This window comes from Sminthopsis crassicaudata, chromosome 6 (genome assembly GCF_048593235.1).
Source record: "Sminthopsis crassicaudata isolate SCR6 chromosome 6, ASM4859323v1, whole genome shotgun sequence".
Lineage (NCBI taxonomy): Eukaryota > Metazoa > Chordata > Mammalia > Dasyuromorphia > Dasyuridae > Sminthopsis > Sminthopsis crassicaudata.
In genome coordinates this window covers 240901309-240973397 of record NC_133622.1, presented here as the reverse complement: position 1 = coordinate 240973397, position 72089 = coordinate 240901309, and the positions used below count along the sequence as shown (strand labels likewise).

At 32.4% G+C, this 72089-nt stretch overlaps 5 protein-coding genes across 5 annotated transcripts; all 5 read right to left on the bottom strand.

Annotated features, from left to right (window-relative positions):
* Positions 1 to 1700: 1700 nt before the first annotated feature.
* On the bottom strand, positions 1701 to 2633 carry LOC141546859 (olfactory receptor 5W2-like). The gene has a single exon (XM_074274996.1). It carries the CDS (start codon positions 2631 to 2633, stop codon positions 1701 to 1703), a length of 933 nt encoding a protein of 310 aa, XP_074131097.1.
* An 11064-nt stretch (positions 2634 to 13697) lies between these two features.
* On the bottom strand, positions 13698 to 14630 carry LOC141546893 (olfactory receptor 5W2-like). The gene has a single exon (XM_074275048.1). It carries the CDS (start codon positions 14628 to 14630, stop codon positions 13698 to 13700), a length of 933 nt encoding a protein of 310 aa, XP_074131149.1.
* Positions 14631 to 28113: 13483 nt separating this feature from the next.
* On the bottom strand, positions 28114 to 29046 carry LOC141546851 (olfactory receptor 5W2-like). The gene has a single exon (XM_074274983.1). The coding sequence runs from the start codon at positions 29044 to 29046 to the stop codon at positions 28114 to 28116; it is 933 nt and encodes a 310-aa protein (XP_074131084.1).
* An 11074-nt stretch (positions 29047 to 40120) lies between these two features.
* Positions 40121 to 41052, bottom strand: LOC141546867 (olfactory receptor 5W2-like). The gene is given in 2 exon segments (XM_074275010.1): positions 40121 to 40678; positions 40681 to 41052. Coding segments are annotated over 2 exon segments (930 nt in total).
* Positions 41053 to 52664: 11612 nt separating this feature from the next.
* Positions 52665 to 53597, bottom strand: LOC141546860 (olfactory receptor 5W2-like). Its single transcript, XM_074274997.1, has one exon. The coding sequence runs from the start codon at positions 53595 to 53597 to the stop codon at positions 52665 to 52667; it is 933 nt and encodes a 310-aa protein (XP_074131098.1).
* Between the last annotated feature and the right edge of the window lie 18492 nt (positions 53598 to 72089).

Below are 72089 nucleotides of genomic sequence, written 5' to 3'. Positions count from 1 at the left end.
GAATAAATTTATTCTACATGCAACCTTTGATTATTGTGAAGAACTAGAGATAATAAATGTGAAAGTTATTTTAAAAGAAAATAGTTATATACATGTAGAGGGCCACAGATAGTGGGAGAACTCTAAGTAAGGTATAAAACCCTTCAGCCCACAGGGAAACTGTTGGTAATGTATGGTGTAGCTGCCCACTTTCCTTTGGGGTTCTCACCCTTCCTGAGAAATCAGAGGGTGTGATCACCTGTGTTCTACTTGAAGTAAGGGAAACTTACAGTAAGATGCATTTGCATAGCAGGGTGCTTAGAGTTAGCATTTACTCTGTGTGATGTAATGATATAATGGTTCTCTAGTTGGCACATGCTTAGTGTGTTGTAATAATGTAATAACACTGAGGTATTTAAAGGCTGAAAAGACTGGAAGGAGAAACACTCCATTCTTGACCATCCTGGTGGCTCTCGTGCCTGCTTTACTCCTCTACCAAGACCAAGGCAGGTCCCAAGAATCTCCAGAGAGCTAGTCCAGACATTACAAACACACACAGACACATTTATACAATGTCATGATAAAGAACATGTCCTTGTATAAACAACTCTTCTATCCTTAAATAGTTTTACCTTTTTAAAGAATCTGGTTTACTCTTTGTTCCTTAAAACAAGAGGGCCAATTTAAATTTTCTCTAACATCTTGTTTGGGGGGTTGACTTTTACACTTAAATTTGTAGGAATATAGAATTAAAGATGTTAGAAATATCAGACATTATCTTGTCTAAATGTAATGTTTTATATTCACAAATCAAACATGTGTTTTCTCAAGTTATATAAGTAGTAAGCATGAGTTGGAATTTAAACACAGCTTCTCACACTCAATATGCAATAATCATTCCACTATTTAATACACTCTTCTGTTAATCTTCTATTTATAATGATACCAATACCAGTACCTAAAGAATGAGAATCTTTAAAATCATGGCAGAAGGAAATTTGGTTTGCTTCCAATGTATATGCCATCAACTAGTCAGAGATGATAGAAATAAATGATTGTTTCTTTCATATATTAATAACCAATTATTGAGTTTTTAGATTTTTCCTTTCAATATCATTATTTAAAAATAAGCAGGATAGTATTAATTTATAACTTAGGAAATTGAGACATTAGTTAAATGACTTTTCCTTAGTTATGTATCTTACTTAGTTGTATCTATATCTACATGTCAGTGAGATTTTTGATTCACCTCAACTTATTTATCATCTAGTATTCTACTCACATGATGATACTGCCTTCTAAAGTATGATATCATTATAAAAGATATGGGATAAAGGAAAATATTTTCTTATCATTGATTGGTCATTATAAAAGAGTGATCTCACAGATTCAATCTGCTATCCATAATTGAGCTTTCCTATTTTTCCTTATGTGTATTTATTTAACATACAGATTCCCCTGGAAAAATTCACTTTTTAAGGAATATATAGGCAGCCAGTCAACAGATAGTATTTTTGTAGAGACAGATTTTAGAATATGTAAACTTACAGGTCATTTTCCCTCTCTGAAATTCTGTGATTGCCTTTATGTTCCTAAAAAAACAAACAAACAAACAAACAAACAAAAAAAAAACTTCAAGAGGAATAAGCACCTCAGTATACTTTATATAATTTCTAGTCTGTCTTCATGGTGTCCAAGTCAATGAGATATAAAAGGAGAAGTTAAAAACCTAGTTTGTTTCTCAAATTTCCCACAGCCTTCTTCACATCTTTGTTTCTCAAACTGTAGATCAAGGGGTTTAACATGGGAATGACAAGGGTATAAAACAAGGAGGGCATTTTGTCTTGGTTTTGTGAATAGGTAGAACTTGGTCTGAAGTACATAAAAAGGACAGTACCCTGAAAGATAGTAAAAACAGTTAAGTGAGAGATACAGGTAGAAAAGGCTTTGCCTCTGCCTTCAGTTGAGCGAATTTTCATCACAGACAAAAATATGTAACAGTAAGAGATGAGAATTCCTGAAATGGTGACTGTTTCAATGAAGCCAAAAACGACGAAGAGCAACAACTCATTGACATGGATATCAGAACAAGAGATTGATAAAAGAGGAGGGATATCACAGAAGAAATGGTTAATTTCATTAGACCTGCAGAAACTCAGTGTGAAGGTTAAAGAAGTAATGGTCAGAGCATCTATCATCCCCACCATGTAGACACCAGAAATCAATAGGTAGCAAACCCGTTTAGACATTTTTACTGTATAAAGTAGAGGGTTGCTTATGGCCATGTAGCGATCAAAGGCCATTACTGCTAATAGCACACAATCAGAATCTCCAAAGATAGTGAAGAAATAGAGTTGCAGAGCACAACCAGTGAAGGAAATGGATTTGTCTTTGGCAAAGATGTCCACTAGCATCTTAGGGCCAATGGCTGAGGAGTAGCAGAGGTCACAGAAGGACATGTGGCTTAGGAAGAAGTACATGGGCAAGTGCAGATGGGTGTCTATCCTGATTAAGATGATCATACCAAGATTTGCTATAAGAATAACCAAATAAACGATGAGAAAGAGGACAAAAATCGTAACTTTAAGCTCCGGATCACTGGTGATTCCCAAGAGGATGAATTCAGTTGGGTTGGAGTAATTCCTCTCCATCATCCCTGCTTTGTTCTCTTCTGTCTTTGTTTTGAAAAATAATCTAGACAAATAGAAGAGCTGTAATTTTACTCTTTCATAAATTTGATGAGCATAGGACTTTTACAGTGTTTCTCATCTTTTAGATGGATGAAAGACACCTTCTATCCATTATCTGCTTAATGTCAAATAAATAAATCAAATTTCACCTTCTCTAGATAAATAGGCTCAAAGGAGGGAGGAAGAACAGAAGACATATTGAAAATTTCTAGTTGAATATTTCTTTAAACTTTTAAAAGGCCATTTCATCTATAACATCTGCAAGAATTTTTTACTGCAGAAAACTTTTTTTTTTTGTTTTTTTCGATAACTTAGGAAACTCAACTCATGGAGATTGGATTAATTATCCCTGGGTTAAATGCTGGTTAAAAGCACATCTTAAACCAATTCTTTTAGAAGTAAATCTATGATATATCTGAAATGTCATTTCAATGAAAATAGTAATAATGATGATGATACTAAGTATAATAATCCATTGAAGAAAACAGCATGAATTACAATGTCTCCAATCTAAAACATTAATAGAGTTCAAAATCACTACTATTTGAAGTTTATTCTACTCAAATAGTCTGATAAGTCTATCTCTAAAATAAAATTTATTTTACACAATTCAATTTAAATTTATTTGACAAGGTGATGGACATGGAGTCCAGCTCATCTAAGGTGACAATCTTCCTCGAATTTTAGGTAGCTATGTTATCTTTGATTTTATCCACATATCCAAACATATATGTGCATGTATATCTGTATGTATAGAAACACAAATATAATGATAAACATTCATACATATATAGTGTATTTGTATCTTATCAATTAGAGTTTTAGTTCCTTTCATGCCTTTTTTTTGTATCCCCAGTGACAAATTATCATTTTACTGTTACGCTATTATTGAAATATTATCATTTATAGATGTTAAACTACATAGTATTATTGATAGTTATAAGTGATGATATATATATATATATATTTATATATATGATGTAAGAGACATATTTTATCCAAACATATAAATATATCACAGTAATACATATATACATACATATATATGTCAAAATGTACGTATATGTATATCTATGTCTGTGTATGTGTGTGTGTGTACATGTGTGTGTTAAATTAGAGATGATCAAGAAAAGGAAAATACACACTTTAAGGAGAATTTACAAAGGCTTTTTAAGTGATGTGGTATTTTACCTAAAACTTGAAGTAACCCTGGCAAGTCAGAAGGTATAAATGAAGTGGCAAAATATTCCAGGCATTGGAAGAAGACAGTGAAAATGTCCAGAGTGAGGAGATGGAGTACCGAGTTTTAGGAAGAACATAAGGCCGGTGACATTAAACCATAGAATAACAACAACGACCACAGTGGCTTTTGTATTATACAAAAGTGCTAATTTTATCCTTACAATCATCCTGAAAATTTGTGGCCTTATTATCCTGATTTTACATGTATAGTAACTTGGGCAGGCAGATATTATGTAAGATGATCAAGTTACACAATGTTTAAATGTCTGAGGATGGATTTAAACTTCTCTTCCTCATTCAAAGTCCATCTTACAGATTTCTGTGCCTCCTAGATGCCTTTGAACAAATGAGTGGAAGTGAACTTTGAGAAGACTCAAAAGACAGTTTTGAATGATGTTAGAAGGGACTTTAAAATCCCAGAAGATCATTTGATATTTAATTTTGAGATAATAGGGAGCAACTTAACCATTATCAGGTGTGGTTGTAGAAGGTGACATAATCAGAAATTCTCTTTAGGAGGAACAATTTGACAACTTACTGAAATATGGACCAAATTTTCTAGTTCCCTGTAGCCAAAGAGAACAAGGACTTTGCAAGAATCTATGAAAATGTATTGAGGACTTGGACATAAATGATGGCAGTTCCAGAGAAGAGAAATAAGTTTGTAGAAGTATATGAGCAGAAAAGCAGTAATCAAAGATTTCACAAGTCAATGAACATGGTAATATGAGGAAGACTGACATGATTAGGATGATACCTCAGGCAACCTAAGTAAGATCTTAGAGTCCCCAAAATAGTCAAGAAGGTGGTAAAGGCAGAGGATTTGGGGATAGAAAATGCATGGAGATTCTTTCAAAACAGCTTATTTTCAATTCTAAAAAGAGCTAATTCATGTTCAATTTCATGCAAGTACAGAATAAGTTTTAGTTAACAGGAGTTCAATTTCATAAGGATTTTTAAATGCATGCTTTGAAGCCAGCTAGAATATTTTGTGATAAGAAGCAGAACAGCTTTAGTCAGGAATTTCTCCTGTCACACATTACTTTATGAAAATGAGAAATTCAAGGAATCTTCCAGAGTCTCAGGATACTAAGTTTTAAAACTGGGATATTACTAATGTAGAATTTTTGTGCTGAAGTTAAAACAAAATGATTCATGTTAAACTATGTGCACATTTTTATTGAACTATCTGTTACTATCCACTCAATTTAACAAATACTTTTAAATGCTGATTTTATGTTTAAAAAAACAAAATAACAACAACCACCTTGATTTCTTAATGGATATGGCACTGGTCCCAGAGTTAAATAAATCTAGTTTCAAATCCTTTCTTTGATATATATTGAATATTTCAATATTATTGAATATTTTCCCTTATGCACTAAGAAAGCCCAAAAATCTTCATAGGATTTCAAAGTGAAAAACAGCATCTAATCTGAAGTGGTATGATGAATTTCTTTCCTGAAAATTCTCTAAATAATAATACACAAGTCAAATCAACAAATTTCATGATGCTCATTTTCAAGAACTATGATACCGATTTGCTCATCTTTAGTCTTCACTTTCCCTAATTATTTTGTATAACTCTAGAAAATACCTCTTATTTCAGTTTCTCTAATAATTTATCACTAGTTTTCCACCTTTTTTGTTAATTCCTCATGGTGTGAAGTTATAATCCTAATGTGCCTCAGTTCGCATAGGTAGGAATATAAAGATTTACACATGAGTGGACCTTTAACAATGAAAAAAAAGGAAACCTATGTTTTAAAATGTAATCTACACAAGGGAAGAAGAGGTGGTCATTGATTCCTCTATTAGTAGTTAGTGATGAATTATTTGGGGGGGGATAGATAGAGGAAAAAACATCAATAAAAAAGCATAGATTTTCATGATGTGACAGATCTTATTAGCTAAGTTACCTTGATCAAATTTACAAATACTACTGACTTTATATACACAAATGTGTATACATAAATGTATGTATATATTTATACAAACATGTACTGATAAAAATTCAAATTTTTATATATATATATATGTATATATATATATATATATATATATATATATATATATATATATATACACATATATGTATACAGTACATGGTTGTCTTACAATTTAAAATCTTAAAGACTAAATAATGTATGTGTATGTGTGTGATTATTGGGGCTGAAAATAGTGATGAGTGGTTTACAGAAAACAGTCATAACGGAGAAAAACATTCTGTTCTGATATTTGTTTTGTGAACAAAATGTAATTGTAATGTTTTTCTCAAAAATTTCTCAAAAAGCTGGTTTGTATATATAAAACCAATAAAATAGTTAACATTTTAAAAAATCAAAGACAGGAAATAAAATGATTTCTTGGGATTCTGCTAAAGAAGAATAAAAATGTTATATTCAATTATTTTTCAGAGGGGTTAAATTTGTGTTCTTTAGTTACAAACACAGTCTCTATTCTTTGGCATCAGTTTCTGTCAATCACAATAATTAAGCTTCAGTCAGAAAATGTTATTCACAAGCCTCCAGAGCTCACACTTCTGTATCCCATTTTGTCACTGTCCTCTGATACCAATGTTCTGCTATAGCATCTCTTAAGAATTTCTAAACTTACCTGACAAAAGAAAGACTTTGTGTTCTTCACTAGATGCAGGTAGAGAGATACCATTTTTATTTAGTGCCATTTGGGATCTAAAGTAAGAAACTTCTGCTCCCTCTTTCATGTTTTGTGTGCACATGTGACTAATTTATCAAACAGTTACACCAAAAAGTGAAAACATTTTTATCTTCTCTTTGAATGATGCAACGACTGTTATAATGTAAGGATGCAACTGGGAATATTGCAATTATATAGTATTTTCTCTAGGGATTAATGACTGAATGGAAAAAGCAGTTCACAGTGTTTTTTTATGTTGGTGATGAAATATATTCGTTAAAGATTTTATACAAGTGAGAAGAATGGGGATAAAGGTAAATATTCTCAACTGATTATGAAACATTGTTCCTTAAACCTTATAATATCTAAGGAAGAAATTTAATTTTATTTAAAACAATTTTATGTATAAACACATTTATTATTTATGAATTATTTTATATCAGTATGCAAACAGCACTGGAAATAATAATTGATGCATTTTTTAAACGAATCTGGCAGTTCTCAATTATTATTTTGATTTCAAATGAAATCTTGAAAGTGAGATAAGAAAGATTTTATTATTATTATTTCCATTTGTAGTGAGGGAACTTTCCCTCAAAAGAATTAATCACAAGATAATATATTATATACCTAGTTCAACAAACCTTAAACTCCATCTGGCCCAATGTTTTCATTTTGCAGATTATCTGAGTTCAGATCTTGCCTCATACTTGCTTATCCATATGTTTAGGCAAGACACTTATCTTTTCCAGCACCTTATTTCTCAGTTGTGAGGAAGATTACAAATGAGAATACATATATCATATACTATTAAATATAAAGCACTTGTGAAAAATGCTACAATTTTTTTTCTAATTATCCAAGTAAGAATGCTCTGGATTTTTGTAAATGAAATAAATTTTAGCACTTCTTCAACAAGACAGTATTCTGGTCTGATTTTTTTTTTCTTTTTTTTTTGTGATGGACAATCTATTTTTTAAAAATGTATTTATTTTTAATATACATATTCCTTTATGGAACATGTTTGAAGAGAAAAGTCATAACAAAAAGGAAAATAAAATGGAGAGAAAACAAAAAGAAAAAAAAAAAAGTGCTCCTAGCATGTGCTGATTTACATGTATTCTCCTTAGTTCTTTTTCTGGATGCAGATGGCATTTTCTCTCCAAAGTATTTTGGGATTGCTTTGGATCCCGGAACCACTGAGTGCAACCAAGTCTTTCATAGTTTATCATCACACATTCTTGCTGTTATTGTGTACAATTTATTCCTGGTGCTGCTTGTTTTGCTGAGCATAAATTCATGTAAATCTTTCCAGGCCTTTCTAAAATCAGCCTGTTCATCATTTTTTTTTTCTTAATGATACAATAGTATTCCATTATCTTCATACACTACAACTTATGTAGCCATTCATTCCTCAATTGATGGATATCTAGACATTTGCAATTACCACAAAAAGTGCTGCTATAAACATTTTTCCAGATATAGGTTCTTTTCCTTCTTTTATGATTTCTTTGGGATTCAGATAATTCTGGATCAAAGAGTATGCACACTTATAAAGCCTTTTGATCATAATTCCACATTATACTCCAAAATGGTTGAATAATTTTACAACTGCACAAACAAAGCATTCATGTCCCAGTTTTCCCACATCCCCTCTAACATTTACCTTATCTTTTCCTGCCATCTTAGCCAATTTGAGAGGTGTGAAGTAATATATCAGAGTTCTTTTAATTTAAGAAGATAAATAGAATTTTAGAAAAGTAAGTTATGATAGACCTTTGAAAAAAATGAATGGAAATAGAAAGGAGTATATGTTTTCTTTGTGGTATAGGAAACCAATGCAAAAATTGATCATTTATTAGGGCACCTTATAATAACCTTAAATCAAATGCAGAAAGGCAGAAATAGAAGATACATGTTTTTCAGATCATAACACAATAAAAATTACCTATACTAAAGGGCCAGAGAAAAATGTCCCCAAAATTAATCTGATTGAAAAGAATGAATGAAAGGAACAACAAATCACAGACACCACTGATTATTTCATTCAAGAAAATGGCAATACTGAGACAACATACCAACATTTATGGGATTCAGCCAAAGCAGTTCTTTGGGCAAGTTTTATATCTCTAGATGCTTACTTGAATAAAATGGAGAAAGAGAAGATGAATGAATTGAATATGTAACTAAAAAAAAAAAAAAACAAATTAAACCTCCCATTGAATACCAAATTAGGAATTCTGAAAATAATTTAAAAAAGAGATAAATAAAATTGAAATTAAAGATAATATTGAGCTAATTAATGAGTGATTTTCATGAATAAACCAATAAAATAGATAAACCTTGAGTTACTTTGATTAGAAAAAGAAAAGAAGAAAATCAAATTGTTAGTATCAAAAATGAAAAGGATGAATTTTCTGCCAATTAAGAGGAAATTAGAGCAATAACCAAGTGCTATTTTATCTAATTGTATGCCAATAATTGTGTTAAACTAGGTGAAATGCATGAATATTTACAAAAAATCTAGATTTTCCAGATTATCAGAGGAAGAAATAAATTATTTAAAAAGTCCCTTTTTAGAAAAATAAATTGAATAAACTATTAATCAACTCTCTAAGAAAAAAATCTCTAGGCCCAGATTGATATATGTGAATTCTATGAGACCTAGAATGTAGGGAAATTTTTCTTTGATAATTTTGAAAAATGAAATGGGTAATTTGGAAGTATGAAATGGGTAATTTAAGGAAAGAGGTGAATTTATGGCTGGAAAACATGGGAAATCTATCTATTTTCAATGGGAATGAAAGCCCTAATATTGGAAGAAATTATAAATTGTTTTACTAAAGTAAGGGGAAAAGCTAGGTGATGCACCAGCCCTCAAGTCAGGAGGACCTGAGTTTAAATCTGGCCTCTGACACTTAATACTTCCTAGCTATGTGACTCTGGGAAAGTCAATTAACCCTAATTGCCTACACACACACACAGACATACACACACACACACACAAAGCAAGGAGAAAAATGAAAATTGAAAACCTTTTTCATGGTGTTTGCATAATAGTAGTGTATATAAGGAATCTCATATGAAAAGTACTCCATTGTCACTAAATCTTTACCTTTAAACACAACTATAATAGTGATAGGGATGATGAACAAAGGTAACACTTTTTGCATATGTTGGCCAATCATTATCCTGATTTCACTGTGGAAATAAACTCTTTGTTAGGGAAGAAAATAAGGAATATGAGGGAAAAGTTGAAAGGAAAAAATGGACAATTTCTTTGAAATGAGAAATTTGGAGAATATTGTGATTTCTTTAGCTTCTTGTGTTTGAGGGACAGTGCAGTAAATTAGAAGTAATATGATGTTTTCAATTTAAGTGAAACCGTTTTGAATTCTGGGCCTAATATTATTACCTCTTTAACCAACTTTCTGTCAATAATGATAACTGAACATTTGTTTATTTATGGACAGAGAGTGATTCTAACTCATATATTTTTAATGAGGAAAGTTTTTACTGAAATATCAATTTCAGATACATTGTTTCATGATATAGTCTGTTCTGCTAAGGCTCATTACAACTTTTCCACTTCACTATAAGTGTAATATCTATTTAGCATGACCTAGCCTTTATCTTGCTAAAAATTCTTTCTAAATTATCTTACAATGAACCAATAAATTAAACCAGTTACATAATAAGATTAATTATTTTCAGAAAGTCTTTGGGAAAGATACAGGGGGAAAAATACTTTTAATAATGAGACACATATATACATTCAGAACACTATTTTCTACCCAGTTTAGAATCTTTAGGGAAACCCAGTTCCCCCTCCCTCCCACTTCTAGCTTACTCCATAGAGATCCATAGTGATTAGATTAAATAAATCCCAAAATGACTAATTAATATTATATATATATATATATATATGTATTATATGTATATATATATATTCATAAACTATATGTAATATTGATGTGCATATGTCTACATATATAATCCATTTCTAGCATTCCTCCAAGGAAATATTTCCCCAAATCTGCCTCATTTTGTCCCTAGTTTGTCATCAAGACCCATATTATTATTACAGCCATTATGGAATGTTTGTATTCAAATCTGAATTTTCCTTTGAGGTTTTTGCCAACCTACTGAGATAGTATATGTTTCTCAATGCCAAACTTTTCAGTTGAAGTAGCAGCAATCCATTGGAGACGAAAGTAATTCAGCCTTCATTTCTTCTAGTGTAAAAGTCATGTTACTGTGTTCTAAATTTACAAGAATTTTTCAAGCATGTTAGCCAGACAACAGCAGGAGTGATTAGTATCACTGTAATGCTTAGAGATCATTTTTGGTGTGTATTAAATTTTCTATAATTTTAGATAGCTTAGTATATGTGTTTTCCTCATAAAACTAAATATAGCCCATAGGTTAAATAACTTGTTCAAGGATACACAGATAGGATAAAATATAAATAAAAATTTAACTTTTTAGTCTTTAGAGTTTATTTCTTTTTAGAGCATAATATCAAATATTCTCTTAAAAGGTTTGAGAAATTTATACAGCTCTCCAAGTACAAGAAACAAGCGAATTTGGCAACAGAGGAAGATGGCTTTAAAGCTTTACTCTGTCTCTTGTTTTGTTCACAAACCTAAGTATGTCATTTAGCTTGTTTTAGCTTTGGTTTCCTTATGAATAAAATAAGAAGGGGTATTAGTTGATCCTCCAGATTCTCCTGCAATATTATCCCACTGTAGTTTGGTATCATTTTATATACCCATTAAATTTATCTCTCAACTTTCCTCCATATATCTGATCAAGCCTATGTAGTCTTATCATACCAAATACATGCAATAGTTGCTGCTACACAGTGTTTGAATTAAAATTGTTGTTTTTCCACAGTTTATACTAATTATTTCCTTTTCCCTCTATGCTATTGTGTTTCACACTGCCTAACAATTATATTTCCATACACATATTTAATAAATTAGTTTTATATTGTTATACTTTCAATTCCAAATAAAACTCTCCTTACTAGTCTCAGGATTAATTGTATGCACCAATGTATTAAAAGAGAGAAAACTACAAGAAAAAAATAGGTTAGCAACATAAATAATCACACATGATTGAAGTATAATAATTCTACATTCATGGTCTCCAAACTCTGCAAATAAACCAAGATTCTACATTTTCTGAAATATATACTGAAACAAAATTTGGACAAACTCTTGAAACTGTTCTCCTTTCTTACTCAAGGTTCATGTCTTCCATGAAGTATTCCTCAAATAACTCAGATCATAGTGTCACAGTGCTTTTTCTCAAGCATTTTTTGTCTTTCCCTGTCTCTCTGTCTCTCTCTCTGTCATTCATTCTCTCTCTCTCTCTCTCTCTCTCTCTCTCTCTCTCTCTCTCTCTCTCTCTCTCTCTCTCTCTCTCTTCTCTCTCTCTCTCTCTCTCTCTCTCTCTCTCTCTCTCTCTGTATATATCTATAACTATATATGTGTATAGTGATATAGATATTTCTCTTTCTTTTTTCTCTAATATTTTAAAGAGAGATATACAAACAGAGAGTCCTTTAATTCACTCAAAAATCCAGTATAAATAAATTTTAATCTCAATGAAAATCTTATTTTACATAATAGTAGCCAATTTGAACATTCTTCATTGCAAATTAGTAACAGGCTAAAATAAGAATTATCTAGTATTTATATTACCACACAGAAATGATGAGAGGATTTGGAATGCTACATATAAGAATGTCTGTGTTATCCACATGTATTTGATTTACAAATGCAAAGAGAGAAGATGTTTAGAAAACTAAATTATAAGAATAAAATTTTTTCTTCCCCTGCAATTCTAGTTTATATTATTAAAGACAATATGTCATGGAAGATCTCATTTTATTTTTAATAAGTGTTATGGGTCATGGCCCTGACTCCTGAGTAGAACAGCCCTTATGTGACTAGCACTGACTGTTCATCTGAAAGGGCAAAGATTGTAAGCAATGAGGGGTTAGAGCCAGGATGGTGTGACACTCCATTTATTACAAAGACTGCAGGTGTTTTTATCATCTTGGTGTTTGTTTCTAGTTACTACCTCATATGTAATCACATCCTAGCTATAGTGGATACATGATTCTCTACAGTAAACTACATGTAGGTATATGTGTGCATTCCTTTCCAAATAACAAAGTTCAAGGTCATCCCCTCCCCCGGTTGGGGGATTTCCTGGGAACTGCCACGTTGCTCCTTAGGGTGGGACCCCCTTCCTCCTATCGCCATCTTGTTTACTCTTACAAGGCTACCCTCAGATTACCTGAGCTGTGCCCTGTGCGATGACCAAGGCTGGCAGGAGGTGGGTAGGCCCTCTTACACATAAATCCTTTCAAATGAAGATCCATTTGGAGAATTAGTATTGGCAAGCATAAACATTTTGAAATTTCAGTATTACAACACATTGATAGATTGCTTAGATAATTGATCTCTGGTAATGATTTCAATTACATCTTTGAAATCAATGACAGTGTTACCCTAATTAAGTTAGTACTTCTCATATGAATTGACTAAAGGACTAATTCTTTAATTGTATCTTCTTGAATAAATGAAATTACAGGTATGATCAAAATTATATTTCTATGACATAAATAATATAAGCATCATAGTTCTGATATTATAATTTAGGAAATTGAGACAGGTTAAATGACTTTTCCTTAGTTATATATCTAGTTCCAGTGATGACTTTTGATTCACTTCCTCTTTTTCATCATCCAGCATTCTATTCCCATGATGATACTGCCTTCCACAGTATGATTCCATTATATAAGATATGGGATAAAGGAAAATCTTTTATCATTAATGGTCATATAGAAGAAATCAGTCTCAAAGGAACAGAATCAATCTGCTATCAATAATTGAGCTTTTCCACTTTTGCTTATGTGCAGAATTGTGTAGAGACAGACTTTATAATATGTAAAGTTGCAGGTCATTTTCCCTCTCAGAAATTTTGTGACTGTTATTGTTACTAAAAAAAAAAGTAAAAAGGCATAAGTACCTCAGTATACATCAGATGATATCATTGCACCCTAATATTCTTTGTCATCATTGTCACCAAGCCAACGAGATACAAACATTGAAGTTAAAAACCTAGTTTCTTTCTCAAATTTCCCAGAGCCTTCTTCACATCTTTGTTTCTCAAACTATAGATCAAAGGATTTACCATGGGAATGACAAGGGTATAAAACAAAGAAGTCATTTTGTCTTGGTCTAGTGAATAGGTAGAACTTGGTCTGAAATACATAAAAAGGAGAGTACCTTGGTAGATAGTAAAAACAGTTAAGTGAGAGATACAGGTAGAAAAGGCTTTGCCTCTGCCTTCAGTTGAGTGGATTTTCAACACAGACAAAAATATGTAACAGTAAGAGATGAGGACTCCTGGAATGGTGATTGTTTCAATGAAGGCACAAATGATGAAGAGGATCAGCTCAATGATATGGGTATCAGAACAAGAGATTGATAAAAGAGGAGGGATATCACAGAAAAAATGGTTAATTTCATTAGACCTGCAGAAACTCATTGTGAAGATTAAAGTAGTAAAGATCAGAGCATCCATCATCCCCACCATGTAGACAACACAAATCAATAGGTAGCAAACCCATTTAGACATTTTTACTGTATAAAGTAGAGGGTTGCTTATGGCCATGTAGCGATCAAAGGCCATTACTGCTAATAGCACACAAGAAGAATCTTCAAAGAGAGTGAAGAAATACAGTTGCAGAGCACAACCAGTGAAGGAAATGGATTTGTCCTTGGCAAAGATGTCCACTAGCATCTTAGGGCCAATGGCTGAGGAGTAGCAGAGGTCACAGAAGGACATGTGGTTTAGGAAGAAGTACATGGGCAAGTGCAGGTGTGTGTCTATCCTGATTAAGATGATCATCCCAAGATTTGCTATAAGAATAACCAAATAAACGATGAGAAAGAGGACAAAAAATATAACTTTAAGGTCTGGATCACTGGTGATTCCCAAGAAGATGAATTCAGTTGGGTTGGAGTAATTCCTCTCCATCATCCCTGGTTTGTTCTCTTCTGTGTTGTTTTGAAAAATAATCTAGACAAATAGAAGAACTGTAATTTTACTCTTTTGTAAAGTTGATGGGCACAAGACTTTTAGAGTACTTCTAATCTGCAATTTTGATAAAAGACATGTTCTATCCATCATCTGCTTAGTGTCAAATAAATATGTGAAATTTTACCTTCTCCAGATAAATATTCTCAGAAGAGGGAGGAAGAACAGAAGACATGTTGAAAATTTCTAGCTGAATATTTCTCTAAACTTTTAAGAGGTCATTTTATTTATAATATCTGCATGAATTTTATACTGCAGAATTTTTTTTTTCCCAGCAACTTAGGAAACCGAGCTCATGTAGGTTGGATTAATTATCCCTGTGTTAAAAGCTGGTTAAAAGACCATCTTAAACCAAGTTTTTTAGAAGTAAATCTGGGATATATCTAAAATAGTAATAATGATCATGATAGTAAGTATAATAATCTATTGAAGAAAATAGGGTGAATTACAATGTCTCTAATGTAAAACATTAATAGATTTCAAAATCACTACTATTTGAAGTACATTATACTCAGATGGTCTGATAAGCCTTTCTCTAAAATTAAATTTAATTTAAACAATTCAATTTAAATTTATTTGACAAGGTGATGGACATGGATTCAAGTTCATCTAAGGTAACAATCTTCCTTGAATTGTACGTAGTTATGTTATCTTTGATTTTGTGCACATATCCAAACACATGTGTGCATGCATGTATGTATATCTGTATGTATAGAAACACAAATATAATTATAAACATTCATATATATATATATATATATATATAAGTATACATATATATAGTGCATTTGTATCTTATCAATTAGAGTTGTAGTTCCTTTCATGCATTTTTTTTTGTATCCCCAGTGACATATTGTCATATTACTGGCATGCTATTATTGAAATATTATCATTTTAAATGGTAAATTACATAGTATTATTGATATTGATGGTATAATTGATGATATATGTAAAATGCAAGAGACACATTATAACCAAATATATAAATATATCACAGTAATACATATTTACACACATTTATATGTCAAAATGTGTGTATATGTATGTCTATGTATGAGTGTGTGTGTGTGTGTGTGTGTGTGTGTGTGTGTGTGTATGCGTGTGTTAAATTAGAGATAATAGGGAGCAACTTAACCATTATCGGGTGTGGTTGTAGAAGGTGACATAATCAGAAATTCTCTTTAGAAGGAATAATTTGACACCTTACTGAAATATGGACCAAATTTTCTAGTTCCCTGTAGCCAAAGAGAACAAGGACTTTGCAAGAATCTATGCAAATGTGTTGAGGACTTGGGCATAAATGATGGCAGTTCCACAGAAGAGAAATAATTGTGTAGAAATATATGAGCAGAAAAGCAGTAATCAAAGATTTCACAAGTCAGTGAACATGGGAGTATGAGGAAGAGTGATGTGATTAGGATGATACCACAGGAAACCTAAGGAAGATCTTAGATTCCCCAAAATATTAAAGAAGGGGGTAGAGGCAGATGATTTGGGCATAGAAAAGGCATGGGGATTCTTTCAAAATAGCTTATTTTCAGTCTTAAAAAGAGCTAATTCATGCCCAGTTTCATGCAAGTATAGAATAAGTCTTAGTTAACAGTTTCATAAAGATTTCTTAAATGCATGCTTTGTAGACAGCTAGAGAGAAAATTTTGTGATAAGAAGCAGAAAAGTTTCAGTCAGGAACTTCTCCTGTCACACATTGGGTCCGTGAAAAGAAGCAATTCAAGGAATCCTACAGAGTCTCAGTATACTCAGTTATAAAAATGGGATACTACTATTGTAGTGTATTTGTGCTGAAGTTAAAAAGAAATGATTCATGTTAAACTATGTGCCCATTTTTATTGACGTATCTGTTACTATCCAATTAATTTAACAAATATTTTAAATGCTCTATGTTTAAAAAAACAAACCAACAACAACAACCTTGATTTCTTAATGGATATGGCACTGGTCTCAGAGTTGAATAAATCTGTGATCAAATTCTTTCTTTGATATATATTGAATATTTCAATATTATGGAATATTTCCCTTAGCCACTCAGAAAGCTCAAACATCTCCATAGGATTACAAAGTGAAAAACAGGATCTAATCTGAAGTGGTAAGAGGAGTTTTCTCGCTGAAAATTCTCTATGTAATGATACACAAGTCAAATGAACAAATTCCATCATTCTCATTTTCAAGAACTCTGATGCCAATTTGTTCATCTTTAATCTTCAGTTTCCCTAATGATTTTGGATAACTCTAGAAGATACTTCTTATTTTAGTTTCTCTAACAATTTATCACTAGTTTTCCACCTTTTTTGTTAATTCTTCATAGTATGTAGTTGTAATCCAAATGTGCCTCAGTTCATATAGGTAGGAATATAAGGGGTTACACATGTGGACCTTAACAATGAAAAAAAGGAAACCTATGTTTTAAAATGTAATCTACACAAGGGAAGAAGAGGTGATCATTGATTCCTCTCTTAGTGTTTAGTGATAGATTATTTGGAGGGGATAGATAGAGGAAAATATCATTAAAAAACACAGATTTTCATGATGTGACAAATGTTATTAGCTAAGTTATCTTAATCAAATTTACAAACATTAGTGACTTTATATACACAAATGTGTATAAGCATGTGTCTATGTATTTACATAAACACGTACTGATAAAAATTCATATATATGTATGTATATAGCTCATGGTTGTCTTACAATTTAGACCAAAATATTACAATACTAAATAATGTGTGTATGTGTGTGATCACTGGGGCTGAAAATAGTGATGAGAGCGGTTTATAGAAAACAGACACATAAAGGAGAAAAACATTCTGATCTGATATTTGTTATGTGAACAAAATGTAATTGCAATGTGTTTCTCAAACATGTTTTAGGAAGAAGCTAGTTTGTATATATAAAACCAATAAAATAGTTAACATTTCAAAAACTCAAAGACAGGAAATGAAATTATTTCTTGGGACTCTGCTAAAGATGAATAAATATGTTATATTCAATTATTTTTTTAGAGGATTTAAATTTTTGTTCTTTAGTTACAAACATAGTCTCTGTTCTTTGGCATCGGTTTCTCTCAATCACAATAATTATGCTTCAGTAAGAAAATGCTATTTGCAATCCTCCAGAGCTCACATTTGTGTATCCTATTGTGTCATTGCCCTCTGATACCAATATTTTTCTATAGCATGTCTTAAGAATTTTTAAACTTACCTGACAAAAGAAAGACTTTGTGTTCTTCACTAGATGCACGTAGAGAGATACCATTTTTATTTAGTGCCATTTGGGATCTAAAGTAAGAAGCCTCGGCTCCATCTTTCATGTTTTGTGTGAACATGTGACTAATTTACCAAAGGGTTTCACCAAAATGCAATAATACATTTGTCTTCTATTTGAATGATGCAATAACACTTATAACATAAAGATGCAATTGGGAACATCTCAATTATGTAGTGTTTTCTCTAATGGGATTAATGACTGAATGGAAAAAGCAGTCCACAGTGGTTTTTTTTATGTTGGTGATAAAACATATTCGTCAAAGATTTCATACAACTGAGAAGAAAGGTGCTCAACGTCAATATTCTCAACTGATTATGAATTATTGTTCCTTAATTCTTGTTATATCTGAGGAAGTAATTGAATTTTATTTAAAACACAATTTTATGTACACATTTATTATTTATGAATTATTTTATATCACTATGTGCACAGCATTGGAAATAATAATTGATGCATTTTAAAACTAATCTGGAACTTCACAATTATTATTATTTTGATTTCAAATGAAATCTTGAAAGTGAGATAAAGATTTTATTATTATTATTTCCATTTTTAGTGAGGGAACTGTGCTTGAAAAGAATGAATCATAGAATAATATATTATATACCTAGTTCAACAAACCTTAAACTTCATCTAGCCCAATCTTTCCATTTTGCAGATGATCTGTGTTCAGATCTTGCCTCATACTTGCTCATCCATGTGATCTTAGGCAAAACACTTGTCTTTTTAGGCACCTTATTTCTCAGTTGTGAGGAAGAACAAATGAGAATACATGTATGATATACTACCAAATATAAAGCACTTGTGAAAAACAATACAATTTTGTTTCTAATTATTCAAGTAAGAATACTCCGGATTTTTTGTAAATGAAATACATTCTAGCACTTCTACAATAAGACAGTATTCCAGTCTGAAATGTTTTTTTGTGAAGGAAAGTCTACTTTTAAAATGTATTTATTTTTAATATATATTGCTTTATGGATCATGTTAGAAGAGACAATTCATACCAAAAAGGGAAAAAAAATGGAGAGAAAACAAAAAGAAAAAAAATAAGTGCTCCTAGCATGTGCTGATTTACATTTATTCTCCTTAGTTCTTTTTCTGGATGCAGATGGCATTTTCTCTCCAAAGTAGATTGGGATTGCTTTGGATCCTGGAACTACTGAGAACAACCAAGTCTTTCATAGTTGATCATCACACATTCTTGCTGTTATTGTGTACAATATATTCCTGGTGCTGCTTATTTTCCTGAGCAATAGTTCATGTAAATCTTTCCAGGACTTTCTAAAATCATCCTATTCGTCATTTTTTTTTCTTTTTCTTTTTCCTTTTTTTTTTTTTTTTTTTTTTTTTTTTTTTTTTTTTTTTATGGAACAGTAATATTTCCTTATCTTCATCACTATAGTTATTCAGCCATTCATTCCTCAACTGATGGATATCTACTCATTTCTAATTACCACCAAAAGTGCTGCTACAAACATTTTTCCACATATGAGTTCTCTTCCTTCTTTTAGGACTTCTTTGGAATACAGATAATTCTGTATCAAAGACTATGTGCAGGTGTAATGCGTTTCGATCTTCGTTCCATATTGCACTCCAAAATGGTGGAATCATTTCACAACTCCACCAACAAAGCATTTATGTCCCAGTTTTCTCACATCCCCTCTAACATTTACCTTATCTTTTCCTGCCATCTTAGCCAATTTGAGAGATGTGAAGTGATATATCAGAGTTGTTTTTATTTAAGAAGGTAAATAGAATTTTAGAAAAGTAAGTTATGATAGACCTTTGAAAAAAATGAATGGAAATAGAAAGGAGTATATGTTTTCTTTGTGGTATAGGGAACCAATGCAAAAATTGACCCTTTATTAGGGTGTAACCTTAAAATTAAATGCAGAAAGGCAGAAATAGAAGATGCATGTTTTTTCAGAATATAACACAATAAAAATTATATATACTAAAGGGCCAGAGAAAAATGTCCCCATAATTAATATGATCCAAAAGAATGAGTAGGAGGAACAATAAATCACAGACACCACTGATTGTTTCATGCAAGAAAATGACAATACTGAGACAACATACCAAAACTTATGGGATTCAGCCAAAGCAGTTCTTCAGGAAAGTTTTATATCTCTAGATGCTTACTTGAATAAAATAGAGAAAGAGTAGATAAAGGAATTGAGTATGCAACTAAAAAGTTAGAAAAAGAATAAATTAACCCCCCAATTGATTATCATTTTGGGAATTCTCAAAATAAAAAGGGAGATTAATGAAACTGAAATTAAAAATAATATTGAACTAATAAACAAAACAAAAATGGGTTTCACAAATAAACTAATAAAATAGATAAACCTTGAGTTAATTTGATTAGAAAGAGGAAAGAAGAAAATAAAATTGTTAGTATCAAAAATGAAAAGGGTGAATTTTCTGCCAATGAAGAGAAAATTAGAGCAATAATTAGGAGCTGTTTTACCCAACTGTTTGCCAATAAATGTGTTAAACTAAGTGAAATGGATGAATATTTACAAAAATATAGATTTCCCAGATTATCAGAGGAAGAAATGAATTACTTCAAAAATCCTATTTTAGAAAAATAGATTAAATAAGCTATTAATCAACTCTCTAAATAAAAATCTCCAGGTCCAGCTGGATATATGTGAATACATATATTCTACGAGATCTAGAATATAGGGACAATTTTCTTTGATAATTTTGAAATATGAAATGGGTAATTTGAAAGTATGAAATGGATAATTTAAGGCAAGATGTGAATGTGTGGCTGGAAAACATGGGAAATCTATCTATTGGAAGAAATAATGTACTATTTTAATAAAGTAAGGGGAGAAATTTGGTGATGCACCAGCCCTCAAGTCAGGAAGGCTTTACTTCAAATCTGGCTTCTGACACTTAACACTTCTTAGCTATGTGACCCTGGGCAAGTCAGTTGACCCCAATTGCCTACACACACACACACACACACACACACACACACACACACACACACACACACACACACAAAGCAAGGAGAAGAATGAAAATTGAAACCTTTTTCATGGTGTCTGCATAATAGTATTGTATATAAGGAATCTCATAGGAAAATAACTCCATTGTCACTAAATCTTTACCTTTAAACACAACTATAGTAGTAGTAGGGATGATGTACAAAGGTAACACTTTTTGCATATGTTGGCCAATCATTATCCTGATTTCTCTGTGGAAATAAACTTTTTGTTAGGGAAGAAAATAAGGAACATGAAGGGAAAGTTAAAAGGAAGAAATGGACAATTTCTTTGAAATGAGAAATTTGGTGAATTATTATGATTTCTCTAGCATCTGATGTTTGAGGGACAGTGCAATAAATTAGAAGAACTATGATGTTTTCAATTTAAGTGAGACTGTTTTGAATTCTGGCCCCAATATTATTAGCACTTTAATAAATTTTCTGACAATAAAGATACCTGAGCATTTGATTCTTATTTGTAAAAAGAGGCTGATTCTAACTCATATATTTCTTAATGAGGAAAGTGTTTACTGAAATAACAATTTCAGTTAAATCATTACATTGTCTCTTCTGGTAAGGCTCATTACATCTTTTCCACCTCACTGTAAGCAGCTCAATATAATAGTCTATTTAGCTTGACCTAGAATTTACCTTGCTAAATAAATAACTTAATTCTGAATTATTTCTAATAGCTTTTTAGCAGAGTCTTTGGGGTTCTCTAAGTATATCATCATGTCATCTGCAAAGAGTGATACTTTGATTTCCTCATTTCCTACTCTAATTCCTTGAATCTCTTTCTCTGCTCTTATTGCCGAGGCTAGCGTTTCTAGTACTAGATTGAATAATAATGGTGATAGTGGGCAACCTTGTTTCACTCCTGATCTTATAGGGAAAGGTTCTAGTTTATCGCCATTACATATGATGTTTACTGACAGTTTTAAATATATGCTTGTTATTATTTTAAGGAATAGTCCATTTATTCCTATACTCTCAAGTGTTTTTAGTAGGAATGGATGTTGGATTTTATCAAATGCTTTTTCTACATCTATTGAGATGATCATATGGTTTTTATTAATTTGATTATTAATATGGTCAATTACACTAATAGTTTTCCTAATATTAAACCATCCCTGCATTCCTGGTATAAATCCTACTTGATCATAATGTATTATCCTGGGGATGATTTTCTGAAGTCTTTTTGCTAATATCTTATTTAATATTTTAGCATCAATATTCATTAAGGAGATTGGTCTTTAGTTTTCTTTCTCAGTGTTCAGTCTACCTGGTTTAGGTATCAGTACCATGTCTATGTTATAAAAGGAATTTGGTAGGACTCCTTCAATCCCTATTATTTTATTTTATTTTTTTACATATTAAATATTTTATAGTATATTCTAGGTACAATAAATATGTGCAGAACCGAATTTTCTTGTTGTTGTTGCAAAGGAAGAATTGTATTCGGAAGCTAAAAATAATCTGGGAAGAAAAACAAAACAAAACAAAACAGAACAGTGCTCACAGTTTATACTCATTTCCCAGTGTTCCTTTTCTGGATGTAGCTGATTCTGTCCGTCATTGATCAATTGGAATTGGATTAGCTCTTCTCTATGTTGAAGATATCTACTTCCATCAGAATGTGTCCTCATACAGTATCATTGTTAAAGTGTATAATGATCTTCTGGTTCTGCTTGTTTCACTTAGCATCAGTTGATGTAAGTCTCTCCAAGCCTCTTTGTATTCCTCCTGTTGGTTATTTCTTACAGAACAATAATATTCCATAACATTCATATACCATAATTTACCCAACTATTCTCCAATTGATGGACATCCATTCATTTTCAGGTTCTAGCCACTACGAAAAGGGCTGCCACAAACATTTTGGCACATACAGGTCCCTTTCCCTTCTTTTTTTTTTTTTTTTTTTTTTTTTTTTTTGAGGCTGGGGTTAAGTGACTTGCCCAGGGTCACACAGCTAGGAAGTGTTAAGTGTCTGAGACCAGATTTGAACTCGGGTCCTCCTGAATTCAAGGCTGGTGCTCTATCCACTGCACCACCTAGCTGCCCCCCTTTCCCTTCTTTAGAATTTCCTTGGGATATAAGCCCAGGAGTAGCACTGCTGGGTCAAAGGGTATGCACATTTTGATAACTTTTTGGACATAATTCCAGATTGCTCTCCAGAATGGTTGGATTCTTTCACAACTCCACCAACAATGTATCAGTGTCCCAGTTTTCCCACATCCCCTCCAACATTCATCGTTATTTGTTCCTGTCATCTTAGCCAATCTGACAGGTGTGTAGTGTTATCTCATAGTTGTCTTAATTTGCATTTCTCTTATCAATAGTGATTTGGAACCCTCTTTCATATGAGTGGAAATAGTTTCAATTTCATCATCTGAAAATTGTCTGTTCATATCCTTTGACTAATTATCAATTGGAGAATGGCTTGATTTCTTATAAATTAAGGTCAATTCTCTGTATATTTTGGAGATGAGGCCTTTATCAGAACCTTTAACTGTAAAAATGTTTTCCCAGTTTGTTACTTCCCTTCTAATCTTGTTTGCATTAGTTTTGTTTGTCCAGAAACTTTTTAATTTGGTGTAATCAAAATGTTCTATTTTGTGATCAATAATGGTCTCTAGTTCTCCCTTAGACACAAACTCCTTCCTCCTCCACAAATCTGAGAGGTAGACTATCCCATGTTCCTCCAATCTATCTATGATTTCGTTCTTTATGCCTAAATCTTGGACCCATTTTGATCTTATCTTAGTATGTGGTGTTAAATGTGGGTCCATGCCTAGTTTCTGCCATACTAATTTCCAGTTTTCCCAGCAGTTTTTTTTCAAATAATGAATTCTTATCCCAAAAGTTGGGAAGTTTGGGTTTGTCAAACACTAGATTGCTATTTTTATTCACTATCTTGCCCTGTGAACCTTACCTATTCCACTGATCAACTAGTCTATTTTTTAGCCAATACCAAATTCTTTTGGTGTCTGTTGCTTTATAACATAGTTCGAGATCAGGTACAGCTAGACCACCTCCATTTAATTTTTTTCATTACTTCCCTTGAAATTCTCGACCTTTTGTTGTTCCATATGAATTCTGTTGTTATTTTTTCTAGGTCATTAAAATAGTTTCTTGGGAGCCTGATTGGTATAGTACTAAATAAATAGTTTAGGGAGTCCAAGAGCACTTAATGTCTTTCCAATTATTTAAATCTGACTTTATTTTTGTGGGAAGTGTTTTGCAGTTTTGCTCATATAATTCCTAACTTTCCTTTGGTAGATATATTCCCAAATATTTTATACTATCAACCGTTATTTTGAATGGAATTTCTCTTTGTATCTCTTGCTGTTGGATTGTGTTGGTAATGTATAAAAAGGATTTATGTGGATTTATTTTGTATCCTGAAACTTTGCTAAAATTCTGAATTATTTCTAATAGCTTTTTAGCAGAGTCTTTGGGGTTCATTATTGATGTTACCCTTTTGCAGGATATAATGCCCTTTCTTATCTCTTTTAATTAGATCAATTTTTGTTTTTGCTAGATCTGAGATGAGGATGGCTACCCCTGCTTTTTTTTGGCTTCACCTAAAGTATAGTAGATTCTGTTCCACCCTTTTACTTTTATCTTAAATGTATCACCCTGTTTCAGGTGTATTTCCTGTAAACAACATATAGTAGGATTCTGGCTTTTAATCCAGTCTGTTAACTGCTTCCTCTTTATGAAGGAGTTTACCTCATTCACATTTATGGTTAGAATGACTAATTCTATATTGCTTGCCATCTTTTTAACCTCTGCTTATTCTCCTTTCCTTCCCTTTTACCCCCCTACCCAGTATTAAAATTGTGAACATCACTTGCTTTTCACAGCCCTCCCTTTTTAGTATCTCTCCCCCATCTTAAAGTTCCTCCCCCTATTTTACCTCTTTTCCTCACAATTTCTCTATTTTCTTTCCTTATCTTACTCCTTTACTCTCATTTTTCAGTGAAGTGGAAGAAGTTTCACCATAAATTGAATATGTCTATTGATACACACTATGTTCATCCCCCTCCTTTCTTTATCTTAGATATAATAGGTTACCTTTGCTTCTTCATGAGATGTAGTACCAACACTTTACCCTTTTTATGATATAATTTCCTTTCCACCTCTAGTTTCTAGGACAAGTTATACATGCTTTCTTTACATATCTTTGTGGCAGAAATATAGTTCTCAAGATTTATTTTTACCTTTTTAGAAATCTCTTTAATTCTGTATTTGAAGATCAAACATTTTGTGTAGATCTGTTTTTTTCATCAAGAATAGATGGAAGTCATTTATTTTGTTAAATGTCCATCTTCTTTTCTGGAAAACTATACACATTTTTGCTTTCTTGGCTGCATAACAAGTTCCTTAGCCTTTCGGAATATCATATTCCAGGCCCTTCATTCTTTTAATGTGGACACTGCTAGATCCGGGGTTATCCTTATTGTGGCTCCTCCATATCTAAATTGCTTTTTTCTAGCAGCTTCCAGTATTTTTTTCCTTATTCTGATGGTTCTTGAATTTGGCCAGTATATTTCTTGGCGTTTTGATTTTAGGGTCCCTTTCAGTAGGTGATTGATGAATTTTTTCAATGTCTATTTTACCCCCTGTTTTCAAAATGTCTGGGCAGTTAGTTCTCTTTGATAATTTCCTGGAAAATAGTGTCCAGCCTCTTTTTTTCCTCTCATTTTTCAGGGAGTCCAATTATTCTCAGATTGTCTCTCCTGGATCTGTTTTCCAGGTCTAGTGTCTTTACAATAAGGTACTTGACATTCTTTTCAATTGTTTTGTTTTTCTGGTTTTGCTTGACTACTTCTTGGTTTCTCCTTGAGTCATTCATTTCTACTTGTTCGAGTATAATTTTCAATGATGTGTTTTCTTCACTCACTTTTTAAATATCTTTTTGTAATTGCCCAATTGAGTTTTTTTCTTCTATGGATTTTTTTTCATTTTCATCCATTTTATTTTTTAGAGAGCTGTTTTCTTTTTCCAGCTCACTAATCCTGTTTTCTTTGGAGTTGTTTACCTTTTCTAATTCACTAATGTTATTTCTCAATGATTTGTTTTCTTTATCCACTCTGTCTTTAAATGCTTGAAATGACTTCTCCAGGCTCTCTTGCCAAACTTCCCTTTCCTTTTACCATTTCTCTTCTAGCTCTCTTGTGAGAGCCTTTTTGATTTCCTCTATGAGATTCTTTTGTATTGAGGAGCAGATCATATCTTCCATGAAGTATTCCGTAAATATCTCAGATCACAGTGTCATAGTGCTTTTGCTAATTTTTTTTGTCTCTCTGTCTCTCTGTCTCTATCTCTGTCATTCATTCTCTCTCTCTCTCTCTCTCTCTCTCTCTCTCTCTCTCTCTCTCTCTATATATATATATATATATATATATATATATATGTATGTATATGTATATATATATATACATATATATATATATACATATTTCTCTCTCTTTTTCTGTAATATATTAAACGGAGATATACAAACACAGAGAGTCCTTTAATTCATTCAAAAATAATTTTTAATCTCAGTGAAAATCTTTTTTACATAATAGTAGCCATTGCAAATGAGTAACAGTCTAAAATAAAAATTCTCTAGTATTTATATTGCCACACAGAAATAATGAGAGGATTTGGAATGCTAAACATAAGAATGTCTGTGTTATCCACATCTATTTGATTTAGAAATGCAAAGAGAGAAGATGTTTAGAAAACTATAAATTATAAGAATAAAATTATTTCTTTCCCTGCTATTCTAGTTCATATAACTAAAGGACTATATGCATGGAAGTTCTCATTTTATTTTTAATAAGTGTTATGGGTCATGGCCTTAACTCCTGAGTAGCACAGGCCTTGTGTGACTAGCATTGACTGTCCACCTGACATGGCAAATATTGTAAGAAATGAGGGGTGAGAGCAAGGATGGTGTGACTCCATTTATTACAAAGACTGCAGGTGTTTTTTTTTTTTTTATCATCTTGGTGTTTGTTTCTAGTTATTACTTCATATATAATCACATCCTAGTCTATGGTAGATACATGATTCTCTATAGGAAGATACACATAGATATGATATGTGGGCATTCCTTTCCTAATAAGGATGTTCAAGGTCATCCCCTCCTCCAGGTGTGGACTCTTCTGGTAACTGCTAAGTTGCTCCTAGTAGCGGGACTCCCTTCCTCCCATAGCCATCTTGTTCACCCTTATGAGGCTACCCTCAGATTACCTGAGCTGTACCCTGTGCCATTACCAAGGCTGACAGGGTATTGGCAGGCCCTCTTACACATAAGTACTTTCAAATGAGGATCCATTTGGAGAATTACTATTGGCAAGCATAAACATTTTGAAATTTCAGTATTACAACACATTGATAGATTGCTTAGATAATTGATCTCTGGTAATGACTTCAATTACATCTTTGAAATCAGTGACAGTGTTACCCTAATTAAGTTAGTAATTCTCATATGAATTGACAAAGGGACTAATTCTTTAATTGTATCTTCTCAAATAAATGAAATTACAGGTCTGATCAAAACTATATTTCTATGATATAAATAATATAAGCAACATAGTTCTGATATTATAACTTAGGAAATTGAGACTTCAGTTAAATGGCTTTTCCTTAGTTATATATCTAGTGCCAGCGATGACGTTTGATTCAACTAATCTTATTCATCATCAAGCATTCTTTCCTATGATGATACTGCTGTCCACAGTATGATGTCATTATATAAGATATGGGATAAAGAAAAATATTTTATCATTAACTGGTAATTATAAAAGAAATCAGTCTCAAATGAACAGATTCAATCTTCTATCCATAATTGAGCTTTTCCATTTTTACTTATGTGCATTTTTTTTAACATACAGAATTCCTTGGACAAATTCACTTTTTAAGGAATATATGGGCAGCCAGGTAATAGACAGAATTGTGTAGAGATAGACTTTAGAATATATAAACTACTTACAAGTCATTTTTCTTCTCTGAAATTTTGTGATTGTTATTGTTACTAAAAAAAAAGTAATGAGGCATAAGTACCTCACTATACATCAGATGATTTCATTGCACCCTCATATTCTTTGTCATCAGTGTATCCAAGCCAATGAGATACAAACATTGAAGTTAAAAACCTAGTTTCTTTCTCAAATTTCCCAGAGCCTTCTTCACATCTTTGTTTCTCAAACTGTAGATCAATGGGTTTAACATGGGAATGACAAGGGTATAAAACAAGGAGGGCATTTTGTCTTGGTTCAGTGAATAGGTAGAACTTGGTCTGAAATACATAAAAAGAACAGTACCTTGGTAGATAGTAAAAACAGTTAAGTGAGAGATACAGGTAGAAAAGGCTTTGCCTCTGCCTTCAGTTGAATGGATTTTCAACACACACAAAAATATGTACCAGTAAGAGATGAGAATTCCTGAAATGGTGACTGTTTCAATGAAACCAAAACCGATGAAGAGCACCAACTCATTGACATGGATATCAGAACAAGAGATTGATAAAAGAGGAGGGATATCACAGAAGAAATGGTTAATTTCATTAGACTTGCAGAAACTCAGTGTGAAGGTTAAAGTAGTAATGATCAGAGCATCCATCATCCCCACCATGTAGACACCACAAATCAATAAGTAGCAAACCTGTTTAGACATTTTTACTGTATAAAGTAGAGGGTTGCTTATGGCCATGTAGCGATCAAAGGCCATTACTGCTAATAGCACACAATCAGAATCTGCAAAGATAGTGAAGAAATAGAGTTGCAGAGCACAACCTATGAAGGAAATGGATTTGTCTTTGGCAAAGATGTCCACTAGCATCTTGGGGCCAATGGCTGAGGAGTAGCAGAGGTCACAGAAGGACATGTGGCTTAGGAAGAAGTACATGGGTAAGTGCAGGTGTGTGTCTATCCTGATTAAGATGATCATCCCAAGATTTGCTATAAGAATAACCAAATAAACGATGAGAAAGAGGACAAAAAACATAACTTTAAGCTCTGGATCACTGGTGATTCCCAAGAGGATGAATTCAATTGGGTTAGAATAATTCCTCTCCATCATCCCTGCTTTGTTCTCTTCTGTCTTTGTTTTGAAAAATAATCTGGACAAATAGAAGAACTGCAATTTTACTCTTTTGTAAATTTGATGGGCATAGGACTTTTAGAATATTTCTCATCTGTAAGATGGATGAAAGACAACAATCCATCATCTGCTTAATGTCAAATAGATATATCAAGTTTTACCTTCTTCAGATAAATATTCTCAGAAGAGGGAGGAAGAACAGAAGACATGTTGAAAATTTCTAGCTGAATATTTCTCTAAACTTTTAAGAGGTCATTGTATTTATAACAACTGCATGAATTTTATACTGCAGAATTTTTTCCCAAAAAACTGAGGAAACTGAGCTCATATAGGTTGGATTAATTATCCCTGGGTTAAAAGCTGGTTAAAAGCAAATTAGAAGTAAATTTAGAAGTAAATCTGGGATATATCTGAAATGTCATTTCAATGGAAATAATAATAATGATCATAATACTAAGTATAATAATCCATTGAATTAAAATGAATTACAGTATCTCTAATCTAAAACATTAATAGAGTTAAAAGTCACTACTATTTGAAGTATATTCTACTCAGTCTGATACGTCTATCTCTAAAATAAAATTTAATTTAAACAATTCAATTTAGATTTATTTAACAAGGTGATGGACATGGATTCAAGTTTTCTAAGGTGACTAGGTAGCTATGTTATCTTTCCAAATACATGTCTGCATGTATATATGTATAATCTTCATATATAGAAACACAAATATAATTGTAAACATTCATACATATATAGTATATTTGTATCTTATCAATTACAGTTTTTGTTCCTTTCATGCCTTTTTTTGTAGCCCAGTGACATATTATCATATTATTGGTATGTAATTATTGAAATATTAACATTTATAGATGTTAAACTACATAATATTATTGATAGTGATGGTATAATTGATGATATATATAAGATGTAAGAGACATATTATATCCAAATATGTAAATATATCACTTACAGTAGTACATATATACATACATATATATGTCAAAATTTGTGTATATGTATGTCTATGTCTGTGTGTGTTTACATGTATGTGTTAAATTAGAGATAAGCAAGAACATGAAAGTACACACTGTAAGGAGATTTTAGAAAGGATTTTTAAGTAATGTGGGATTTTACCTAAAACTTGAAGTAAGCCTGGCAAGTCAGAAGGTATAAATGAAGTTGTAAAATATTTCAGCCATTGGAAGAAGATTGTGAAAATGGCCAGAGTGAGGAGATGGAGCGTAGTGTTTTAAGAAGGACATGAAGCCGGTGACATTAAACCATAGAATAACAACAATGACCAAAATGGCTTTTGTATAATGCTTTAAAGTGAGCAAAGTGCTAATTTTATCCTTACAATCAGCCGGAGAAATGTGTTCTTACTATCCTGATTTTACATGTGTAATAACTTGGGTTAGGTAGATATTATATAAGATGACCAAGTTATACAATGTTTAAAAGTCTGAGGATGGATTTGAACTTCTCTTCCTCACTCAAAGTCCATCTTACAGGTTTCTGTGACTCCTAGATGCCTTTGAACAAATGAGTGGAAGTGAACTGTGAGAAGACTCAAAAGACAGGTTTGAATGACATTAGAAAGGACTGTAAAATCCCAGAAGATCATTTTATATTTAATTTTGAGATAACAGGGAGCAACTTAACCATTATTGTGTGTGGTTATGAAAGGTGACATAATCTGAAATTCTCTTTGGGAGGAACAATTTGATATCTTACTGAAATATGGACCAAATTTTCTAGTTCCCTGTAGCAAAGAGAACAAGGACTTTGCAAGTATAGAAGCAAATGTGTTGAGGACTTGGGCATAAATGATGGCAGTTCCAGAGAAGAGAAATAAGTGTGTAGAAGTACATGAGCAGAAAAGGAGTAATCAAAGGTTTTACAAGTCAATGGACATGGGACTATGAGGAAGAGTGACATGATGAGGATGATACCTCAGGCAAGCTAAGGAAGGTATTGGCTTCCCGAAAATAATAAAGAAGGGTTTAGGGGCAAAGGATTTGGGGTTGGAAAATGCATGGAGATTCTTTCTACATAGCTTATTTTCAGTCTTAAAAAGAGCTAATTAATGTCTAGTTTCATGCAAGTATAGAATAAGTCTTAGTTAACAGGAGTTCAATTTCATAAAGATTTCTTAAATGGGTGCTTTGTAGGCAGTGAGAGAGAATATTGTGTGATTAGAAGCAGAACAGTTTCAATCAGGAACTTCTCCTGTCACAAATTATTTCATGAAAATGAGCAATTCAAGGAGTCCTCCAGAATCTCAGTTATACTCAGTTATAAAAATGGGATACTACTAACATAGCATTTTTGTGCTGAAGTTAAAAAGAAATGATTCATATTAAACCATGTGCGCATTTTTATTGAGATATCTGTTACTATCCACTTAATTTAACAAATATTTTTAAATGCTAATTCTATGTTTAAAAAAAATAAACAACAACAACAGCAACCACCTTGATTTCTTAATGGATATGGCCCTGGTCCCAGAGTTAAATAAATCTGGGATCAAATCCTTTCTTTGATATATATTGAATGGTTCAATATTATTGAATATTTCCCTTAGGCACTCAGAAAGCCCAAATATCTCCATAGGATTACAAAGTGAAAAACAGGATCTAATCTGAAGTGATATGAGGAGTTTTCTCGCTGAAAATTCTCTATATAATGATACACAAGTCAAATGAACAAATTTCGTGATATTCATTTTCAAGAAATCTGATACCAATTTGTTCATCTTTAATCTTCAGTTTCCCTAATAATTTTGGATAACTCTAGAAGATACCTCATATTTCAGTTTCTCTAACAATTTATAACTAGTTTTCCACCTTTTTTGTTAATTCTTAATAGTGTGTGGTTATAATCCTAATGTGCCTCAGTTCCTATAGGTAGGAATATAAGGGGTTACACTTATGGACTTTTAACAATGAAAAAAAGGAAACATATTATAAAATCTATTCTATACAAGATAAGAAGAGATGGTCATTGATTCCTCTGTTAGCATTTAGTAATGGATTATTTGGAGGGGATAGATAGAGGAAAATAACAATAAAAAACACAGATTTTCATGATGTAACAAATCTTATTAGCTAAGTTACCTTGATCAAATTTACAAACACACATATGTGTATATATAACAGTGTGTCTGTATTTACATAAACATGTACTGATAAAAATTCAAATATATATATATATACATACATATATATATATATATATACACATATATACATATATATATATGTATGTATGTATAGGACATGGTTGTCTTACAATTTAAACTAAAATCTTACAATACTAAATAAATTGTGTGTGTATGTGTGATCATTGGGGCTGAAAATAGTGATGAGATTGGTTTATAGAAAAGAGACACATAAAGGAGAAATATTATCCTGTTCTGATATTTTTTATGTGAAAAAATATAATTGTAATGTTTTTCTCAAAAATTTCAGCAAGAAGTTATTTTGTATATACAAAATAAAAAAAATAGTTAACATATTAAAAACTCAAAGACAGGAAATAAAATTATTTCTTAGGACTCTGCTAAAGATGAATAAAGATATTATACCCAATTCTTTTTCAGAGGGGTTAAATTTTTGTTCTTTAGTTACAAACACAATCTCTGTTTTTTCTTCAGTTTCTCTCAGTCACAATAATTAAGCCTCAGTCAGAAAATGTTATTCACAAGCTTCCAGAGCTCACACTTGTGTATCCCATTTTGTCACTGTCCTCTGATACCAATATTCTACTATAACATCTCTTAAGAATTTTTAAACTTACCTGACAAAAGAAAGACTTTGTGTTCTTCACTAGATGCAGGTAGAGAGATACCAATTTTATTTAGTGCCATTTGGGATCTAAAGTAAGAATCCTCTGCTTCTCTTTTCATGTTTGTGACTAATTAATCAAAGAGTAACACCAAAAAGTGAAAACATTTTTACCTTCTATTTGAATCATGCAATAATTGTTATAACGTAAGGATGCAATTGGGAATATTGCAATTATATAGTATTTTCTCTAGGGATTAATCACTGGATATATCAGTTCATAGTGGCTTTTTATGTTAGTGATGAAATATATTCGTCAAACATTTCATACAAGTGAGAAGAGTGATGATGAAAGCCAATATTTTCAACTGATTATGAAGGATTGATGTTTAAACCTTGTAATATCTGAGGAAGTGATTTAATTTTATTTAAAACACAATTTTATGTACAAGCACACTTATTATTTATGAATTATTTTATATCATTATGTGCACAACGTTGGTGATAATAATTGATGCATTTTTAAAATTAATCTGGCACTTCTCAATTATTATTTTGATTTCAAATGAAATCTTGAAAGTGAGATAAATATTTTGTTATTATTATTTCCATTTTTGTTAGGGAACTTTGCCTCAAAAGAATGAATCTTAGGATAATATATTATATACATAGTTCAACAAACTTTAAACTCCATCTGGCCCAATCTTTTCATTTTGCAGATTATTTGAGTTCAGATCTTGCCTCATACTTGCTTATGCATAAGATCTTGGGCAAACACTTATATTTTGCAGCCCCTTATTTCTCAGTTGTGAGGGAGAACAAATGAGAATAAATATATGATATACTATCAAATATAAAGCACTTGTGAAAAATAATACAATTTTTTTTCTAATTATCCAAGTAAGAATGCTCTGGATTTTTGTAAATAAAATATATTCTAGAATTTCTTCAACAAGACAGTATTCTGGTCTGAAATGTTTTTTTTTGTGAAGGATAATCTATTTTTTAAAAATGTATTTATTTTTAATATATATTGCTTCATAGATGATGTTAGAAGAGAAAAATAATATGAAAAAAGAAAAAAAAATTGGAGAGAAAACAAAAAAAAAAAACAAAACACAAAAAACAAAACAAAAACAAAAAACAAACAAACAAAAAAGTGCTCCTAGCATGTGCTGCTTTACATTTATTCTCCTTAGTTCTTTTTCTGGATGCAGATGACATTTTCTGTCCAAAGTAAATCAGGATTGCTTTGGATCCCTGAACCACTGAGAACAACCAAGTCTTTCATAGCTGATCATTACACATTCTTGCTGTTATTTTGTACAATATATTCCTGGTGCTGCTTGTTTTCCTGAGCATTAGTTCATGTAAATCTTTCCAGGCTTTTCTAAAATCATCCTATTCATCATTTTTTTTTTTAATGGAACAGTAATACTGCATTATCTACATACACTATAATTTATTCAGCCATTCATTCCTCAACTGATGGATATCTACTCATTTGCATTTACCACAAAAAGTGCTTCTACAAACATTTTTCCATATAATTCTGTATCAAAGAGTATGTGCAGTTATAAAGCCTTTCGATCTTAGTTCCATATTGTAATCCAAAATGGTGGAATCATTTCACAACTCCACCAACAAAGCATTTATGTCCCAGTTTTCCCACATCCCCTCTAACATTTATCCTTATCTTTTCCAGCCATCTTAGCCAATTTGAGAGGTGTGTAGTGATACATCAGAGTTGTTTATTTTAAGAAGCTAAATAGAATTTTAGAAAAGTTACTTATGATAGACCTTTGAGAAAAAATGAATGGAGATAGAAAGGAGTATATATTTTCTTTGTGGTAAAGGGAACCAATACAAAAATTGACCTTTTATTAGGGCATAATAACCTTAAAATCAAATGCAGAAAGGTAGAAATAGAAGATGCATGTTTTTCAGAATATAAGACCATAAACATTACATATACTAAAGGGCCAGAGAAAAATGTCCCCAAAATTAATCTGATTGAAAAGCTTGAAAAAAGGAAGAACAAATCATAGAGGTCATTGATTATTTCATGCAAGAAAATGGCAATACTGAGACAACATACCGTAATTTATGGGATTCAGCCAAAGCAGTTGTTTAGCAAGTTTTATCTCTCTAGATGCTTACTTGAATAAAACAGAGAAAGAGAAGATCAATGAATTGAATATGCCACTAAAAAATAAAAAAAAAAATAAAACCGCCAATTGAATAACAAATTAGGAATTCTGATAATAAAAAGGGAGATTAGTAAAATTGAAATTTAAAATAATATTGAGCTAATAAACAAAACAAGAGTGGGTTTCATGAATAAACCAATAAAATAGATACAACTTGAGTTAATTTGATTAGAAAATGGAAAGAAAATGAAATTGTTAGTATTAAAAATGAAAAGGGTAAATTTTCTGCCAATTAAGAGGCAATTAGAGCAATAACTAAGAGCTGTTTTACCCAGTTATACGCCAATAAATCTATTAAACTAAGTGAAATGCATGAATATTTACAAAAATATAGATTTTCCAGATTATCAGAGGAAGAAATAAATTATTTAAAAAGTCCAATTTTAGAAAAAATAAATTAAACAAACTATTCATCAAGTCCCTAAGGAAAAAAAAAAATCTCTAGGCTCAGATGGATATATGTGAATTCTACCAGACCTAGAATGTAGGGAAAATTTTCTTTGATAATTTCTAAATATGAAATGAGTAATTTTGAAGTATGAAATGGGTCATTTAGGGCAAGAGGTGAATTTGTGGTGGAAAACATGGGAAATCTTTCTGTTTTCAATGGAAATGAAATCTCTAATCCTTAAAATTATCTACTATTTTAACAAAGTAAGGGGTGAAACTAGGTGATGCACCATCCCTGAAGTCAGGAGGACCTGTGTTCAAATCTGGCCTCATACACTTAACACTTCCTAGCTGTATAACCATAGGCAAGTCAATTGACTCTACACACACACACACACACACACACACACACACACACACACACACACACACACCCCTATAGCAAGGAAAAGAATGAAAATTGAAAACCTTTTTCATGGTATATGCATAATAGTAGTTTTTATAAGGGATCTCACATGAAAAGTACTCCATTGTCACTAAATCTTTATCTTTAAACACAACTATAATAGTGATAGGGATGATGGACAAAGGTTATGCTTTTTACATATGTTGCCCAATCATTAGCCAGATTTCACTACGGAAATAAACTCTTTGTTAGGGAAGAAAATAAGGAACAGGAGGGAAAAGTTGAGGGGAAGAAATGGACACTTTCATTGAAATGAGAAATTTGGAGAATATTGTGATTTCTCTAGCTTCTTGTGTTTGAGGGACAATGCAGTAAATTAGAAGAAATATGATGTTTTCAATTTAAGTGAGACTGTTTTGAATTCTGGGCCCAATGTTATTAGCTCTTTAACCAACTTTCTGTCAATAAAGTTAACTGAGAATTTGTTTCTTTATTTATAAAAAGAGAGTTATTCTAACTCATATTTTTCTTAATGAGCAAAGTGTTTACTGAAATATCAATTCCAATTAAATCCTTTCAAGATATAGTCTCTTCTGCTAAGGTTCATTACATCTTTTCCACCTTGTTGTAAAGCGTAATATCTATTTAGCATGACCTAGCATTTATCTTGCTGAAAAATTCCTCTCTAAATTATCTTACAATGAACCAATAAATTACACAAGATACATAATAAGAATAATTATTTTCAGAAAGTCTTTGGAAAAGATATGGAGGGAAAATACTTTTAATAATGAGACACATATATACATTCAGATCACTCTTTTCTACCCAGTTTAGAATCTATAGGGAAACCCAGTTTCCCCTCCCTCCCCCTTCAAGCTTACTCCATAGAGATCCACAGTAATGAGATGAGATAAATCCCAAAATGTCTAGTTAATCTTTTTTACATATATGTATCTTAATTCATAAACTATATATAATATTGATGTCCATATGTCTACATATATAATCCATTTCTACCCTTCATTCAAAGAACTATTTCCCCAAATCTGCCTCATTTTGTCCCTAGTTTGTCATCAAGACCCATATTATTATTACAACCATTATGGAATGTTTGTATTCAAATCTGAATTTTTCTTTGAGATTTTTGCCAACCTACTGAGATAGTATGTGCTTCTCAATGCCAAACATTTCAGCTGAAGTAGCAGCAATCCATTGCAGATGAAAGTAATTCAGCCTTCACTTCTTCCAGTGTAAAAGTCATGGTACTGGGTTCTAAATTTACAAGAATTTTTCAAATATGTTAGCCAGACAACAGCAGGAGTGATTAGTGTCACTGCAATGCTTAAAGATCATTTTTGGTTTGTATTAAATTTTCTATCATTTGAGATAGCTTAGTATGTCTTTTCCTCATTAAATTAAATATAACCCAAAGGTTAAATAACTTGTTCAATAATAAACAGATAGGATAAAATATAAATAAAAACTTAACTTTTTAGCGTCTTTAGATTTTATTTCCTTTTATAGCATATTGGTAATATTCCCTTAAAAGGTTTGAGAATTTTATACAGCTCCCCAAGTACAATAAACAAGTGAAGTTGGCAACAGAGGAAAATGGTTTTAAAGCTTTACTCTGCCTCTTGTTGTGTTCACTAACATAAGCATGTCATGTGTCTTATTTTAGCTTTTGTTTCCTACTGAATAAAATGAGTAGGTATACTAGTTGATCCTCCACATTTTCCTGCAATATCATTGCACTGTAGTTTGGTATCATTTTATATACGGATTAAATTTATCTCTCAAATTTCCTCCATATATCTGATCAAGCCTATGTAGTCTTATTGTACCGAATATACCCCATACTTACTCCTAACACATGTGTTGAATTAAAATTTGTTGTTTTTCTACAATTACATCAATGATATTCCTTTTCCTCTAATGCCTCTTGTGTTTCACACTGACTATTCAATTATTTTTCCATACATCACTTCATTTTAAATAAAAATTAGTTTTAAATTGTTATTACTTTCAATTCCAAATAAAGTTCTCCTTTCTAGTTTCCACAGAGTTTACTTCTATGTACCAATGTATTTAAAACAGAGAAAGCTACAACAAAAAAGTAGGTTAGCAACACAAATAATACAAACTCTGCAAATAAACCAAGATGCTACATTTTCTTAAATATCCACTGAAACAAACTTATACCTACTGAAATCTGTTCTTTCTTCCTCAAGGTTCATATTTTCCATGAAGTATTCCTTAAATATGTCAAATCTAGATGTCACAGTGCTTTTGCTCATGCTTTTTTTGTCTTTCCCTCTTCCTTTCTGTCTCTATCTCTGATCTCTGTCATTCTCTCTCTCTCTCTCTCTCTCTCTCTCTCTCTCTCTCTCTCTCTCTCTTCTCTCTCTCTCTCTCTCTCTCTCTCTCTCTCTCTCTCTCTGTCTCTTTCTCTCCCTCTTTTTGTATATATATATATATATATATATATATATATATATATATATATATATATATATATATATATATATATATATATATTTATAAACACATGCACAATATATATATATATTTCTCTCTCTCTTTTTCGCTAATATTTAAACAGATATATACAAAAACAGAGTCCTTTGATTCACTCAAAAATCCAGTATAAATAACTCTTAATCTCAGTGAGAATCCTGTTTTACATGATAGCCAATTTGAATATTCCTTATTGAAAATGAGTAACAGGATAATAGAAAAATTATCAAGTACTTATATTACAACACAGAAATGATGAGAGGGTTTGGAATACTACACATAAGAATGTCTGTGTTATCCACCTGTATTTGATTTAGAAACACCAATTGAGATATTTAGAAAACTATAAATTATAAGAATAAAATTATTTCTTCCCCTGCAATTCTAGTTTATATTACTAAAGACAATATGTCATGTCAGGTCTCATTTTATCCTTAATAAGTGTTATGGGTCATGGCCCTAACTCCTGAGTAGAACAGGCCTTGTGTGACTAAAACTGATTGTCCCCCTGAAATGGCGAAGATTGTAAGCAGTGAGGGGCTGAGAACCAAGCTGCTGTGAGACTCCATTTATTACAAAGACTGCAGGTGATTTTATCATATTGGTGTTTGTTTCTATTTACTACCTCATATGTAATCACATCCTAGCTATAGTAGATACATGATTCTCTACAGGAAGATGCATGTAAATATGATATGTGATCATTCCTTTCCTAATAAGAATGTTCAAGGTCATCCCCCCCCCACTGCCTGAGGACTCTCATGGGATCTACCACTTTGCTGCTTAAGTCAGGAACCCCTTCCTCCCATCCCCATCTTGTTCACCCTTAGAAGGCTACCCTCAGATTACCTGAGCAGTGCCCAGTGCGATGCCCAAGGTTGACAGGGTGTTGGTAGGCCCTCTTACAAACAAATTCTTTAAAATGAGGACCCATTTGAAGATTTACTACTGGCAAACATAAACATGTTGAAATTTCAGCATTACAACACATTGATAGATGGCTTATATAATTGATCTCTGGTTATGACTTCAATTACATCTTTGAAATAAATGACAGTGTTACCCTAATTAAGTTAGTACTTATCGTATGAATTGACAAAGGGACTAATTCTTTAACTGTATCTTCTTGAATAAATGAAATTACAGGTCTGATAAAAACTATATTTTTATGATATAAATAATATAAGCAGCATAGTTGTGATATTATAACTTAGGAAATTGAGATATAGATTAAATGGCTTTTCCTTAGTTATATATCTAGTGCCAGTGATGACTTTTGATTCACCTCATCTTTTTCATCATCCAGCATTCTATTCCCATGATGACACTGCCTTCCACAGTATGATGGCATTATATAAGTTATGGGATAAAAGAATATATTTTATCATTAATGGTCATTATAAGAGAAATCCATCTCAAAGGAACAGATTCAATCTGCTATCTATAATTGAGCTTTTCCACTTTTTGATGTGCATTTTTTTAACATACAAAATTCCTTGGACAAATTCACTTTTTAAGAAATATGTGAGCAGCCCAGCAAGAGACAGAATGTTGTAGAGACAGACTTTAGAATATGTAAAGTTGCAGGTCATTTTCCCTCACCGAAATTTTGTGATTGTTATTGTAACTAAAAAAAAAAAAAGTGAAGATGCGTAAGTACCTGAGTATACAGCAGATGATTTCATTGCACCCTCATATTCTTTGTCATTATTGTTTCCAAGCCCAGATACAAACATTGAAGTTAAAAACCTAGTTTCTTTCTCAAATTTCCCAGAGCCTTCTTCACATCTTTGTTTCTCAAACTGTAGATCAAGGGATTTAACATGGGAATGACAAGGGTATAAAACAATGAGGTCATTTTATCTTCGTCTAGTGAATAGATCGAACTTGGTCTGAAATACATAAAAAGGAGAGTACCTTGGTAAGTAGTAAAAACAGTTAAGTGAGAGGTATAGGAAGAAAAGGCTTTGCCTCTGCCTTCAGTTGAGTGGATTTTCAACACAGACAAAAATATGTAAGAGATGAGGACTCCTGGAATAGTGATTGTTTCAATTAAGGCAGAAATGATAAAGAGGATCAGGTCACTGATATGGGTATCAGAACAAGAGATTGACAAAAGAGGAGGGATATCACAGAAGAAATAGTTAATTTCATGAGTCCTGCAGAAACTCAGTGTGAAGGTTAAAGTAGTAAAGATCAGAGCATCCATCATCCCCACCATGGAGACACCAGAAATCAATAAATAGCACACTCTTTTAGACATGTTTACTGTATAAAGCAGAGGGTTGCTTATGGCCTACATATGTAGCAATCAAAGGCTATTACTGCTAATAGCACACAAGAAGAATCTTCAAAGAGAGTGAAGAAATACAGTTGCAGAGCACAACCTATGAAGGAAATGGATTTGTCTTTGGCAAAGATGTCCACTAGCATCTTAGGGCCAATGGCTGAGGAGTAGCAGAGGTCACAGAAAGACATGTCACTTAGGAAGAAGTACGTGGGCAAGTGCAGGTGTCTGCCTATCCTGATTAAAATGATCATCCCAAGATTTGCTATAAGAATAACCAAATAAGCAATGAGAAAGAGGACAAAAAACATAACTTCATATTCCGGATCTCTGGTGATTCCCAAGAAGATGAATTCATTTGGGTTGGAGTAATTTCTCTCCATCATCCCTATTTTGTTCTCTTCTGTGTTGTTTTGACAAATAATCTTGACAAATAGAAGAACTGTAATTTTACTCTTTTGTAAAGTTGATGGGCATAGGACTTTTAGAGTGCTTCTAATCTGTAATTTTGATAAAAGATACCTTCCTATCCATCATCTGATTAATGTCAAATAAATATAGCAAATTTTACCTTCTCCAGATAAATATTCTCAAAAGAGGAAGGAAGAACAGAAGATATGTTGAAAATTTCTACCTGAATATTTCTCTAAACTTTTAAGAGGTCATTTCATCTATAACATATGCATGAATTTTATACTGTAGAATTTCTTTTTCCAACAATTTAGGAAACTGAGCTCATGTAGGTTGGATTAATTATCCCTGCATTAAAAGCTGGTTAAAAGCACATCTTAAACCAAGTCTTTTAGAAGTAAATCTGGGATATATCTGAAATGTCATTTCAAGGAAAATAGCAATAATGATGATGATGATACTAAGCCTAATAATCCATTGTAGAAAACAGCATGAATTACAATGTCTTTAATCTAAAACATTAATAGAGTTGAAAATCACTACTATTTGAAGTATATTGTACTCGAATGATCTGATAAGTTTAAAAATAAAATGTAATTTAATTCAATTTAAATTTATTTGATAAGGTGATGGACATGGATTCAAGTTCATCTAAGGTATCAATCTTCCTCGAATTCTAGGTACCTATGTCATCTTTGATTTTGTGCACATATCCAAATATATGTGTGCATGCATATATGTATGTCTGTAGTTATAGAAATACAAATATAATGATAAACATTCATACATATATAGTGCATTTGTATCTTATCAATTAGAGTTTTAGTTCCTTTCGTGCATTTATTTGTAGCCCCAGTGACAAATTATCATTTTACTATTATGCTATTATTGAAATATTATCATTAATAGATGTTAAACTACATAGTATTATTGATAGTGTTGGCATGCTTGACAATATATGTAAGATGTAAGAGACATATTATATCCAAATATATAAATATATCACTTACAATAATATTTATATATATACATATATATATGTATATATATATATATACATACATATAAATGTTAAAATGTGTGTATATGTATGTCTATGTCTGTGTGTATGTGTACATGTGTGTGTTTAATTAGGGGCAAGCAAGAAAAGATAAGTACACATTATAAGGAGAATTTAGAAAGGCGTTTTAAATGATGTGGGATTTTATCTAAAAAATGAAGTAAGCCTGACAAGTCAAAAGGTATAAATGAAGTGGTAAAATATTCCAGCCATTGGAAGAAGACAGTGAAAATGTCCAGAGTGAGGAAATGGAGTGTCATGTTTTAGGAAGAACATGAGGCAGGTAGCATTAAACCATAGAATAACAACAATGACCACAATGGCTTTTGTATAATTCTTTAAAATGAGCAAAGTGCTAATTTTATCCTTACAATCATTCTGAGAAATGTGTCATCATTATCTTGATTTCACATGGGTAGTAACTTGGGCAGGTAGATATGTAAGATGACCAAGTTACACAATGTTTACATGGCTGGGGATGGATTTGAACTTCTCTTTCTCACTCAAAGTCCATCTTACAGATTTCTGTGCTTCCTAGATGCCTTTGAATAAATGAGTGGAAGTGAAGTATGAGAAGACTCAAAAGACAGGTTTGAATGAAGGTAGAAAGGACTTTAAAATTCCTGAAGATCTGTGGGACCCTGGTCAAGTCACTTAATACCAGCCTCCGAAAAAAAAAAATCCCAGAAGATCATTTTATATTTAATTTTGAGATAATGGGGAGCCACTTAACCATTTTGGGGTGTGGTTAGACAAGGTGACATAATCTGAAATTCTCTTTAGGTGGAACAATTTGACATCTTACTGAAATATGGACCAGATTTTCTAGTTCCCTGTAGCAAAGAGAACAAGGACTTTGCAAGAATCTAAGTAAATGTGTTGACGACTTGGACATAAATGATGGCAGTTCCAGAGAAGAAAAATAAGTGTGTAGAAGTATATGAGCAGAAAAGGAGTAATTAAAGGTTTTACAAGTCAATGAACATGGGACTGTGAGGAAGAGTGACACGATGAGGACGATACCTCAGGAAAACTAAGGAAGATATTGGCATCCCTAAAATAGTAAAGAAGGTGGTAGGAGCAAATGATTTGGGGATAGAAAATGCATGGGGATTCTTTCAAAACAGCTTATTTTCAGTCTTAAAAAGAGCTAATTCATGTCCAATTTCATGCTAGTACAGAATACATCTTAGTTAACAGTTTCATAAAGATTTCTTAAATGCATACTTTGTAGACAGTGAGAGAGAATATTTTGTGATAAGAAGGAGAAAGGTTTCAGTGAGGAATTTCTGTCACACTATAATTCTTATTTTTTTTTCCTACTCTAGCTCATTTTAAAGTTTTTTTTTATTATTAATTTTTATAATTATAACATTTTTAACAGTACATATGCATATGGAATTTATTTGTTTTTATATATTTTTTAAATTTTTATTTATTTATTTATTTTTTACAACATTATCCATTGTACTCCCTTCTGTTCTGAATTTTTCCCCTCCTTTCCTCCATCCCCTCCCCTAGATGGCAGGCATTCCCTTACATATTAAATATCTTATAGTATATCCTAGGTACAATATATATGTGCAGAACCGAATTTTGTTGTTGTTGTTGTTGCAAAGGAAAAATTGTATTCGGAGGGTAAAAATAATCTGAGAAGGAAAAAAAAAAGCTCACAATTTACACTCATTTCCCAGTGTTCCTTTTCTGGATGTAGCTGATTCTGTCCATCATTGATCAATTGGAATTGGATTAGCTATTCTCTATGTTGAAAATATCCACTTCCATCAGAATACATCCTCATACAGTATCATTGTTGAAGTGTATAATGATTTCCTAGTTCTGCTCATTTCACTCAGCATCAGTTGATGTAAGTATCTCCAAGACTCTTTGTATTCTTTGGGTTGGTCATTTCTTACAGAACAATAATATTCCATAACATTCATATGCCATAATTTACGCAACTATTCTCCAATCATGGACATCCATTCATTTTCCAGTTTCTAGCCACTATGAAGAGGGCTGCCACAAACATTTTGGCACATACAGGTCCCCTTTCCTTCTTTAGTATTTCCTTGGGATGTAAGTAGTAGCACTGCTGGGTGGAAAAGTATGCACATTTTGACAACTTTTGGGGCATACTTCCAGATTGCTCTCCAGAATGGTTGGATTCTTTCACAACTCCATCAACAATGCATCAGTGTCCCAGTTGTTCCACATCCCCTCCAACATTCATCGTTATTTTTTCCTGTCATCTTAGCCAATCTGACAGGTGTGTAGTGGTATCTCAGAGTTGTCTTAATTTACATTTCTCTGATCAATAGTGATTTGGAACACTCTTTCATATGAGTGGAAAGAGTTTTAATTTCATCATCTGAAAATTGTCCATTCATATACTTTGACCATTTTTCAACTGGAGAATGGCTTGATTTCTTATAAATTAAAGTCAATTGTCTGTGTATTTTGGAGATGAGGCCTTTATCAGAGCCTTTAATTGTAAAAATGTTTTCCCAATTTGTTGCTTCCCTTCTAATCTTTTTTGCATTATTAGTTTTGTTTGTGCAGAAACTTTTCAATTTGGTGTAATCAATTGTGAACAATAATGGTCTCTAATTCTCCTTTGGACGCAAATTCCTTCTTCCTCCACAAGTCTAAGAGGTAAACTATCCAATGCTCCTATAATTTATTTATGATTTCGTTCTTTATGCCTACATCTTGGACCCATTTTATCTTATCTTAGTATGTGGTGTTAAATGTGGGTCCATGTCTAGTTTCTGCCATGACACATTACTTCTTGAAAATGAGCAATTCAAGGAATCCTTTCAGAGTCTCAGTATACTCAGTTATAAAAATGGGATACTACTAATGTAGAATTTTTGTGCTGAATTTAAAAAGAAATGATTCATGTTAATCTATGTACACATTTTTATTGAAATATCTGTTACTATCCACTCAATTTAACAAATATTTTAAAATGCTTTTTTATGTTGAAGAAGACAAAACAACAGCAACTGTATCCATGGATATAGTACTGGTCCCAGAGTTAAATAAATCTGGGATCAATCCTTTCTTTGATATATATTGAATATTTCAATATTATTGAATATTTCCCTTAGCCACTCAGAAAGCCCAAACATCTCCATAGAATTACAAAGTGAAAAACAGGATTGCATCTGAAGTGATATGAGGAGTTTCCTCACTAAAAAGTCTCTATATAATGATAGACAAGTCAAATCAACAAATTTCATACCGATTTGCTCATCTATAGTCTTCAGTTTCCCTAATGATTTTAGAAAACTGTAGAATATACCTCTTATTTCAGTTTCTCTAACAATTTATCACTAGTTTTACACCTTTTTTGTTAATTCTTCATAGTGTGTTGTTATAATCCAAATGTGCTTTAGTTCATATAGGTATGAATATAGGGGGTTACCCATGTGGACCTTTAACAATGAAAAAAAGGAAACTTAGGAGGCGGAGCCAAGATGGCGGAGAAGATACACAGGACTCTGTGAACGTCCTTACTCCCTCACAACCAAATAGATAAATCAGCCTCAAAAATAGCGCTGGACTGATAGATACCACAAGGACTGGAAGCACGACTTACCAGCTGTGCCTGAAAATAGTGATGAGAGTGGTTTACAGAAAACAGACACATAAAGGAGAAAAACATTCAATTACTTTTCAGAGGGGTTAATTTTTCCTTCTTTAGTTACAAATATAATCTCTGTTCTTTGGGAACATTTCAATTATATAGTGTTTTCTCTAATGTGATTAATGACTGAATGGAAAAAGCAGTTCACAGTGGCTTTTTATGTTGGTGATGACATATATCCATCAAAGATTTCATACAAGTGAGAAGAATGGTGACGAAGGTCAATATTCTCAACTGATTATGAAACATTGTTCATTAAACTTTGTCATATTTGAGGAAGTAATTTAATTTTATTTAAAAAACAATTTTATATGCAAACCCATTTATTAGTTGTGAATTATTTTATATCACTATGTGCACATCATTGGAGATAATAATTGATGCATTTTTAAAATTAATCTGGCACTTCTCAATTATTATTTTGATTTCAAATGAAATCTTAAAAGTGAGAAAAGAAAGATTTTGTTATGATTATTTTCATTTGTAGTGAGGGAACTTTGGCTCAAAAGAATATATCATAAGATAATATTTCATATGCCTAGTTCAACAAACTTTAAATTCCATCTGGCCCAATCTTTTCATTTTGCAGATTATCTGAATTCAGATCTTGCCTCATACTTGCTTATCTATATGATCTTAGGCAAGACACTTATGTTTTCTAACACCTTATATCTCAGTTTTGTTGAAGAAAAAAATAACATGTATGATATACTTTCAAATATAAAGCACCAGTGAAAAAACAATACAATTTTTTTCTAATTATCCAAGTAAGAATGTTCTGAAATTTTGTAAATGAAATAAATCCTCCTAACATGTGCTGATTTACATTTATTCTCCTTAGTTCTTTTTCTGGATGCAGATGGCATTTTCTGTCCAAGGTATATTGTGACTGCTTTGGATCTCTGAACCACTGAGAACAACCAAGTCTTTCAAAATCAATCATCACACATTCTTGCTGTTATTGTGTACAATTTATTCCTGGTGCTGCTTGTTTTGCTGAGCATTAATTCATGTAAATCTTTCCAGGTCTTTCTAAAATCATCCTATTCATCATTTTTTTTATGGAAAAGTAATATTCCATTATCTTCATACACTATAATTTTTTCAGCCATTCATTCCTCAACTGATAAATACCTACTCATTTCCAATTACCACAAAAAGTGCTGCTACAAACATTTTTCCACATATGGGTTCTCTTCCCTCTTTTATTATTTCTTTGGAGTACAGATAATTCTGTATCAAAGAGTATGCACAGTTATAAAGCCTTTCAATCCTAGTTCCATATTGCACTCTAAAATGGTGGAATCATTTCACAACACCACCAACATATTATTTATGTCCCAGTTTTCCCACATCCCCTCTAACATTTATCCTTATCTTTTCCTGCCATCTTAGCTAATTTGAAAGATGTGAAGTGAAATATCAGAGTTTTTTAATTTAAGAAGGTAAATAGAATTTTAATAAATTTAGTTATGATAGACCCTTGAAAAAAAAAGAATGGAGATAGAAAGGACTATATGTTTTCTTTGTGGTATAGGGAACCAATACAAACATTGACCCTTTATTAAGGCATAATAACCTTAAAATAAAATGCAGAAAGGCAGAAATAGAAGATGCATGTTTTTCAGATCATAAGACAATAAAAATCACATATACTAAAGGGCCAGAGAAAAATATCCCCAAAATTAATCTGATCGAAAACATTGAGTGAAAGGAACAACAAATCACAGACGCCATCGATTATTTCATGCAAGAAAATGGCAATACTGAAATAATATACCAAAATTTATGGGATTCAGCCAAAGCAGTTCTTTAGGCAAGTTTTATATATCTAGATGCTTACTTGAATAAAATAGAGAAAGAGAACATCAATGAATTGAATATGCAACAACAACAACAACAATAACAAAACAAACAAACAAAAAAAAAAATAAACCACCAATTGAATAGCAAATTAGGAATTCTAAAAATATAAAGGGAGATTAATAAAATTGAAATGTAAAATAATATTGAGCTTATAAACAAAACAAATGTGGGCTTCATTAATAAACCAATAAAATAGATAAAACTTGAGTTAATTGGATTAGAAAATGGAAAGAAGAAAATAAAATTGTTAGTATTAAAAATGAAAAGGGTGAATATTCTGCCAATTAAAAGGCAATTAGAGCAATAACTAAGAGCTGTTTTACCCAATTGTATGCCAATAAAAGTGTTAAACGAAGTGAAATGCATGAATATTTACAAAAAATATAGATTTTCCAGATTATCAGAGGAAGAAATAAATTATTTTAAAAGTCCAATTTTAGAAAAATATATTGAAGGAACTCTTCATCAACTCCCTAAGAAAAAAATCTCTAGGACCAGATGGATATATGTGAATTCTACCAGACCTAGAATGTAGGGAAAATTTTCTTTGATAATTTTGAAATATGAAATGAGTAATTTCCAAGTATGAAATGGGTCATTTAAGGCAAGAGGTGAATTTGTTGCTGGAAAACATGGGAAATCTATCTATTTTCAATGGGAATGAGATCCCTAATCCGTAAAATTATCTACTATTTTAACAAAGTAAGGGGTGAAGGTAGGTGATGCACCATCCCTGAAGTCAGGAGGGCCTGTGTTCAAATCTGGCCTCTGACACTTAACACTTCCTAGCTATGTGACCCTGGGTAAGTCAGTTGACCCCCCCCCCCCACACACACACACATACAACAAGGAAAAAAATGAAAATTAAAAACCTTTTCATGGTGTTTGCATAATACTAGTGTACATAAGGGATCTCATTTGAAAAGTATTCCATTGTCACTAAATCTTTATCTTTAAACACAACTATAATAATGATAGGGATGATGAACAAAGGTTATGCTTTTTGCATATGTTGCCCAATCATTAGCCAGATTTCACTACAGAAATAAACTCTTTGTTAGGGAAGAAAATAAGGAACAGGAGGGAAAAGTTGAGGGGAAGAAATGGACAATTTCATTGAAATGAGAAATTTGGAGAATATTGGATTTCTCTAGCTTCTTGTGTTTGAGGGATAATGCAGTAAATTAGAAGAAATATGATGTTTTCAATTTAAGTGAGATCGTTTTGAATTCTGGCCCAATATTATTAGCTCTTTAACCAACTTTCTGTCAATAAAGTTAACTGAGAATTTGTTTCTTTATTTATAAAAAGAGAGTTATTCTAACTCATATGTTTCTTAATGATGAAAGTGTTTACTGAAATATTAATTTCAGTTAAATCCTTTCAAGATATAGTCTCTTCTGCTAAGGTTCATTACATCTTTTACACCTTGCTATAAATCGTAATATCTATTTAGCATGACCTAGCATTTATCTTGCTGAAAAATTCCTCTCTAAATTATCTTACAATGAACCAACAAATTAAACCAGTTACATAATAAGAATAATTATTTTCAGAAAGTCTTTGGGAAAGATATGGGGGGAAATACTTTTAATAATGAGACACATATATACATTCAGATCATTATTTTATACCCAGTTTAGAATCTATAGGGAAACCCAGTTTCCCCTCCCTCCCACTTCAAGCTTACTCCATAGAGATCCACAGTAATGAGATGAGATAAATCCCAAAATGTCTAGTTAATCTTTTTTACATATATGTATCTTAATTCATAAACTATATATAATATTGATGTGCATATGTCTACATATATAATCCATTTCTACTCTTCATTCAAAGAACTATTTCCCCAAATCTGCCTCATTTTGTCCCTAGTTTGTCATCAAGACCCATATTATTATTACAGTCATTATGGAATGTATGTGTTCACAACTGAATTTTCCTTTGAGATTTTTGCCAACCTACTGAGATAGTATGTGCTTCTCAATGCCAAACATTTCAGCTGAAGTAGCAGCAATCCATTGCAGACGGAAGTAATTCAGCCTTCACTTCTTCCAGTGTAAAAGTCATGGTACTGGGTTCTAAATTTACAAGAATTTTTCAAATATGTTAGCCAGACAACAGCAGGAGTGATTAGAGTCACTGTAATGCTTAGAGATCATTTTTGATGTGTATTAAATTTTCTATCATTTCAGATAGCTTAGTATATGTCTTTTCCTCATTAAATTAAATATATACCCCATAGGTTACATAACTCATTCAATAATATACAGATAGGACAAATTATAAATAAAAAGTTAACTTTTTACAGTCTTTAGAGTTTATTTCCTTTTATACCATACTATTAAATATTCTCTTAAAAGGTTCGAGAAATTTTTACAGCTCCCCAAATATAAGAAACAAGTGAAGTTGTCAACAGAGGAAATTGGTTTTAAAGCTTTACTCTGCCTCTTGTTGTGTTCACTAACATAAGCATGTCATGTGTCTTATTTTGGCTTTTGTTTCCTACTGAATAAAATGAGTAGGTATACTAGTTGATCCTCCAGATTCTCCTGCAATATCATTGCACTGTAGTTTGGTATCATTTTATATACCCTTTAAATTTATCTCTCAAATTTCCTCCATATATCTGAACAAGCCGATGTAGTCTTATTGTAGCAAATATACACCATAGTTACTCCTAACACATGTGTTGAATTAAAATTTGTTGTTTTTCTACAATTACATCAATGATATTTCTTTTCCTCTAATGCCTCTTGTGTTCCACACTGACTATTCAATTATTTTTCCATACATTATTTCATTTTAAATAAAAATTAGTTTTAAATTGTTATTACTTTCAATTCCAAATAAAGTTCTCCTTTCTAGTCTCCACAGAGATTAATTCTATGTACCAATGTATTTAAAGCTAGAAAGCTACAACAAAACAGTAGGTTAGCAACACAAATAATCACACATACTGAATGTGACAGTATAGTATTCTACATTCTTCGTCTGCAAACTCTGCAAATAAACCAAGATGGTACATTTACTCAAATATCCACTGAAACAAAACTTAGACCTACTCAAATCTTTTCTTCTTTCTTCCTCAAGGTTCATATATTCCATGAGTATTCCTTAAATAAGTCAAATCACGATGTCACAGTGCTTTTGCTCATGCTTTTTTTGTCTCTCTCTCTTCTCTCTCTCTCTCTCTCTCTCTCTCTCTCTCTCTCTCTCTCTCTCTCACTATATATATTATAGATATATTATATATAATATATATATTATATCTATAATATATATATATGTGTGTGTGTATATATGTATATATATGCATGTGTATATATGTATATATATACACACACATATGTATTTCTTTCTCTCTTTTTCTCTAATTTATAAGCAGATATATACAAACACAGAGTCCTTTGATTCACTCAAAAATTCAGTATAAATAACTCTAAATCTCAGTGAGAATCCTGTTTTACATGATAGCCAATTTAAATATTCCTTATTGAAAATGAGTAACAGGCTAATAGAAGAATTATCAAGTACTTATATTACAACACAGAAATGATGAGAGGGTTTGGAATGCTACACTAAGAATGTCTGTGTTATCCACATGTATTTGATTTAGAAATACAAAGAGAGATGTTTAGAAAAGTATATATTATAAGAATAAAATTATTTCTTCCCCTGCAATTCTAGTTTATATTATTAAAAACAATATGTCATGGAAGGTCTCATTTTATCCTTAATAAGTGTTATGGGTCATGGCCCTGACTCCGGAGTAGAATAAGCCTTATGTGACTAGCACTGACTGTCCATCTGAAATGGTGAAGATTGTAACCAATGAGGGGTGAGAGCCAGGATGGTGTGACACTCCATTTATTACAGACTGCAGGTGTTTTTTTTCATCTTGGTGTTTGTTTCTAGTTATTATCTCATATATAATCACATCCTAGCTATAGTAGATACATGATTCTCTACAGGAAGATACATGTATATATGATATGTGTCCATTCCTTTCCTAATAAGGATGTTCAAGGTCATACACTCAGAGGCTGGGAACTGCCACGTTGCTCCTTAGGGTTGGAACCACTTCCTCCTATCACCATCTTGTTCACTCTTACAAGGCTAACCTCAGATAACCTGAGCTGTGCCCTGTGTGATGCCCAAGGCTGGCAGGGGGTTGGCATAAGTTCTTTAAAATGAGGATCCATTTGGAGATTTACTATTGCCAAGCATAAACATGTTGAAATTTCAGAATTACAACACATTGATAGATCGCTTAGATAATTGATCTCTGGTAATGACTTCAATTACATCTTTGAAATAAATGACAGTGTTACCCTAATCAAGTTAGTACTTATCATATGAATTGACAAAGGAAGTAATTATTTAATTGTATCATCTTGAATAAAGGAAATAACAGGTCTGATTAAATCTATGTTTCTGTGATATAAATCATATAAGCAGCATAGTTCTGATATTATATTTCAGGAAATTGAGACTTACGTTAAATGGCTTTATCTTAGTTATATATCTAGTACCAGTGATGATTTTTGATTTACTTCATCTTATTCATGATCCAGCATTCTATTTCCATTATGATACTGCCTTCCACAGTATGATGCCATTATGTAAGATATGGGATAAAGGAAAATATTTTATCATTAATGGTCATTATAAAAGAAATCAGTCTCAAAGGAACAGATTCAATCTGCTATCCATAATTGAGCTTTTCCACTTTTGCTTAAGTGCATTTTTTAACATACATAATTTCTTGGACAAATTCACTTTTTAAGAAATATATGAGCAGCCCAGCAAGAGACAGAATTGTGTAGAGACAGACTTTAGAATATGTAAAATTACAGGTCATTTTCTCTCTCTGAAGTTTTGTGATTGTTATTGTTATTAAAAAAATGAAGAGGCATAAGTACCTCAGTATACATCAGATGATTTCATTGCACCCTCATATTCTTTGTCATCATTGTCTCCAAGCCAACGAGATACAGCCATTGAAGTTAAAAACCTAGTTTCTTTCTCAGATTTCCCAGAGCCTTCTTCACATCTTTGTTTCTCAAACTGTAGATCAAGGGATTTAACATGGGAATGACAAGGGTATAAAACAAAGAAGTCATTTTGTCTTGGTCTAGTGAATAGGTAGAACTTGGTCTGAAATACATAAAAAGGACAGTACCTTGGTAGATAGTAAAAACAGTTAAGTGAGAGATACAGGTAGAAAAGGCTTTGCCTCTGCCTTCAGTTGAGTGGATTTTCAACACAGACAAAAATATGTAACAGTAAGAGATGAGGACTCCTGGAATAGTTATTGTTTCAATTAAGGCAGAAATGATAAAGAGGATTAGCTCATTGATATGGGTATCAGAACAAGAGATTGAAAAAAGAGGAGGGATATCACAGAAAAAATGGTTAATTTCATGAGTCCTGCAGAAACTCATTGTGAAGGTTAAAGTAGTAAAGATCAGAGCATCCATCATCCCCATCATGTAGACACCAGAAATCAATAAGGAGCAAACCCGTTTAGACATGTTTACTGTATAAAGCAGAGGGTTGCTTATGGCCATGTAGCGATCAAAGGCCATTACTGCTAATAGCACACAAGAAGAATCTTCAAAGATAGTGAAGAAATACAGTTGCAGAGCACAACCTATGAAGGAAATGGATTTGTCTTTGGCAAAGATGTCCACTAGCATCTTGGGGCCAATGGCTGAGGAGTAGCAGAGGTCACAGAAGGACATGTGGCTTAGGAAGAAGTACATGGGCAAGTGCAGATGGGTGTCTATCCTGATTAATATGATCATCCCAAGATTTGCTATAAGAATCACCAAATAAACGATGAGAAAGAGGACAAAAAACAGAACTTTAATGTCTGGATCACTGGTGATTCCCAAGAAGATGAATTCAGTTGGGCTGGAGTAATTCCTCTCCATCATCCCTGCTTTGTTATCTTCTGTGTTGTATTAACAAATAATCTAGACAAATAAAAGAACTATAATTTTACTCTTTTGTAAATTTGATGGGCATAGAACTTTTAGAGTGCTGCTAATCTCTAATTTTGATAAAAGACACTTTCTGTCCATCGTATGCTTAATGTCAAATAAATATATCAAATTTTACCTTCTCCAGATAAATATTCTCAGAAGAGGGATGAAGAACAAAAGTCATGTTGAAAATTTCTAGCTGAATATTTCTTTAAATTTTTAAGAGGTCATATTTTCTATAACATCTGCATGAATTTTATACTGCAGAATTTTTTTTTCGAACAACTTAGGAAACTGGGCTCATGTAGGTTGGATTAATTATCCCTGCATTAAAAGCTGGTTAAAAGCACATCTTAAACCAAGTCTTTTAGAAGTAAATCTGGATATATCTGAAATGTCATTTCAATGAAAATAGTAATAATGATGATGATATTAAGTATAATAATCCATTGAAGAAAACAAGATGGATTACAATGAATCTGATCTAAAACATTAATAGAGTTCAAAATCACTATTTGAAGTATATTGTACTCAGATTTTCCAATGTCTATTTCTAAAATAAAATTTAATTTAAACAATTCAATTTAAATTTATTTGAGAAGGTGATGAACATGGATTCAAGTTCATCTAAGGTGACAATCTTCCTCGAATTCTAGGTACCTATGTTGTCTTTGATTTTGTGCCCATATCCCAATACATGTGTGTATGCATATGTGTATATCTGTATATATGGAAACATAAATATAATGATAAACATTCATACATATATAGTGCATTTGTGTCTTATCAATTAGAGTTTTAGTTACTTTCACGCATGTTTTTGTATCCTTAGTGACATATTTTCATATTACTGGTATGCTATTATTGAAATATTATCATTTATAGATATTAAACTACATAGTTTTTATTTCATAGTATTATTGATAGTGATTGTATAATTGATGATATATGTAAGATGTAAGAGACATATTATATCCATATCACTTACAGTAATACATATATACATATATATATGTCAAAATGTGTGTATATGTATGTCTATATATGTGTGTATTTGTACATGTGTGTGTTAAATTAGAGATAAGCAAGAAAATGAAAGTATACTTTATAAGGATAATTTAGAAAGGTGTTTTAAGTGATGTTGGATTTTACCTAAAACGTCAAGTAAGCCTGACAAGTCAAAAGGTATAAAGGAAGTGGTAAAATATTCCAGCCATTGGAAGAAGACAGTGAAAATGTCCAGAGTGAGGAAATGGAGTGTTGTGTTTTAGGAAGAACATGAGACAGGTAACATTAAGCCATAGAATAACAACAATGACCACAATGGCTTTTGTATAATACATTAAGATGAGCAAAGTGCTAATTTTATCCTTTCAATAATCCTGAGAAATGTGTCATCATTATCGTGATTTCACATGGGTAGTAACTTGGGCAGGTAGATATTATGTAAGATGACCAAGTTACACAATGTTTAAATGTCTGGGGATGGATTTGAACTTCTCTTTCTCACTCAAAGTCCACCTTATAGGTTTCTATGCCTCCTAGATGCCTTTGAAGAAATGAGTGGAAGTGAAGTATGAGAAGACTCAAAAGACAAATTTGAATGAAGTTAGAAAGGACTTTAAAATTCCAGAAGATCTGTGTGACCCGGGTCAAGTCACTTAATACCAGCCTCAGGAAAAAAAATCCCAGAAGTTCATTTTATATTTAATTTTGAGATAATGGGTAGCCACTTAACCATTATTGGATGTGGTTGTGGAAGGTGACATAATCTGAAATTCTCTTTAGGTGGAACAATTTGACATGTTACTGAAATATGGTCCAAATTTTCTATATCCCTGTAGCAAAGAGAAAAAGGACTTTGCAAAAATCTAAGTAAATGTGTTGAGGACTTGGACATAAATGATGGCGGTTCCAGAGAAGAGAAATAAGTGTGTAGAAGTATATGAGCAGAAAAGGAGTAATCAAATATTTTACAAGTCAATGAACATGGGACTGTGAGGAAGAGTGACATGATGAGGATGATACCTCAGGAAACCTAAGGGATATATTGGAGTCCCCAAAATAGTAAAGAAGATGGTAGGGGCAAATGATTTGGGGATAGAAAATGCTTGGGGATTTTTTTCAAAACAGCTTATTTTCAGTTTTAAAAAGAGCTACTTCATGTCCAGTTTCATGTAAGTACAGAATAAGTCTTAGTTAACAGTTTCATAAAAATTTCTTAAATGCGTGCTTTGTAGACAGTGAGAGAGAATATTTTGTGATAAGAAGGAGAAAGGTTTCAGTGAGGAACTTCTCCTGTCACACATTACTTCTTGAAAATGAGCAATTCAAGGGATCCTCCAGAATCTCAATATCCTCAGTTGTAAAAATGGGATACTACTAATGTAGAATTTTTGTGCTGAATTTAAAAAGAAATGATTCATGTTAAACTATGTACACATTTTTATTGAGATAGCTGTTATTATCCACTCAACTTAACAAATATTTTAAAATGCTCTTTCTATGTTGAAAAAGACAAAACAATAGCAACCATATCCATGGATTTGGTACTGGTCCCAGAGTTAAATAAATCTGGGATCAATCCTTTCTTTGATATATATTGAATATTTCAATATTATTGAATATTTCTCTTAGCCACTCAGAAAGCCCAAACATCTCCATAGAATTACAAAATGAAAAACAGGATCGCATCTGAAGTGATATGAGGAGTTTCCTCACTAAAAAGTCTCTATATAATGATAGACAAGTCAAATCAACAAATTTCATGATGCTCATTTTCAAGAACCATGATACTGATTTGCTCATCTTTAGTCTTCAGTTTCCCTAATGATTTTAGATAATTGTAGAATATACCTCTTATTTCAGTTTCTCTAACAATTTATCACTAGTTTTCCACCTTTTTTTGTTAATTCTTCATAGTGTGTGGTTATAATCCAAATGTGCTTCAGTTCATATAGGTAGGAATATAAGGGGTTACACATGGGGACCTTTAACAATGAAATAAAGGAAACTTATGTTATAAAATGTAATCTACACAAGGGAAGAAGAGGTGATCATTGTTTGCTCTGTTAGTGGTTAGTGATGGATTATTTGGAGGGGATAGATAGAGGAATATATGAATAAAAAAGCACAGATTTTCATAATGTAACAAATCTTATTATCTAAGTTATCTTGATCAAATTTATAAAAACTACGGACTTTATATACACAAATGTGTATATATAAATATATATATATATTTATATATATATATTTACATAAACATATACTGATAAAATCATATATATATATATACATATACATAGATAGATAGATAGATAGATAGATAGATAGATAGATAGATAGTGTATGGTTATCTTACAATTTAAACTAGAATCTTACAAGACCAAATAATGTATGTGTATGTGTATTATCACTGGGGCTGAAAATGGTGATGAGAGTGTTTCAGACACATAAAGGAGAAAAACATTGTGTTCTGACATTTTTTATATGAACAAAATGTAATTGTAATGTGATTCTCAAAAAGTTTAGGAAGAAGCTGATTTGTATATGTAAAACCAATAAAATAGTTACCATTTTAAAAAATAAAAGACAGGAAATAAAATGATTCCTTGGGATTCTGCTAAAGATGAATAAAGATGTTATATTCAATTACTTTTCAGAGGGGTTAAATTTTTCTTCTTTAGTTACACACACAATCTCTGTTCTTTGGCATCCCATAATTAGTCACAATAGTTAAGCCTAAGTCATAAAATATTATTCACAAGACTCCAGAGCTCACACTTCTGTATCCCATTTTGCCACTGTCCTCTAATACCAATGTTCTGCTATAGCATCTCTTAAGAATTTTTAAACTTACCTGACAAAAGAAAGACTTTATGTTCTTCTCTAAATCCAGGTAGAGTGATACCATTTTTATTTAGTGCCATTTGGGATCTAAAATAAGAAGCCTCTGCTCCATCTTTCATGTTTTGTGTGAACATGTGACTAATTTACCAATGGTTACACCAAACAGGAAAAACACTTTTTTCTTCTTCTCTTTGAATGATGCAATAACACTTATAACATAAGGATGCAATTGGGAACATCTCAATTATATAGTGTTTTCTCTAATGTGATTAATGACTGAATGGAAAAAGCCGTTCACAGTGGCTTTTTATGTTGGTGATGAAATATATCTGTCAAAGATTTCATATAAGTGAAAAGAATGGTGATGAAGGCCAATATTCTCAACTGATTATGAAACATTGTTCATTAAACTTTGTCATATCTGAGGAAGTAATTTAATTTTGTTTAAAACACAATTTTATGTGCAATCTTATTATTTATGAATTATTTTATAACACTATGTGCACAGCATTGGAGATAATAATTGATGCATTTTTAAAATTAATCTGGCACTTCTCAATTATTATTTTGACTTCAAATGAAATATTGAAAGTGAGAGAAGAAAGATTTTATTATGATTATTTTCATTTGTAGTGAGGGAACTTTGGCTCAAAAGAATAAATCATAGGATAATATATTATATACCTAGTTCAACAAACCTTAAATTACATCTGGCCCAATCTTTTCATTTTGCAGATTATCTGAGTTCAGATCTTGCCTCATACTTGCTTATCTATATGATCTTAGGCAAGACACTTATGTTTTGAAACACCTTATATCTCAGTTTTGTTGAAGAAAAAATAACATGTATGATATAGTTTCAAATATAAAGCACTAGTGAAAAACAATACAATTTTTTTTCTAATTACTCAAGTAAGAATGCTCTGAATTTTTGTAAATGAAATAAATTCTAGTAATTGTTTTAAAAAACATGTATTTACTTTTAATATATATTCCTTTATGGATCATGTTAGAAGAGAAAAGTCATACCAAAAAAAGGAAAAAAATTGTAGAGAAAAGAAAAAGAAAAAAAAAAGTCCCCCTAACATGTGCTGATTTACATTTATTCCGCTTAGTTCTTTTTCTGGATGCAGATGGCATTTTCTGTCCAAAGTATATTGGGACTGCTTTGGATTCCTGAACCACGGAGAACAACCAAATCATTCAAAGTCAATCATCACACATTTTTGCTGTTATTGTGTACAATTTATTCCTGGTGCTGCTTGTTTTGCTGAGCATTAATTCATGTAAATCTTTTCAGGTCTTTCTAAAATCATCCTATTCATCATTTTTTAATGGAACCGTAATATTCCATTACCTTCATACACTATAATTTTTTTAGCCTCAACTGATGGATACCTACTCATTTCCAATTACCACAAAAAGTGCTGCTACAAACATTTTTCCACATATGGGTTCTCTTATGATTTCTTTGCAATACAGATAATTCTATATCAAAGAGTATGCACAGTTATAAAGCCTTTCGATTTTAGTTCCATATTGCACTCTAAAATGGTGGAATCATTTCACAACTCCACCAACAAAGCATTTATGTACCAGTTTTCCACATCCCCTCTAACATTTATTCTTATCTTTTCCTATCATCTTAGCCAACTTGAGAGATGTGAAGTGTTATATCAGAGTTGTTTTAAATTAAGAAGGTAAGTAGAATATTAGAAAAATCAGTTATGATAGAACTTTGAAAAACTGAATGGAGATAGAAAGGAGTATATGTTTTCTTTGTGGTATATGGAACCAATAAAAAATTGACACTTTATTAGGGCATAACATTAAAATTAAATGCAGAAAGGCAGAAATAGAAGATGTATTTTTTTTCAGATTATAACACAATAAAAAGTACATATATTAAAGGGCCAGAGAAAAATGTCCCCAATTTTAAAAAATTTTTAAATTAGTTTTATAATTATAAAAAAAATTGACAGTACATATGCATGAGTAATTTTTAATAACATTATCCCTTGTATTCATTTTTCCAAATTTTCCCCTCCCTCCTTCTACTCCCTCCCCTAGATGACAGGCAATCCCATACATTTTACATGTGTTACAATATACCTAGATACAATATATGTGTGTAAATCCAATTTTCTTGTTGCACGTTAAGAATTGGGTTCCGAAGGTATAAGTAACCTGGGTAAAAAGACAGTAGGGCTAACAGTTTCCATTCAATTCCTTCTCTGGATTTGTTGTTTCTGTCCATCACTGATCAGCTGGAAGTGAGTTGGATCTTCTTTATGTTGAACATATCCACTTCCATCAGAATATATTTTCATACAATATTGTTGTTGAAGTGTATAGTGATCTTCTGGTTCTGCTCATTTCACTCAGCATCAGTTCATGTAAGTCTCTCCAAGCCTCTCTGTATTCATCCTGCTGGTCATTTCTTAAAGAGCAATAATATTCCATAACCTTCATATGCCATAATTTACCCAACCATTCTCCAATTGATGGACATCCATTCATCTTCCAGTTTTTAGCCACTACAAAAAGATCTGCCACAAACATTTTGGCACATACAGGTCCCTTTCCCCTCTTTAGTATTTCTTTGGAATATAAGCCCAATCGTAGCACTGCTGGATCAAAGGGTATGCAATTTGATAACTTTTATAGCATAGTTCCAAATTGCTCTCCAGAATGGCCGGATTCTTTCAAATGTCCCCAAAATTAATGTGATCCAAAAGAATGAGTGGAAGGAACAATAAATGACAGATACCATTGATTATTTCATGCAAGAACATGACAATATTGAGACAACATGCCAAAATTTATGGGATACAGACAAAGCAGTTCTTCAGGAAAGTTTTACATCTCTAGAAGCTTACTTGAATAAAATAGAGAAAGAGAAGATCAATGAATTGAGTATGCAACTAAAAAAGTTGGAAAAAGAACAAATTGAACCCCCATTTGAATACCATTTTGGGAATTCTGAAAATAAAAAGGGAGATTAATGAAACTGAAATTAAAAATAATATTGAACTAATAAACAAAACAAAAATGGGTTTCACAAATAAACCAATAAAATAGATAAACCTTGAGTTAATTTGATTAGAAAAAGGAAAGAAGAAAATCAAATTGTTACTATCAAAAATGAAAAGAGTTAATTTTCTGCCAATTAAGCGGAAATTAGAGCAATAACTAGGAGCTGTTTTCCCTAACTGTATGCCAGTAAATCTGCTAAACTAAGTGAAATGGATGAATATTTACAAATATGTAGATTTACCAGATTATCAGGGGAAGAAATGAATTACTTTAAATCCCATTTTAGAAAAATAGATTAAATAAGCTGTTAATCAACTCCCTAAATAAAAATCTCCAGACCCAGATGGGTATATGTGAATATATATTCTACCAAATCTAGAATATAGGGACAATTTTATTTAATAATTTTGAAATATGAAATAGGTAATTTGGAAGTATTAAATGGGTAATTTAAAGAAAGAGGTGAATTTGTGACTGGAAAACATGGGGAATCTATCTATTTTCAATGGGAATGAAAGGCCTAACATTGGAAGAAATTATATACTATTTTAATAAAGTAAAGGGAGTAGCTAGGTGATGCACCAGCCTTGAAGTCAGGAAGACTTGAGTTCAAATCTGGCCTCTGACATTTAATACTTCCTAGCTATGTGACTTTGGGCAAGTCAATTGACCCCAATTGCCTACACACACACACACACACACACACACACACACACACACACACACACACACAAACACACACACACATGGACACACACAAAGCAAGGAGAAGAATGAAAATTGAAAACTTTTTCATGGTGTATGCATAGTAGTAGTGTATATAAGGAATATCATATGAAAAGAACTCCATTGTCACTAAATCTTTACCTCCAAACACAACTATAATAGTAGTAGGGATGATGTACAAAGGTTACACTTTTTGCATAAGTTGGCCAATCATTAACCTGATTTCACTGTGGAAATAAACTCTTTGTTAGGGAAGAAAATAAGGAAAATGAGGGAAAAGTTGAAAGGAAGAAATGGACAAATTCTTTAAACTGGAAAATTGTAGAATATTGTGATTTCCCTGGATTCTGATGTTTGAGGGACAGTGCAGTAAATTAGAAGAAATATGATGTTTTCAATTTAAGTGAGATTGTTTTGAATTCTTTTTTTTTTAATTCATTTTTTCAAATTATCCCCTCCCTCCCTCCACTCCATCCCCCCGATGACAGGTAATCCCATACATTTTACATGTGTTACAATATAGTCCAGGTACAATACATGTGTGAGAATATCATTTTCTTTTTGCACATTAATTATTAGCTTCCGAAGGTATAAGTAACCTGGGTAGATAGACAGTAGTGCTAAAAATTTACATTCACTTCCCAGTGTTCCTTCTCTGGGTGTAGTTATTTCTGTCCATCATTGATCAACTGGAAGTGAGTTGGATCTTCTTTATGTTGAAGATTTCCACTTCCATCAGAATACATCCTCATACAGTATTGTTGTTGAAGTGTATAGTGATCTTCTGGTTCTGCTCATTTCACTCAGCAACAGTTGATTTAAGTCTCTCCAAGCCTCTCTGTATTCCCCCTGCTGGTCATTGCTTACAGAGCAATAATATTCCATAACCTTCATATACCACAATTTACCCAACCATTCTCCAATTGATGGACATGCATTCAACTTCCAGTTTCTAGCTACAACAAAAAGAGCTGCCACAAACATTTTGGCACATACAAGTCCCTTTTCACTCTTTAGTATTTCTTTAGGATATAATCCCAATAACAGCAATGCTGGGTCAAAGGGTATGCACAGTTTGACAACATTTTGGGCATAGTTCCAAATTGCTCTCCAGAATGGCTGGATTCTTTCACAACTCCACCAACAATGTATCAGTGTCCCAGTTTTCCTACATCCCCATCAACATTCATCATTATTTGTTCCTGTCATCTTAGCCAATCTAACAGGTGTGTAGTGGTATCTCAGAGTTGTCTTAATTTGCATTTCTCTGATCAGTAGTGACTTGGAACACTCTTTCATATGAGTGGAAATAGTTTCAATTTCATTATCTGAGAATTGTCTGTTCATATCCCTTGACCATTTATCAATTGGAGAATGGTTTGGTTTCCTATAAATCAGGATCAGTACTCTATATATTTTGGAAATGAGAACTTTGTCAGAACCTTCTAGTACTATATTGAATAGTAATGGTGATAGTGGGCAACCTTGTTTCACTCCTGATCTTACTGGGAAAGGTTGCAGTTTATTTCTATTGCATATTATGCTTACTGACGGTCTTAAATATATGCTCCTGATTATTCTAAGGAATAGTCTATTTATTCCTATACTCTCAAGAGTTTTTAGTAGGAATGGATGTTGGATTTAATCAAATGCTTTTTCTGCATCTATTGAGATGATCATATGGTTTTTATTAATTTGATTATTAATATGGTCCATTATACTCATAGTTTTCCTAATATTAAACCAGCCCTGCATTCCTGGTATGAATCCTACTTGATCATAGTGTATTATCCTGGGGATGATTTTCTGAAGTCTTTTTGCTAATATCTTATTTAAGATTTTAACAATATTCATTACGGAAATTGGTCTATAATTTTCTTTCTTACTTTTCGATCGACCTGGTTTAGGTATCAGTACCATGTCTGTGTCATAAAAGGAGTTTGGTAGGACTCCTTCATCCCCTATTTTTTCAAATAATTTATATAACATTGGGGCTAATTGTTCTTTAAATGTTTGGTAGAATTCACATGTGAATCCATCTGGTCCTGGGGATTTTTTCCTGGGGAGTTGATTAATAGCTTGTTCTATTTCTTTTTCTGAAATGGGACTATTTAAGCAATTTATTTCCACTTCTGTTAATCTAGGAAGCCTCTATTTTTTGAGGAAGTCATCCATTTCACTTAAGTTATCAAATTTATTGGCATAAAATTGGGCAAAGTAACTCCTTATTGTTTCTCTAATTTCCTCTTCATTGGTGGAAATATCCCCCTTTTCATTTGTAAAACTAACAATTTGATATTCCTCTTTCGTTTTTCTGATCAGATTTACCAAAGGTTTATCTATTTTATTGGCTTTTTCATAAAACCAACTCTTGGTTTTATTTATTAATTGAATAGTGTTTTTTTTTTTACTTTCAATATTATTGATTTCTCCTTTTAATTTTTGTATTTCAAGTTTAATTTTTGGTTGGGGGTTTTTAATTTGGTCTTTTTCTAGCCTTTTAAGTTGCAAGCCCAATTCGTTAATCTTCTCTTTGTATATTTTCTTCAAATAGGCCTCTAAAGCTATAAAATTTCCCCTTATTACTGCTTTAGCTGCATCCCACAGATTTTGGTATGATGTCTCATCATTGTCATTATCTTGGGTGAAATTATTAATTGTTTCTATAATTTGCTCTTTCACCCAGTCATTCTTTAAGATGAGATTATTCAGTTTCCAATTACTTTTTGGTCTATTTATCCCTAACTTTTTACTGAATGTAGCTTTTATTGCATTGTGGTCTGAGAAGAAGGCATTTATTATTTCTGCCTTCCTACATTTAATTTTGGGATCTTTATGTCCTAATATATAGTCAATTTTTGTATAGGATCCATGAACTGCTGAGAAGAAAGTATATTCCTTTGTATTGCCATTCAGTTTTCTCCAAAGGTCTATCATACCTAGTTTTTCTAATGTTCTATTTACTTTTTAAATTTCTTTCTTATTTGTTTTGTGGTTTGATTTGTCTAAATCTGAGAGTGCAAGGTTGAGATCTCCCACTATTATCATTTTACTGTCTATTTCTTCTTGCAACTCTCTTAAGTTTTCCTTTAGAAAGTTAGATGCTATGCCACTTGGTGCATATATGTTTAGTATTGATATGCTTCATTATTTATACTATCTTTCAGCAGGATATAGTTTCCTTCCTTATCTCTTTTAACTAGATCAAATTCTGCTTTTGCTTGATCTGAGATAAGGATAGCTAACCCTGCTTTTTTGGCTTTACCTGAAGCATAATAGATTCTGCTCCAACCTTTTACCTTTACTCTATATGCATCTCCCTGCTTTAAGTGTGTTTCCTGTAAACAACATATTGTAGGGTTCTGATTTTTGATCCAGTCTGCTATCCGTCTCCATTTGATGGGAGCGTTCATCCCATTCACATTTACAGTTAAAATTACTAATTCTGTATTTCCTGCCATCATATTATCCCCAGATTATGCTTTTTTCCTTGACCCCCCTAAACCCCTTCCCCAATATTGAATTTATAGATCCCCTTGTGACGTGCAGCCCTCCCTTTTTTTTTAAGTATCCCTCCCCCCTTCCTCCACGTCCCTTCCCTTATTCTCCTTTTCCTTTTCCCTTTTTCTCTCCCCGCTTTTAATGAGGTGAGAGAGAATTCTCTGAAAAACAAATATGACAATTATTTCCTCTTTGAGCCTCTTTTGATGAGAGTAAGATTTACACAATGATTTTCCCCCTCTCTAAATTCCCTCAGATATGGTGTATTTTCTATGCCTCTTCCTGGGATGTAGTTTCCCTCTTTTTATCACTCCCTCCCCTTTTTCTGATACTACCCCTTTACCTTTACTATACCCCCTCCTTTTTTTTCTTTTATATCAGTAAAATCAAATTATCCATGCGTACTTTCTATATACCCACAATAGAGATATAGTTCTCAAGGGTTCTTTGTACCTTTTTCTGTTTCTCTTCAGTCTTGTGCATGTAGATCAAATTTTTTGTTTAAGTCTGGTTTTTTTCTTAGAAATATATGGAATTCATCTATTTCATTGAATGACCATCGTCTTCCATGGAAAAAGATGCTAAACTTAGCTGGGTAGTTTATTCTTGGTTGCAGTCCTTGATCTTTTGCCTTTCGGAATATCAGGTTCCAGGCCCTTCTATCTTTTAATGTGGAGGCAGCCAGATCTTGGGTGACCCTTATTGTGGCACCTTGGTATTTAAATTGTTTTTTTTCTAGCTGCTTGCAGGATTTTCTCCTTTGTGTGGTAATTCTTCAGCTTAGCCACAATATTCCATGGTGTTCTTTTTTTAGGGTCTATTTCAGAAGGAGTTCGATGAATTCTTTCCACATCTACTTTCCCCTCTGTTTCTATTATCTCTGGACAGTTCTCTTTGATAATTTCCTGTAAAATAGAATCTAGGCTCTTTTTTTGTTCATAGTTTTCGGGAAGTCCAATGATCCGCAGATTATCTCTCCTAGATCTATTTTCCAGGTCTATAGATTTTCCCAGTATTCTCCAGCTTTTCATTTTTTTTTTTTTTTTTTTTTTTTTTGTTTTGTTTTGTTTTGTTTGACTGATTCTTGGGTTCTCCCAGACCGGATGGATGCAGCCGCCCCTGTGCCTGAGCTAAGAGAGAGCTCTGGGAGAGAGTTCCCCACCCCCTCCCTGGAAGTGCCTCAGAGGTGATCAGCACTGCTGTGCTTTGAGGGTGCTGTGTTCTAGCGGCTTCCCTGAGGTTTGAGACTGAACAATAAAGGCGACTCAAAGCCCAGCCTATGGGTCCAGGTGGGGAGTGGATGTCAGCAGCAGGTGACATGAAAAGCCCCTGCGCTCAAACTGGAAGTGTCTGCCAGAAACTGTGGTCCTTAGTTTAAAGGTTCCACTTCTCTGGGACTTCCAGGGCTGAGTTCCACAGTCTGCAGCCGAGCCAGGCACTATGAGTTACCGCCCTGCCCACTTTTCAATCTCTTAACTACCCCCAGATAAAAGCCTGGATTGCCTATGTTGGCCACACCCACAGTGCCGAGATCTGCTGAGTCACCCCTGGGATCCAGGAAGATGCAATCTGGGTTCAAATTTTTAAAGTGGCTTAGATTTCTCTTCTGAACTGCTGTATTATAAGCAGAGAAGAGCTAACAGCCTGTGCCAGATTCCTCTACCTAAGTGGCTTCTCTGATCCCAGAGCCCTCCCCAGCACGGTCGGCGCAGTGCGCCACCACCCCACCGTCTGTGCTGGCCTCTCTTCTTCTTCCCCTGGGAGCTGACCTTTCCTGTTGAAATTCCAGATTATCTTCAGCTGGTAAGTTGTGCTTCCAGTCCTTGTGGATTCTATCAGTCCAGTGCTATTTCTGAGGCTGATTATATCTAGTTGGTTGTGAGGGAAGAAAGAGCTTACACAGTCATGTGTATCTTCTCCGCCATCTTGGCTCTGGCCCCCAGAATGGCTGGATTCTTGCACAACTCCACCACAGTGTCCCAGTTTTCCCACATCCCCTCCAACATTCATCATTATTTGTTCCTGTCATCTTATCCAATCTGACAGGTGTGTAGTGGTATCTCAGAGTTGTTTTAATTTGTATTTCTCTGATCAGTAGTGATTTGGAACACTCTTTCATATGAGTGGATATAGTTTCAATTTCATCATCTGAGAATTGTATGTTCATATCCTTTGACCATTTATCAATTGGAGAATGGTTTGATTTATTATAAATTAGGGTCAGTTCTCTATATATTTTGGAAATGAGACCTTTGTCAGAACCTTTAACTTTAAAAATATTTTCCCAATTTGTTACTTCCCTTCTAATCTTGTTTGCATTAGTATTGTTTGTACAGAAACTTTTTAGTTTGATGTAATCAAAATCTTTTATTTTGTGATCAATAATGATCTCTAGTTCTCCTCTGAGGCCCATTTTTTTTTTTTTTTTTTTTTTTTTTTGCGTAAAATTCTTTCATTTGAAGTCCCACTAGCTTCCAGTTATCTACAGTTAAATTTTTTTTTCTTTAAGAACCAAGGGGACATGCGTTTTAATGAGTCTAAGAGATTATCAAACTGTAGGCAGGTTACAAGTAAACTCTTCTCCTCAATTATCTTAATTATATCCTCTATAGTACTACTACTAGATGAGGCTGAAGAGGGGGCTGAGGTTGGAGCAGGATCAGCTGAAGTCGAGGGAATGTCTATACCAAACACCTGCCCCATTTCAGCTATTAGAGATTGCTGGTTTATTCCTTAACAAGGTAAATTCCTTATTTGTCTATTAGAATACTCACCTAATCTCCTGGTCACTGAAGGACTTCAGTGGAAATAGGGTGCTGGCCCAGTGTTGGACGCCAAAATGTTTGAACTCTGTCTTCCCAGAAATCAGCCAGAGTCAGGATCACTAAACATTTTTATTCTTGATCTTTTACGGTCAAGGTCAGGGGTATCAATCTAGCAATCTCCACAAATACCTTCCTCCCTCCAACACCACAAGAGAGACAGAGAGAGTGTCTAAATTTCCTCTTCCTCCTCCTACTCCCCCCACACATGTTACTTCCCCCACTTTGTCCCACCAATCAAGTATGCATAGAATAGCTGGGGAGGGTAGACCATGAAACAAATTAATAGGGAACCATACAATTGGAAATTAGTCTCACGTGCTTCAATATCCAAGTGCATTTGCTCAGTTCTAGCCCTTTACACCTTCCCCTTAGCTTACTCTTTCCCTCTCACTTTTCAATGAAGTGGAAGAAGTTTCACCATAAATCAAATATGTCTATTGATAAACACTATGTCTATCCCCCTCCTTTCTTTCTCTCAGATATAATAGGTTACTTTTGCCTCTTTATGAGATGTAGTACCACCACTTTACCCTTTTTTATGATATAATTTCCTTTTCATCTCAAGTTTCTAAGACAAATTATACAGGTGTTCTTTACATATTTTTATGGCAAAAATATAGTTCTCAAGATTTCTTTTTACATTTTTAGAAATTTCTTGAGTTCTCTATTTGAAGATCAAACATTTTGTGTAGTTCTGGTTTTTTCTTTTTTTTTTTTTTTTTTTTTTTACATGGATATCATCTCCTTGGTTTATTATATATATATTTTTATAATATTATCCCTTGTATTCATTTTTCCAAATTATCCCGCCTTCCCTCTATTCCCTCCCACCGATGACAGGCAATCCAATACATTTTGCATGTGTTACAATATAGTCTAGGTACAATACATGTGTGAGAATATCATTTTCTTGTTGCACAATAAACATTAGAATCCGAAGGTACATGCAACCTGGGCAGACAGATATTAGTGCTAACAATTTACATTCATTTCCCAGTGTTTCTTCTCTGGGTGTAGCTACCTCTGTCCATCATTGATCAACTGGAAGTGAGTTGGATCTTCTTTATGTTGAAGATTTCCACCTCCATCAGAATACATCCTCATACAATATTGTTGTTGAAGTGTACAGTGATCTTCTTGTTCTGCTCATTTCACTCAGTATCAGTTGATTTAAGTCTCTCCAAGCCTCTCTGTATTCCTCCTGCTGGTCATTTCTTACAGAGCAATAATATTCCATAACCTTCATATACCACAATTTACCCAACCATTCTCCAACTGATGGACATCCATTCATCTTCCATTTTCTAGCTACAACAAAAAGAGCTGCCACAAACATTTTGGCACATATATGTCTCTTTCCGCTCTTTAGTATTTCTTTGGGATATAATCCCAGTAGTAGCACTGCTCGGTCAAAGGGTATGCACAGTTTGATAACTTTTTGGGCATAATTCCAGATTGCTCTCCAGAATGGCTGGATTCTTTTGCAACTCCACCAGCAATGTATTAGTGTCCCAGTTTCCCCACATCCCCTCCAACATTCATCATTATTTGTTCCTCTCATCTTAGCCAATCTGACAGGTGTGTAGTGGTATCTCAGAGTGGTCTTAATTTGCATTTCTCTGATCAGTAGTGATTTGGAACACTCTTTCATGTGAGTGGATATAGTTTCAATTTCTTCCTCTGAGAATTGTCTGTTCATATCCTTTGACCATTTATCAATTGGAGAATGGTTCGGTTTCTTATAAATTAGGGTCAGTTCTCTATATATTTTGGAAATGAGACCTTTGTCAGAACCTTTGTTTTTAAAAATATTTTCCCAATTTGTTACTTCCCTTCAAATCTTGTTTGCATTAGTATTATTTGTACAGAAACTTTTTAGTTTTATGTAATCAAAATCTTCTATTTTGTGATCAATAATGATCTCTAGTTCTCCTCTGGTCATAAATTCCTTCCTCCTCCACAAGTCTGAGAGGTAGATTATCTTCTGTTCCTCTAATCTATTTATTATCTCCCTCTTTATGCCTAAATCATGGACCCATTTTGATCTTATCTTGGTATATGGTGTTAAGTGTGAATCCATATCTAATTTCTGCCATACTAATTTCCAGTTTTCCCAACAGTTTTTTCCGAATAATGAATTTTTATCCTTAATGTTGGTATCTTTAGGTTTGTCAAAGATTAGGTTGCTATATATGTATCCTTTTTTGTCCTTTGTATCTAATCTGTTCCACTGATCTACCGGTCTATTTCTTAGCCAATACCAAATGGTTTTGGTGACTGCTGCTATATAATATAGCTTTAGATCAGGTACACTTAGACCACCTTCCTCTGAGTTTTTTTTCATTAGTTCCCTTGCAATTCTCGACCTTTTATTCTTCCATATGAATTTTGTTGTTATTTTTTCTAGGTCATTGAAATAGTTTCTTGGGAGTCTGATTGGTATAGCACTAAATAAATAGATTAGTTTGGGGAGGATTGTCATCTTTATTATATTCGCTCGGCCTATCCAAGAGCACTGAATGTCTTTCCAATTATTTAAATCTGATTTTATTTTTGTGGCAAGTGTTTTGTAATTTTTCTCATATAATTCCTGACTTTTCTTTGGTAGATGGATTCCCAAATACTTTATACTCTCAATATTTGTTTGGAATGGAATTTCTCTTTGTATCTCTTGTTGTTGCATTTTGTTAGTGATATATAAAAATGCCGAGGATTTATGTAGATTTATTTTGTATCCTGCCACTTTGCTGAAATTTTGAATTATTTCTAGTAGCTTTTTAGCAGAGTCTTTGGGGTTCTCTAAGTATACCATCATGTCATCTGCAAAAAGTGATAGTTTAATTTCCTCATTTCCTACTCTAATTCCTTGAATCTCTTTCTCGCCTCTTATTGCCGAGGCTAGCGTTTCTAGTACTATATTGAATGGTAATGGTGATAGTGGGCAACCTTGTTTCACTCCTGATCTTACTGGGAAAGGTTGCAGTTTATTTCTATTGCATATTATGCTTACTGAAGGTCTAAAATATATGCTCCTGATTATTCTAAGGAATAGTCCATTTATTCCTATACTCTCAAGAGTTTTTAGTAGGAATGGATGTTGGATTTTGTCAAATGCTTTTTCTGCATCTATTGAGATGATCATATGGTTCTTATTAATTTGATTATTAATATGGTCAATTATATTAATAGTTTTCCTAATATTAAACCAGCCCTGCATTCCTGGAATAAATCCTACTTGATCATAGTTTATTATCCTGGAGATTATTTTTTGAAGTCTTTTTGCTAATATCTTATTTAAGATTTTAGCATCAATATTCATTAAGGAGATTGGTCTATAATTTTCTTTCTCAGTTTTCGATCTACCTGGTTTAGGTATCAGTACCATGTCTGTGTCATAAAAGGAGTTTGGTAGGACTCCTTCATCCCCTATTTTTTCAAATAATTTATATAACATTGGGGCTAATTGTTCTTTAAATGTTTGGTAGAATTCACATGTGAATCCATCTGGCCCTGGGGATTTTTTCCTGGGGAGTTGATTAATAGCTTGTTCTATTTCTTTTTCTGAAATGGGACTATTTAAGCTATTTATCTCCTCCTCTGTTAATCTAGGGAGCCTATATTTTTGGAGGAAGTCATCCATTTCACTTAAATTATCAAATTTATTGGCATAAAGTTGGGCAAAGTAACTCCTTATTATTTCTCTAATTTCCTCTTCATTGGTGGAAAGATCCCCCTTTTCATTTGTAAGACTATCAATTTCATTTTCCTCTTTCTTTTTTTTGATCAAATTTACCAAAGGTTTATCTATTTTATTGGCTTTTTCATAAAACCAACTCTTGGTTTTATTTATTAATTCAATAGTTTTTTTTTTTTTTTTTTACTTTCAATATTATTGATTACTCCTTTTAATTTTTGTATTTCAAGTTTAATTTTTGGTTGGGGGTTTATAATTTGGTCTTTTTCTAGCCTTTTAAGTTGTAAGCCCAATTCGTTAATCTTCTCTTTCTCTATTTTCTTCAAATAAGCCTCTAAAGATATAAAATTTCCCCTTATTACTGCTTTAGCTGCATCCCACAGATTTTGGTATGATGTCTCATCATTGTCATTATCTTGGGTGAAATTGTTAATTGTTTCTATAATTTGCTCTTTCACCCAGTCATTCTTTAAGATGAGATTATTCAGTTTCCAATTACTTTTTGGTCTATTTACCCCTAACTTTTTACTGAATGTAGCTTTTATTGCATTGTGATCTGAGAAGAAGGCATTTATTATTTCTGCCTTCCTACATTTAATTTTGAGATCTTTATGTCCTAATAATGGTCTATTTTTGTATAGGATCCATGAACTGCTGAGAAGAAAGTATATTCCTTTCTATTGCCATTCAGTTTTCTCCAAAGGTCTATCATACCTAGTTTTTCTAATGTTCTATTTACTTTTTAAATTTCTTTCTTGTTTGTTTTGTGGTTTGATTTGTCTAAATCTGAGAGTGCAAGGTTGAGATCTC

Bases quoted from the DNA above. Each gene is read 5' to 3' on its own strand.
- LOC141546859 (XM_074274996.1), bottom strand. From the start codon at position 2,633: ATGATGGAGAGGAATTACTCCAACCCAACTGAATTCATCCTCTTGGGA.
- LOC141546893 (XM_074275048.1), bottom strand. From the start codon at position 14,630: ATGATGGAGAGGAATTACTCCAACCCAACTGAATTCATCTTCTTGGGA.
- LOC141546851 (XM_074274983.1), bottom strand. From the start codon at position 29,046: ATGATGGAGAGGAATTATTCTAACCCAATTGAATTCATCCTCTTGGGA.
- LOC141546860 (XM_074274997.1), bottom strand. From the start codon at position 53,597: ATGATGGAGAGGAATTACTCCAGCCCAACTGAATTCATCTTCTTGGGA.